The sequence below is a fragment of the Phocoena phocoena genome, chromosome 10 (assembly GCF_963924675.1).
Source record: "Phocoena phocoena chromosome 10, mPhoPho1.1, whole genome shotgun sequence".
Classification (NCBI taxonomy): Eukaryota; Metazoa; Chordata; class Mammalia; order Artiodactyla; family Phocoenidae; genus Phocoena; species Phocoena phocoena.
In genome coordinates this window covers 78,305,374-78,377,462 of record NC_089228.1, presented here as the reverse complement: position 1 = coordinate 78,377,462, position 72,089 = coordinate 78,305,374, and the positions used below count along the sequence as shown (strand labels likewise).

At 40.9% G+C, this 72,089-nt stretch overlaps 1 protein-coding gene and 1 pseudogene across 1 annotated transcript; both read right to left on the bottom strand.

Annotated features, from left to right (window-relative positions):
- Positions 1–1,487: 1,487 nt before the first annotated feature.
- LOC136129731 (large ribosomal subunit protein uL1 pseudogene) lies at positions 1,488–2,140 on the bottom strand (annotated as a pseudogene).
- Positions 2,141–13,662: 11,522 nt separating this feature from the next.
- TFAP2D (transcription factor AP-2 delta) lies at positions 13,663–68,304 on the bottom strand. Its single transcript, XM_065885750.1, has 8 exons — positions 67,756–68,304; positions 66,271–66,768; positions 62,751–62,811; positions 52,240–52,405; positions 51,944–52,062; positions 38,501–38,642; positions 32,527–32,640; positions 13,663–14,050 (listed from the first exon to the last, which is right to left on the bottom strand). The coding sequence occupies exons 1-8, from the start codon at positions 67,792–67,794 to the stop codon at positions 13,831–13,833; spliced, it is 1,359 nt and encodes a 452-aa protein (XP_065741822.1). The 5' UTR covers positions 67,795–68,304; the 3' UTR covers positions 13,663–13,830.
- Positions 68,305–72,089: the final 3,785 nt, after the last annotated feature.

Here is a 72,089-nt window from a genome sequence, read left to right as displayed (position 1 = left end):
AATTAGGTAGGCATAGGATTTTTTTTTTTTGAAAAAACCTCACACTTGGAAGATTCATTTTGTTTAAAACCACTGATCAATCCAAAGCAACATTCAACTTCACATATTGATTTTACCCCGTCTCTGTCCACTTTTTTTAAAATAAACAATTGTATGCTAAATCTAGATGACTCTTACCTATTTAAATAGGAGTGGCTTTTTCCCATTTTATCTCTAAAGAAGGTAAGGTGGGCATTTTTGTACTAATGTCATCAATATTTATATTCCTTGATATCACAGGAACATTCATAGTTTTAAAAATTAACACAGCATGAACTGGAGTTCTTTAGGCTAGTCTCAGTGTTTTTTGCTTACCTTGTGCATCGGTTTTGGGAACAATCTCATTCACGTGACAATGTTAAACTTTGCGGGAGCCCTGTGTTCTTGGGAAACAGCAATGGTTAAGAAATCCTCCCACTCTTCTATGTGCAGGGAAATGCCTTACTGCCAAGAAACATTTTTCCCCATATGACTTAGATAAGAGCCAGATGTCCCATTGCTGACCTTTGGCAATGCCAGACACACACCCTCCACATTCTCATTCCTTGTCTCATAAATGATGGGTTGAACTGTTTGTACCCACTGACTAATCTGAACAAAATACCTGACTTGATCAAATTAGAGTGAAGCTGGTCTCCTTCCCCCAAGCCCTTGAACTCTGAGTTACTCTCATTCTGAGCCAGTGTACAAGCCTTCCCTAACCACCCTTCTGAGAATCAGCTGACCCAAAGGAAAGACATTCCTGGATTAACTGTCCTGCCACTCCACTTATTTCCCCACACCAGATTCCTTCTAGCCTTGTTTACTCCCCATCCTGTATTAAAGAAAAATCTTTTCCTGCTGGACCGTTGAGATCCTGCAGATCTTCCAGTTGGGGTGTTCTCCCTACCGCAATAGGCCCCCTTCCCTTCCTGACCCCTTTGAACGAAGCTTCTCCTTAACTAAGCCCAGATTAGTTTGGGTTTTTTTTTGCGGTACGCGGGCCTCTCACTGTTGTGGCCTCTCCCGTTGCGGAGCACAGGCTCCAGACGCGCAGGCTCAGCGGCCATGGCTCACGGGCCCAGCCGCTCCGCGGCATGTGGGATCTTCCCAGACCGGGGCACGAACCCATGTCCCCTGCATCGGCAGGCAGACGCTCAACCACTGCGCCACCAGGGAAGCCCAAACCAGATTAGTTTTTGTTTAACACATGTTTAGTCTCCAATACTGTTCTTTTCACCTCTCTGAAAGGAAATTGTTAACCTTGTTTACATGGAAAATTAAGTTCAGTTCACAGACATGTTCAAAACACTTGACTGTAGATGGTGATGGATGTTAACTAGGTTTATCATGGTGCTCATTTCACAATACATACGACTATTCAATCATTATATTGTACACCTGAAACCAAGATAATTTTTTTTGGTTTTTGTTTTTAATGGTGGGAGTATGGTTTACTAAGCTGTGCCTTAATACGGGCACTGGGGCTCGCCCATGGTCCTCTTAATGTACAAAGCCCGGACATCCTGCCAGTTTGTCTTGAGCAATGACACCAGGAAGTTGACAACTAAGTGGATGTTGAACACAAGCTCATCACGTGTCATCTTCAGGTGGCCAACAGCCACTGCCAGACACAGCACCTTCTTCACATGGAACTTGACTGTGGACTTCACTTCATCAACTTTGGCCACCATGTTCTCATTGTGGGTCAGCAAGGAAGGGAACTTGCCGGCCTTATTCAGGCCTGGGCCCAGGATTCGTGGGATCTGCTTGATCAGAGACTCTGAAGAGAAGAAGGCATCATCCTTCTTGGCCAGCTTCTTGACCAGTTGCTTATTCTTGTTGACTTTCTTCAGTGCCTCAATGTCTATACGCGGAATATTCACAGCCTTCGTCACATCACTACGTTGCTGGTCCCCCAGAACACATACGGAGAACTTGGGACGGGAGCGGATTTAAGCCGGACGGTGCCTGAGAGGCATTTGTCCTTCTGAGGGTCATAGTTCTTCAGGCAGATCTGAAGCTACACCGTCTCCAAAAACTTCCAGCCCTCGAGCGGGTTCCCCTGCAGCACTTCCCGCACCACCTCACAGAGGGAGTCGCCGGAGACTTTGCTGTTCATGGTGCCTTACGCTGCGATAACCGGAAAAAAGCAATATAATGCTATTTGTCAATTATATCTCAATGAAAAACAAAACAGAAACATGCTTGACTATACTTTACAAAAATTGTTGGAATACATATAAACTGTCAGGTTCACTTCCCAAGGAAGCCATATACTAAAGATAAAACATGACGTGGCAAATACCCAAACATCAGTTGACTGCCAGATCCACTATCAGCAGCTCCTTCCCGGAAATTCGAAACCTCGACTTCGAAGAAAGTGGCTCTGACCTGATCTTTATTTGGGTGTCTTCACTGAGGGCTTCAGCATCCCTGGTTCTTGAAAATGAAGGTTATCATGCTCACACCTGTTTCTGAGGGTCAGGAGGCCGGGCAGATACTAGCGCCGCCCCCTGGGATCTTGCCAACATTCTTTGTCCACCTGATCCTACAGACATGCACCTGCTTTTTTTTTTTATCAATAATAAGATTTTAAAACACTTATTTCCACACTCCCAAAATCACTCACCTGTTTCCAACGGGAAAGGAGCCCTGAAAAGAAAGAAGGAGATAAAGAGTTCTAAAGGGCAGATAGTAAGAGGTTTTGAGGACTGAAAACCCCAATTGGTTTCATCACTTTCTGGATTAAAAACCCTCACTGGCCGGGGCTTCCCTGGTGGCGCAGTGGTTGAGAGTCCGCCTGCCGATGCAGGGGACACGGGTTCGTGCCCAGGTCCGGGAAGATCCCACATGCCGCGGAGTGGCTGGGCCCGTGAGCCATGGCTGCTGGGCCTGCGTGTCCGGAGCCTGTGCTCCGCAACGGGAGAGGCCACAACAGTGAGAGGCCCGCATACCGCAAAAGCAAAAACAAACAAACAAAAAACCCTCACTGGCTCTCTGTTGCACTTAATAATGAAACACAGGATCTTCAGTTGGACCGCAGGTCTGGAACATTCCTGCAGTCTCATCCCCACTCCCACCCCTGACTCACCTGCTCCTAACTCACCCCATGGCAGCCACACTGACATCTGACAGCTCCTACAGACGCCAAGCTCTGTCCCTCCTTGGGGGCTCGGCACACACAGTTCCTCCACCAGGAATGCTGTCCCCTCCCGCTTTGGACTGGGTAAATACCATCATCCTTCAGGTCATATTCTTTTCCATTCCTGGGGTTTGCCTTATCTCTTCTTGTCTAAATTAAATCTTTGCCATTTTGTCTTCATAATCACACTTAACACAATTTGTCTATTTGCTAATTCATTTCAAAGGTGCCGAGGCTGAGAAACTCTAATCTGCTGAAAGAATGTCATTCGCAGTTCTTTTTCCAAGGATTCTTTTGAAAAACGTTTTTCCTCCCTTAATCTAAGTTTCAGAAATAGTTGGATTTCTGCTGACCGACTGTTTTGGCTTAGTCTTAGGCACAAACACAGTGAGTTGAACAAATGCTCAATTTCCATTTTGCTATTAGAGAAAGCTCAGAGTTAAATTTGTGACTTACCTGTAGTACCGTAAATATTCATAACTCTATTTTGTCTTAGCCTTATTTCTGGCTCTATTTTATACCTTTATCATTAATTTGCCTTTGTGTTTCTTGCTGTTCCTAACATGTAGTATGTTATTATTTGTCTAAGTTTCTGAAAGCTGTATTAAATCTTATTTTTGAAGAATCTAGGGGTATACATGAATTAATGCATAAAATAAAATACCGTATTTCTAGTCAAGGACTCACTAAAAAATAAGTACATAAAAAGAATTGCTGCATAGCCAGGAAATGAGCATTAATCTCTCAGGTCTAGGACTAGAAATGAATATGAATCTTAAAGAAACAAGGCCGATGAAAACAAAAAGTTGAATAAGATTTAAAGTTCTAGGGCTGAACTTACTCAGAATCTTCTATTAAATGTTTAGCAGAGTGACCTGCATACACAAAGTTCTCAATAAATATTTGTTGAATGAATAGATAGATGAATAAATTTGATTACTTTCCATTCTGATAATGACGGTGAGAGGATTTTATAAGAAAAATTTCTGGGTTCAAGAAAGTCTTTGTTGTTCAGTATGATCTGTTGCTGATACTTAGAATTTTAGCTTGACCAATTTGTAAAGAAATGTGGAATTCCCAAAGTTACTGTGATTTGTCCTAGGAGTTATATGTCCATGTAACAATTAAATACATGCTTTCATACAGGGTAGCAGGCATTAGAGGGAAAGCTTATATACAGTATGCTCTGAGCATAATACTGTTCTAAGGCAGTCACAGGCAATCTTCTCCGAAACCTTTTCAATAAAACCATTATAATAGGGCTTCCCTGGTGGCGCAGTGGTTGGGAGTCCGCCTGCCGATGCAGGGGACACGGGTTCGGGCCCTGGTCTGGGGGGATCCCACATGCCGCGGAGCAACTAGGCCCGTGAGCTACAGCTGCTGAGCCTGCACTCTGGAGCCCGCACGCCACAACTACTGAGGCCCACATGCTTGGAGCAGCTCGTGCTCCGCAGCAGGGGAGGCCACTGCAGTGGGGGGCCCGTGCACCACAGCGAAGAGTGGCCCCCGCTCGCCGCAACTGGAGAGGGCCCGTGTGCAGCAACGAAGACCCAACACAGCCAAAAATTAAAAAAAAAAAAACATTATAATAGTCTTCTGTCTCAAAGCCTTTATAATGGCTTTATAACCTCTAGGATAAAAGACTACAATTTTCAGTGGAATTCTGTCATTCATTAAGAAAACAGAACTTAACTTCCACTGTAAATGGAAGTTAACTAATTAGAGAAAACGTTTAGAAAGCCAGAAAGGGAATGCAGCTTCTCCATACCCTCTCCATTACCCCAGAAAAAAGAAAACATCTTAACTGCTGGTAAATAGGCTTTAAATAGATAATTAGGATAATGAGGAACAATAAGTATTTACACCCATTTCAGTGCTGTTTGAGGATATGATACTTTGTACCAAGAATGCTTTGCTGTCCATGAGACAATAAGTTGTCAGTTTTATTTTGCATTGCTCTTTTATTCAAAATCTTGGTTTTAGCAACATGCTTACAGGGTTTATACATTGGAGACTGAATATGACAATGACTTTCTGTGTTAATGCAGGAGGTATTTTGCACCTATCACTTTTCTTTCTGGCACTGTGAATCTGAAAACACTTCTGGGGCTCCCAGTAATTTACGACTGTCTCTTTTCTTAGAAAGAACCTTACATGTTTTCTCTATAGACCTTGGACAAGTCCTTGAATTTGCCTCATTTGCCCATCATTCGTGTCTTACCAGTCATATGCCAGGTAGGCGCTGGGCTAGTTGCTGAGAGTACAATAATAGGCAAGATATATGGATTCCCACTTCAAAACCTAATGATGTTTAATACTAACAATTCCAATATTTGCAATAATATTAACAGCTAACATCATTTGGGCCCTTAGTATGTCTCAGGCTCAGTTATTGTTTTACATGGACATTTTCATTTAATCCTTATAACAACCTAATGATGTGAATGCTATAATTATCCTCATTTTACAGTTATGGAAACTGGGGATTATCTGTCTGATAGGAAAGATAATTGAGCAAATTATTATTAAAAAGTCTTTAATAAGTGACATGATAGGGATAAATGATGGTGTGAGGGCGCAAAGGAGAGAAAAGCAACTTGGCTTAGGGAATCAGAAAAGGCCTCTGTGGTAGGATCAATTCTAAAGATGAACTCCCATGATTTCCCACCCTAATCCCCAGGGACTCTGAATATAATGTGATATCACATTCATAAGCATATTAACTTGGGTGATCAAGGAATTCTGCAGAAGTAATTAATGCCACTAATCAGTTGATGCTGAGTTAATCAAAAGGAAGATCACCTGGGTGGGCACAATCTAATCATGTGAGCCCTTTGAAAGCAGTTTTCTCCAGCTGGTAGCTGAAGGAAAAGTCAGAGAGATACTTGTGATTTGATGTGCTGTCACTGGCTTTGAACATGGAGGGAGGCATGTGATAAAGACTTGAGAGCAGACCCTGGGAGCTCTGAGTGACTCCTGGATGACAGCCAGCAAAGAGACGGGGACCTTAGTATACTACAACCACAAGGAAATGAATTTGGCCAACCATCTGAATGAGCTTGGAAGTGGATTCTTCCCATCCTGGCTGCTTTCTTGAATTCAGCCTTCTGAGAGTCTAAGCGGAGAATCCAGTGAAGCCTGGCTGGCTTGTGATCTGTAGAAATGTGCACAAATAAATGGATGCTGCTTTAAGCCACTGTTTGTGGCAAAATGTTATGTAGCAATAGAAAACTCATAAAAGTTGCACCAAATTAGTGAATTCAAAGTTGATATCCCAAAGATAAACAGGAGCTGGCTTGTGAAGGAGGTTAGGTAGAACATAATGTTTCAAGCTAAGAGAACTAATAAGCTAAATCTTAGATCATGGAGAGTTTCAGGAATTTAAAAAAGGCTTATGTGGCTGGACCATGGAGTGTGTATGTGGTTGGGAGGAGGAGGGAATGTGATGGGGGAAACAGAGATACTAGATAAAGCTGGAGGAGGCTGGAGAAGAGTGCAAACGCCAGGTCAGAAGGATGTTGTAAATCTTCTAGAAGAGTTTGACTTTATTGTAAGGGCAACAGTAAGCCATGAAGTGTTTTATTTGCGATGTGAAAATCAGATTTGCTTTTCAGAATGATTTTCTGTGGTGTGGAGAATGGAATAAAAAAGAGCAAGGCCAGAGGCTGGAAAACCAGTGGAGATACGGATTTGGAATTCATCAGTACTGTGTTAGGGTAGGCTAACAAACAGACCCTCCTACCCTCCATGCCCACCGCCAATTTCAGTGGTTTAATGTAGTAGAAGTTTAGCTTGGAGAAATGTGCACTTCTCTTCCATATGGTCATTCAGGGATCCAGGTACTTTCCATCTTGTGTTTCTGGCAACTCTAAGACAGTGGTTCTTAGCTAGGAGTGATTTTCTCCCCCTGGAGACATGTAACAATGTCTGGAGACAATTTTGATTGTCACAGTTAGGAGAGATGTTACTGGCATCTAGTACATAGAAGCCAAGGATCTGCTAAACATCCTACAACACACAGGACAGCCCCTCACAATGAAGGTCCAGTAGAGCCAAGGTTGAGAATTCTTGCCCTAGGGCCTCATTGTCATCTCATGCAGCAGGAAGAAGAGGACATAACATGAAGGAAAGTAAGGACAGGGCTGGTTTTTACTGGTAAAATCTGGACATGGCAAATATCACTTCTATTCCTCCAATGGAGAGAACTTAATCATATAGCTACAAACAGCAGGAAATGCTGAGAAATCTAATCTAGGTTAGAGGTTATCAAACTACAGGAATGCGTGCTCCAATCCATCCCAATGCCTATTTTTGTAAATAAAGATTTATTGGAACAGTCATGGCCATTTGCTTACATATTGTCTATGGCTACTTTCATGCTACAATGGCAGAGTAGTTGCAACAGAGATCATATGGCCTGTGTAGCCTAGAATATTTACTATCTGGCCCTTTACAGAGAAAGTTTGCCAACCCTCGGCATAGGTAAACACCCAGGACAAATGTCCAATGGACTTTCATCAGATGGCTATTGGTCTTTGCCACAAGAAAAGACATGATAGTTGAAATTATACAAGAAGATATTGCCCAGGGAGAATGGGTGTGGTAGGAAGATAAATGATACTAATATTTACGCATACAGTTAGCTTTTTTTTTTCGGTACGCGGGCCTCTCACTGTTGTGGCCTCTCCCGTTGCGGAGCACAGGCTCCGGACGCTCAGGCTCAGCGGCCATGGCTCACGGGCCCAGCCGCTCCACGGCATGTGGGATCTTCCCGGACCGGGGCATGAACCCGTGTCCCCTGCATCGGCAGGCGAACTCTCAACCACTGCGCCACCAGGGAAGCCCAATTATTTTTATTTTTTTCTGCCTTTTATGGGGGGTTATTTCAAATTTTCTTAAGTGTCTTGGTCCTTTTGAATCCTCTGCGATGCACATGGGAAGTAGCTGAAATACAGTTTTTAAAAGTAGTAGGTATGAATGTCTTTGTGTCAATTTGGATATATGAGAAATGTCACTTTATTTTATATATATTTGAGCCTTCATTTTAAACGTGGCAGAAATTTTATCTCAGTCCATTCAGGGTCCTCTTGGTTTGCATCTGTGTCCCAGAACTGGGTGGAGAGGGTTTATGTACCACCAAACTGTGTGGGGGACCATGTGGCCTGGATTGCCATCTGTGGATGCTGGCAGCTGCAGAGATGCCCACCTTTCTGTATTGCCTTTCTGAAACTATCTTTCTCATAACCCTTTGCCAGCGAGCTTCTAATTAGGTTCTGACAATGGGAGATACTGGTCAGAATTCGAAGGAAGAGGAGACAGAAAGATGCTCCAGGTATTTCCGATTCCTGTCCCCAACCCTCCAGCAGAATAGGAAGGTTATGGCTCTAGCCTCCAGCTTCTTTGCAATCCCAGCATTAGCCAAACTCTACCCCCTCAGAGGTACCACCAGCATTAATCTCAGACATTCAAGCAACAACTGTGGGGAGGGGGATGCCCTCTTCCAAGCTCCCAGATTCAGGTAACCTCACCTCTTTCCTTTTGTTCGCTCATCTATAGGGTGGTCACTACTTCTTCAAATTACTAGTATTTGGGTGATTCAGTGTCTCATTTTCTCCTCTTTCAACTTTCTAACACCTGTTTCACCTGTTAACATTATTAAATCCTCTCTCTTTGAAATCCCTAAAAAGGTTTTTGTTCTCCTGACTGGACTCCAAGTGGTACATCTGAATATCCCATCTGGTCTTTGATTGACATGTGTGTCATGTTCCTCCTGTGTGTACGTGGGTCCAACCTGCGTTGCTTGTCCGCTACCTGGGTTGCTTCTGGGTGGGCCTGAAATATCCTTTTTTTTGCTGTATCTCTATGGGTTGCAGGAATAGCTGCTTCTTTGTTTTCTGCTCCCACACACATCATCCTGGTCTCTCCAGTCCATGTTGAGAGAATCTTCTTGGGAGAAACCCTGTGAGGTTGTCTGAGAACCATCTGCCTAGACACACCCCACATAGACAGCACCTCTGCTTCTGCATGATACTGGGTGGTCTTCCTCCCTGGACCTTCCTCTGGGGTGAAGACATGGTTCCCTCTATCACCAGGCGCACCCCCAGGATATGGCCCCTTCTCAGAGAGATGCAACGACAGCTACCCTTTCTTCAATTCTTCTTTAATCCTCTCCTTCTTTCACCAAACTGGGAACTGTTTTATGGGCTCCAATGTGTCTGTGTCTCCGTGTGTGTGTGTGTGTGTGTGTGTGTGTGTGTGTGTGTGTGTGTGTCTGTGCGGAGGAAGGAAAAAGGTCCGGACTGATATACTTTTAAACCTCAAGTCCTCCTTAAGGCCTAGGATTTTGAAACTGAAAACTTGTATAAAAGTTCAATTCCTTTGTAGCCTGCATTCCCTTGGGTCAAGTTCCTTCCCTGAGGCAGTATGGACAAAATGTTAGGTGCCCTCGAAAATGGAGCGGAGGTATAGGAATAACCAGAAATATAAATGGCATTGGTTAGTTTTCAAAATCACATCCTGCCCCAAATATTTTTAATTCGCCCAGAACCGTAAAGTCTCCTCTTCCTGGTTTCCACCTTTCCCTTCCCTTCCACCTTTACAACCCCTCCTTTGATTTCTCCCTCTCCCCTCTCCTCCCCTCAGTTCCCAGGACCTGGGTCTGGTTTGTGTTGGGATAACTCGTGCACATTTACATCAGGGCACTTACCATATTATGATGGCTGGGATCTTCCTAGGAGACTGCGAGAAACTCGTAAGGAAAATGCTTTATTCCTCGCTTTATCTTCAGTCTCTAAGACAGAGCCTGACATAAAGGAAGGATTCAACAAACTGAGGAGAAACTGATATCTAGATAAAAAATATGGTTTGTCCCAACTCTAAATATTAATGACAATAGCTAACACTCACATAGCACTAACCATGCCCCTATTCTGCTCTTAGCAATTTATATATATTAGCTCTGATTCTGACAGTAGTTCTGTGAGTAGGTATCTATTATTATCCTTATTTTACAGTTGGGGAAATGGAGACCCAGAGAGGTTCAGCCATTTTCCCAAGGCCACACAGAAGCAAACGAAAGATCCATGATTTGAACCCAGGTTATTTGGCTTTAGAGTCTACGCTTTTAGTCACTATGTCAGGTCACCTCTCATATATTGACTTGGCCTTTGTAGGGAGATGGCATATTCATTGTGTAAAGGATGCTGACACATTTTAAAAATTGCACTGGTCAGAAATGCCTCCAAAGAAGCCCAAAAGGAAGAAAGTATAGGGTAATGAAATTATACTGTTTTACTCATTTTAACAAGGATAATTCATTGACACATTTACTTTAAGCACCAGGTGACAAGAGTCAAATTCTTATCACTGTCACACTAGGGTCAGGATGCTTATAGGTGCTAGAGGACCATGTTCTGTCTTAGACAGTGAAGAAAACTCACCCTCAAAGAAGGGAAAGGAAAAAGGAACTGCAAAGCCAGAAAGAATTACCCATTTTTAAAGCATCTGAAAAGAAGGGTGCAGGAGAATAGACTAGGCATCTTCCCAGGAATCTGATCTTTCCAGAGAAGAAGATATAGAATAATTCAGAGTTTTCCTTTATTTTTCGAGAACCACCAAACTTAAGTCAAATGGTAACTCTAGTGAAATAACCATAGAAGTGGCATTTAAATTGGTTATTGAAACAGCCTTAAAATGAACATTTCTTTTTATAGGAGTTTGACTCCATTTTTCCTAAGTTTAAGTATATTAATTTTGAGTAAGTATGAGAGGTTTGGACAAATTGTCTTGGCCAGTGGTAGTTAATCTGGAAAGCTTTTTCATTGCTTTATTATTGACTGTAACACTGAAAATCAGATTTTGGTGGCCTACCTTCCTTAACTATAAACTATGATACTGATAACAATTATAACTTCACTTTTGTTGAAATTATGATACTTACCTACTTGTTTTTATTGTTTTATATTAAATGCATCTAGTTGCAACTAATGTGATAGAGTGGAAATATTTCCCTGTTCATTAAAATGTGTTATCCATAAATTACCATGGAAGAAGCCAGCCAGATTGAAGCGATGGGTATCAAAAAAAAAAAAAAAATCAAAAGTAAAAAGTCCTTTGGCCCACTTCGGACAAAGAACACACACACATTCATTTACTCATTTATTTAAAAAGTGTTGAGTACCTTATATACAAGGCAAAAGTAGGTATGTTAACAATGTCTATTAAATATGATAATAAATAATTACTCTAAACATGACCAGTCCATTAATTCACTTATGTCCTAATGGCTGGTTAAGTTAAATGATGGGTGCTGTCCATTTAAGGCTCTGAAGACACCCAAAATCCTGGTAAATAATATGCACTGTAGTTATAGTTATACTTCTGTTTCCAAGGCTAATAAATAGTAACACCCCATTGAGGTGTTAAGAACCCCAACTAGTCACAACTATGGGTTGAGAAGTAAGCTGGTACTATAAGCCAGATCTAATTTTTTATCTGATTGTGGGTAAACATTTGACATGGTATATAACTACATTAAGTACTTAGCAGATATGCATATGAAAATGCCATATTAAATACATATGTATTGTTAATAATAAAAGGAATAAAAGTCAATGTGGAAATTTCATTAAGGAAATATTAGTAGCCCACATTATGTGTATATAGCTTTCCTACTACTTATTAAACTGAAATATTCATCATTTTTGTTTCACATGTATATTTTACAGTATGAGAATTTTCATGTAAATGGAAACAATTTATTTTGTGATGAAATTTGGAACTGCAGCAGAATCTCAGCTTTATTCTATTTTATTTCAAAAAAATTTAAAGCCATGAATAACGGTAAAATTTTAAAAATGGAACTAGATAAACTCATGAAGTCACAATTCATTACTTTTACATTTTCTTTATTTTAAATTCTTCTACTGTGTAACTATAAAACCCCTTTATTATAGAATTCCTTACTAGTGTGTTTTGTTAACTGAATTTAGTCTAGAAAATTTAGATATTCATTGATTATGTTCCTCTTTCCTGTATAAGATTGAAGATAAAAGTCGAATGATTTTAAGAATTATTGTTAGGTAAAAATATTTTCTGTGATCTCTTGATGAAAATTCTTAAGCAATTTTCTCTCAATTAAAAAAATAATAATATTCCTCATGGGTTATAATGTGGCAGAGACATTCTGAAAGTAATTGATATATGTTAACGAGAGGAGAATATTTTCATGCTAAATGATGTCTGGAGTCCACATATTTTTTAAATGATTTTTTTCATAGACGATGACCTACATCTGTATTTGCTTAGAACTTTGAAAACTGTTAACAGTAGAAAGGTTAGTACTATGTGGTACCAGTCAGGTTTCTTGACACATTCAAGTTTTAATGGTCTGAACTTTCATTCAATTAGCCCTTGGCCTTTGCAGCCAGGAACCTCTTGTTTTCAGTATTATAACTACAGGACAATAAAGCTTAAGAACAAGCTATGAAAAAAGGAAGCATCTTAAAAGCAAAAGCCTTCTCTGATCATTCTGTTTTTGTTTTCTTTATTGAACACAGACCTGAATGCTTCTGTGCCTCTAACGGTTTAGAACACAGCTATCGGGCAGGTAGCAGAATCACAAAAGTAGAAAAAGAATAACGGCTGTCATTTTAACCATACAATCATTGGCCGCTAACACTTTGAGGGGCCTCCACTAGTTCCCTGGGCTCCTCTTCTGTCTCTGAGCGGCAGGGCTTCCTGGAAAGATCGCTGTTCCTACTTCCTTGCTTTTCCAGGCAAGACAATACCACAGCTTTCCGTCAGGACCCCAAGTGGCAAAGCTACCCTTTCCTATATCCAGCCTGACCTGACCCAGTATATGCAGTCTGTTTCCTTGAACAGTTAGGTTGGGGAAGTGAGGAGAATGGATAGGAGAGGTCATCTTTTTTCTCTTCAATATTCTGCCGAGTCTCTTCTTTAAAAAATGGACCTAGGGTGGGGTGGAATAGTCACACAAAGAGGGGACAGAGTTTTCTGGAATTTTTAAATACCACCAAGGCACTGGTAGTTAAGTGGGTTAGCGGTGACCGAAATTTTTAAATTGCTGTCAATTCACAGGACAAAGATTCATGACTGCCCTTTTCAGTTCCCAAAGCATGTATTGATGGATTGATTGCCAGATTGGTCTATTTAATGGAAAGAGGCACTGTTTTGTTATAGGGGATTAAGTCAAGAAAGACTGGTGCTGTATGCGCTGGTGGTGGAGTCCAGTTTGGTCATGCTTTCTGATCCCTAACTACAGAGTTGGATAAGAAAGTGCATCAGTTAGATGTGAAAAAGCATGTGCTGCCTCTCCAAAGTCCAGAAGTGCTTAAAAACTGTGATGTATATAATTCGGAACAATAAATTACGTGCACAAAAGGAGTTTATCATAACATAAAATTAAAAGGTGACAATTTCATCACACAGTTACACTGCTCTTTTCCTTTTTTGTGTGTCTTTTTTTTTTTTTTTTTTTTTGGTTTTGTCCTTTTTTGTTTCAGTTTTCATTTCCGTTTTTGTTTTTTATGGAGGGTTGGGGGAGGGCAGAGATTTGGTCCACGGAAGATTAATCACCCTCAATGATATATATATTAGAAAAAATATCAGCAGCAAGACTCTCTGGAAATAGATTCTGTTTGATGTAGCTAGTCTGTCTTTTCTGTTTTGCCCTCTTTCACAGCAGCCTCTGAAGTTTTCCGCAGGGGGGCTTTCTCCGAGGTGCCATGTCCTTGGCCAGAATCCGCCGCTCCGCCATTTTTGTGAGTAGTGTGTTTTTCCAAGTAGTTTAGCATTTCACTGAGGACTGTTTGGAAAGTGCTTAGGGCTGCGCATATTGCTGGGGTCCCAAAGCCATGAGTGATCAAACTGGAAATGAGAAGCGGTAGGAAAAAGAGATGAGCAATTTGCAGTATGATATGGGGCAACAGATCCCCCCATTTAATCCAGAACAGTCCATTAAACAGGCATTTATTGTGATCCGAAACGGCGCCAAGCATTGTGGAAGGTAGACGCAAGTCAATGTATTGCTCTGAACAATAAGAAATTCAGGGACTATCTGGAAGAAAACGTCACTGATAGACTTGATAGGCACTAATTATTAGCAGCTCTGAGTGTTTAAACGCACGACTTGACTCTGAGTCTCGATCTCATTAAGAAAGCCAGAAAATACAACTTTCTATAGTGTGGGAATCATCTCGTTTTCTTAAGAACGGGACATATGCTTATATAAGCATATATCACACGAGAAGAGATCAAAATTGGCCGAGGGTGCCTGGTGTTTAGCTGCTCCTCTAACTTCATTCTTCTCTTCTTCAAGGTTATGGAGTTCTATCTGGGCACAAGGCCATCCCGCTGGAGACAACATTCCCAAGCTTTCCTTGCCGCTAAGTTTAGACACAGAGCTAATCCTTCCACTATAGACCACAGAGGAAGTGATGTTTGCAATTCCCACCTGCTTAAAAGGAGAGGGTGTGCCTTCTATTTCCTCTCAAAAGAGCTACGGAGCAGTGCACCTGAGGACAAAACAAGATGGCAGGAACCTACTCACCTCCGGTCTCCTAAATGAGAGAAAAATAAAATTCTATCTAATGGAAGCCACTCTTTCGGGGGGTTTCCGCAGCTGACTAATTCATTAATAATCATAACTAGTAAGCCAGCATAGGGAGGGCTGGAGCAACTTCAGCATCGGTAGCCCTTCCAACCACAACAAATATCATCTCTAGCCGAACAAACACGTAAGTGTAGATTCATTCTTTCTGTGAACAAAACCCACCCAGATGGTTCATTTGCGTCCATTGTTTCTGAAGTGACACTGCCAGGTTCTCCCCATAACTCATATCTTGTAAAATACAGAAAAACATGACTGACATATATCATGCATATATTGTATCTATCTATAAATAGCATGGCATATATATTGTATATTCAATATATGAAGCCATTAATTGCTTACAAGCCCAAGGTTGTTACAGTTATTGTGATATTAGCAGTTTTTAAAATTAATTAATTAATTTTTATTTATTTATTTTGTCTGCATTGAGTCTTTGTTGCTGTGTGCGGGCTTTCTCTAGCTGTGGCAAGCGGGGGCTACTCTTTGTTGCAGTGCATGGGCTTCTCATTGTGGTGGCTTCTCTTGTTGTGGATCACGGGCTCTAGGCAAGCAGGCTTCAGTAGTTGTGGCACTTGGGTTCTAGGGGGAGTGGGCTCAGTAGTTGTGGCGCACAGGCTTAGTTGCTCCGCGGCATGTGGGATCTTCCCGGACCAGGGATCAAACCCGTGTCCCCTGCATCGGCAGGCAGATTCTTGACCACTGCGCCACCAGGGAAGTCCCATTAGCAGTTTTAAAATCAAATAGTACCATCCTTCACAATCTGTTAACTAGCTAGTTATCCTTCTGAGGGTATGTAATTTTTTTTTTTTTTTTTTGCGGTACGCAGGCCTCTCACTGTTGTGGCCTATCCCGTTGCGGAGCACAGGCTCCGGACGCGCAGGCTCAGCGGCCATGGCTCACGGGCCCAGCCGCTCCGCGGCATGTGGGATCTTCCCAGACCGGGGCACAAACCTGCGTCCCCTGCATCGGCAGGCGGACTCTCAACCACTGTGCCACCAGGGAAGCCCAGGGTATGTAATCTTTAGGGGCAAAAATTACAAGATCTTAAAATATTGCAGATGAGGGATTTAGGATCTCAGGCAGCCTACTGATATGCCTCAGTGGTGATAATAATAAGATTAGCACATGGAGTTGTTGCTCTGTTAATACACACATAAGACTCAAGACGATGCCAGACTTTTAGGAAGTGCTCCAATAAATGGTAGCTATTGTCGGCTGTGGAACGTTCACGCTGAGAGTAAATTTTTCCGCATGTCCTTTATATTTTATAGGTTGCCACCATCTTTCATCCAGACATTTTACAAAGCCTGCCCTATGCCTAAGTCATAATTAGCGTATGTTAAAAAGAAAAAAAGATTTCAGTCTCCAATTATTTAGAAAACAAGACTGGTCAATGTTTTGCCAACTATGTATACCAAAGTTTGTAATATAAGGCATCATCACAATTCAAGCAGATCCATACGTTGCATTGGTGAGCAGGAAAACTGACTTCAGCTCTATATCTCCAATGATATAAGTAGAGGGGAATCCAAATGTTTTAGGACTTAATCGGGGAGGAAGGACTAAATGGAATTAACCGAAGTGCTAGAAGAACTAATCATGGCGGCACCTGCAAGAAAGAACCAAATGAAGCCATCTATTAGTGTCTAGATGCTTGGCCCTGGGCAAAAACTGCCTCTTTTCTTTTGTTTCACTCCTGTTCAGGGCTCCTCGTACCATTAGATAATTTGTTTTTCCTCTCTATTGCCGTGTTCTCTCAGTTGTGACTCCCCTTTTCATCTAGGCTGAATATACAGAATTTAGTTCCACTTGGGTAAACATTAAGGTTAATAGCCAATATCTGAGTCCTGACCACATGCCAGGCCCTGCTCTAACTGCCTTATTCTGTACCTCCTCACATAATCCTGTCAACAACTGTAAGAAGTAAGTATTATTATTTCCATTTTACAGGTGAAGAAACTGATATCCAGAAATGTTGAATAATCTGCCTGAGAAATTCCGTACTGCCTCTGTGCTTATCTATGTTCCTCTCAGGCTGTGGGTGCGTTTTACACCTTCTCTGTGAGAAATCGCATTCTGTTGACAGTTTTAGCTCAGCTTCTCTAACTTAACTTTGTTCTATGGGCAGACTTGTAGACCTGGAAGATCATTCCTCCTCACTTTCCTGTCTAAGACCAGGGTTCTAAAAGGCCAGATACAAAGTAGGTGGGTCTGTATAAATGTTTTACTTTTCCATGTTGAGAAGAGTGGTTGCCATAATGAAAAATTCTCAGGCTGGCATCCCTTCTTGACTGATGGCCTTCCTTACTTCTAAAATATGTACCTGGTCTTTGGTAAAGTGCACTGTCACCTTTGCCCTGGATTGAGACCTCCTTGTGCAGAGTTCTTCACACTGCCTTCAACCTTGGGCACTGTGTGATTTGTGGGAAGTTATGTAGCCTTGTAAGACAACAACAGTCTGATGAAAACATCTGCAAGTTTCTTTCCAGCACTAAGCTTCAATTCACTGGTATAATGCTTATGGCACACTTCTTAAAACCAAGGACATGACAGAAGGATATAGATGTTGAAAAACCACTTATCTCAACAGATAAGTCTCAAACTGTGAAATAGTCAACATAAGAAAAGTAAGGACTTGGGCTTCCCTGGTGGCGCAGTGGTTGAGAGTCCGCCTACCGATGCAGGGGACACGGGTTCGTGCCCCGGTCGGGAAGATCCCACATGCTGCGGAGCGGCTGGGACCGTGAGCCATGGCCGCTGAGCCTGCGCGTCCGGAGCCTGTGCTCCACAACGGGAGAGGCCACAGCAGTGAGAGGCCCGCGTACCGCAAAAAAAAAAAAAAAAAAAAGTAAGGACTCGAAGTGTTATCATTCAGCATAAAAAACATTATGTAAATGTTGTTAATATCCTTGATTTCACATTACCTGCACATCAAAATTATGCATGGAACACTACATAGGATGATGCTAAAAGCAAGGTATAGCCTCTGTTCTAGCAGTTTTCAGTAAGGTTTATGAATCTAAATAATTAATCTAATATTATACGAGAACAACACAGAGCAAAATGTGAAATCACAGAATGATTAAGAGAATTTCTGGGAATGTCATGTTTGTCTTTTAGCCCCAGCCATTCCTGAAAAATAGGTATATATCTCATTCACAGTGACATACGAAAAGGAGAAAAGGGATAATGTAGAGTCTACAGAAAAATAAGAGAAAAACAGAAAGAAGAGGCTGATTTTCAGTCCTAGACAGAAAATAAACTAAGGTCATCTATCTGTAAGGTAACACACTATAGTCAAATCTCTAAAATCTTTGATAAGGTCATTTTTTTGCCCTTAGAAAATATTATTTTTTAGCCACAGATTTAATCTTTATGTTATAGTTGGCATTTGCATCTATTTTCATCAGATTTAATATCAGAGAGCATTTCACAAGTAAATATTACCTGGGCTAAACAGCAGCCATGATGGTTTGAAGTAGGTTGTCAAAATATAGAAGTCCTTCTAAATTTAAATTCATCTAAAAGTTTGTCCTCAAGTAGACAAATTAGAGAGACAATCAGCATTGTTCTAGATGTATCATCTTCGGGTTCGTGCCCCGGTCCGGGAAGATCCCACATGCCGTGGAGCGGCTGGACCCGTGAGCCATGGCCGCTGAGCCTGCGCGTCCGGAGCCTGTGCTCCGCAACGGGAGAGGCCACAACGGTGAGAGGCCCGCGTACCGCAAAAAAAAAAAAAAAAAAAAAAATAGATGTATCATCTTCATGCCACGTTTCAAACAGTTTGCTGAACAGTGGCAGACAATACAAATGTTGTATCAGATTTCTTAGTGTATTTGCATTTTCCAGCTCTCCTTCCTTCACCCTTTATAATCATATGTTCTATTATTTTATTTTTGAAAGGCTTATCTCTTCTCTATCCTCAAACCTACGATGGTCATTCCTGCTTGTGTACCTTTGTTTGTCCTCCCTCTTTTTTTTTTCAGCCAATATAAAAACCACTCAACCTTCAAAGTACCTTGGATGATATTGGAAAAAAAGGAGTTAGTTTCCTGTTCCCTCGATTAAGATATTGAAAAAGATGAGCTCCTGCCAAAGGATAGAAACTTGCCAAAGTGATGAGAAAACTTAAATAGAATTCTGAGGAGAAAGGAATAACATTCCCCACCAAAAACGTAAAACTAGAGCCCAGAGAAGACAATGGGAAGAAGATAAGTGAGGGTAAGATCTCATCATCAAAGTGGGAGCTACATGCAGCCATATCACTTAGAGCATAAGTGATCATCGAAGTATCCTAGATTTTAACATAAGTGGCAGATAAGATGTTATATGTATCCCCGACAATCTGTGGCTTGAGTTCTTACCATAAACTGGTAATCAAAACTTAAGAGTCTCGGACTTCCCTGGTGGCACAGTGGTTAAGAATCCGCCTGCCAATGCAGGGGACACGGGTTTGATCCCTGGTCTGGGAAGATCCCACATGCCACGGAGCAACTAAGCCCGTGCACCACAACTACTGAGCCCGCGCGCCCTAGAACCCAAGTGCCACAACTACTGAGCCCGCGTGCTACAGCTACTGAAGCCCGTGTGTCTGGAGCCCATGATCCACAACAAGAGAAGCCACCGCAGTGAGAAGCTGGCACACCGCATCAAAGAGCAGCCCCCCCTCGCCACAACTAGAGAAAAGCCCACGCACAGCAACGAAGACCCAACACAGGCAAAAATAAAATATAAATAAATGAAATTCAATTTTAAAAGAAAGTTAGAGTCTAATCTTAACAAAAGAAAAATACGAAGGGTTGTTACAAAATAAAACCAAACCACCAGGCAACAGCAACAACTAAAACAAACAGGACTGAGGTAGAGCGCTCCTACTGTCAACATACACTCTACCTGACGTCGTCTGCTGCCAGCATCTGGGCATTTATCACTTCCAGGAGGCAGCAGCCTTGAGGAAGAAGAGGTGGGACTCCCGTGTACGGAATAATTGACTTAGCAAAGACTAACGTTTCCTCGGTTTCATTCAGGAGACTCTGTTGCCCAGGCCTGTAGGATTTAGTATGAAGTTCTGTTCCAAGAATGAGGAAGAGGAACAATGCAGAGAGAGGCCTGGGGGAGAGAGTGCTACCTTAGCAAGTGAAAGATTCAATGGTAATTAAGAAACTTCGCTTTCTTTTCAAAGAGTTTAATCTTTAAAACTGGCAATGGTATTAATGGAACTGCAACTTTTTTTTTCAAGTATAGGAAACTCCTATTTCAGGATAAGGAAAACAGAGGCATGTGTTTCTGAGACACTTGAGTGGTTAGGGAACCTTTGAAAAATCATGGAAAATGGGGAGGAAGTAGTGAAATGGAACAGAGTAACGTGCCTTAATAATTAAAGCAGGAGAAAAGAGGCAGATTTTAGAAATTCTAGGTTATTAAACTCCATTTAATTAGTCCTTAACGAATTTCTTAAAATGGGATATATTAAAACATCAGGTATACCGACTATATTTACATACGATAATATTAGCCCTTTTAGGTATATAGTTCGTTGAATTTTGACAAACCCATACAGTTGTGTAATGACCACCATTACCCAAAACATTTTCTCGTGATCCCTTTCGGTCAATGCACTTTCCCCACCCCCAGATCTTGGGAATCAGTGTTCTAATTTCTATCTCTATAGTTTTTACTTTTTCCCCCAAATGTCGTATAAATTGAATCATGAAGTCTATAGACTTTTATGACCGTCTGTTTTCACTCTGCCTAATAATTTTGAGATTCATCCATGTTTTGGTGTTTATCAATAGATTATCTCTTTTTATTGCTGGTAGGTATTCCATTGAATGGGATTATTGCAATTTGTTCATGTAATGGGTTATTACTAATGTAAGGGCTAATATTTAAGAAATAGAAGTGATCGCTGAAATGCTGCATGGCTTCAGTAATAATTGAGTTAACAAGGGCTAAAGGGTCCTCAGTTTCCAGTGGAGTGCTGCAAGACCTTCCCATTAATCCCACTCTCCTCCACATCTTAATTGACAATGTGATTGACGGCGTCATGGATTTGTAACTTAATGGCTGGTATTAAAACAGAGAGAAAAATTCCTGCACTGGTTAGCAGAACCGGAGTGCTGAAATACCTTCATCTGGTAAAAAGCTTAGTTGGTGGGCTAAATCAATGATGTGAAATTTAGGAAAGATTAAGGAAAACATATCTGTTTGCGGTATATTGAGAGAGGGAGAGAGTTGACTCAAGCAATTCTTAGGGAAAAGGCACACCAAATCAGTAAGTCTAAACCATAAAGGGAGGATCAAGATGTGAGCTTCAGATCATAGCTAGTCAGGCTTAGAACTCCATTTACCTTGAACTATTCTCTCTCTGTCTAAGCAGATTCCAGCTCATTGGTTTAATTTTCCTATTTCACCCTGAGGAGCAGGGTTCTGACAGACACCTGCCGAGAAAATCCAGACTGCTGAAGTTTACGCACCTGACGTTCTAGAAAATGTAACTTATATTTAACAGTCATCTTCTTAATTTTATTCGTGGTTTTAAAAACTCCTATTTTGCTAGACTTCCTAATTAACTTTCTTTAGAGCATCTTTCTTCCACATAAACCATCTCTTCAAATTGGCTGTTTGCTGGATCCAGAGGTGAAGCTCTACTTTTGACTTTCCCCCTAAGTGTTAAAGTGTGTTCACATCTCAGCAGCTGGAGAGATACCACAGGGTAGAACCACCCTTTCTAGGGAGACGGTGTTTGTTTGAGTGTGCGTGCACATGTACATGTTGTTGACTTAACACTGTTTTTATTAACCTGAATACATCCTATAGATATAGATTTTAACTTTTTAAGGGAAAATATACTGCAACAGTTCAAAATGTATTCTCTATCAGTGGGATTAAAACTGAAGAAATGGAGACAGAAATGAAAGAGGACATAGAGGATGGTAGAAAAGAGATTGCTATTTGAAAAAGAATAAATTATAATCCTTTTTCCCTGTGTAATTTTGCGAATAAGGTGTTATTAACAACCCATCTTTAACTCCAACAGTATTTATACTTACAAACTATTTGACATTAATGATGAGGAATTATAATTATAATAGAAATTTCACAAACCCCCTGTGATCTCTGGCTAAATGAATTTCTTTTGCTTGTGGACAAGGCCTTACGTATTTATCTTTAGACTCTCCAAAGCTTCAGTGCTTACTTGGAATACAGGTTAATATAGGATTCTGAATGAACATATACCAGAGGAACAAGAGCTGCTTAACTGTCCTTAATCTAAGTGAATATGGTTTACATTTCACCAGCTTTCTTGTCCGCTAGAGACATGGTACAAAGCTGCTTCCATATTGCTCTAATTGTCCTTCGGAAATGTTTTATCATTACTTTAATTGATTTGTCTAAACGAATTCAAATTAAACCACTCAGGCAATTTTCTAAAACATAGCCTAAAGCAAATTCCTATGGAATCTTCCCCTGAATTCTTCCTATCTTGGCAAGAGTTGGGCCTGGCACATGAAAAGATGCTCAACATTGCTAATTATTAGAGCAATTCAAATCAAAACAACAATGAGACATCACCCCACACCTGTCAGAATGGCTATCATCAAAAAGTCTGCAAATAACAAATGCTGGTGATGATGTGGAGAAAAGGAAACCCTTATACACTATTGATGGGAAGGTAAATTGGTGGAAAACCATACGGAGGTTTCTCAAAAAACTAAAAATAGAGCTATCAGTATGATCCAGCAATTCCACTCCTGGGTATATATCCAGAAAAAATAAAACGAGAGCACTAGTGCAAAAAGATACATGTACCCCAATGTTCAGAGCATCATTATTTATAATTGCCAACATATGCAAGCAACCCAACTGTCCATCAACAGATAAATGGACCAAGAAGATGTGGTATGTATTAGCCACACACACAAAATTAAAACCTCCCATTTGCAGCAATGTGGATGAACCTAGAGAATATCATGCTTAGTGAAATAAGTCAGACAGAGAAAGACAAATACTGTATGAAATCACTTATACGTGGAATCTAAAAAAATAATACAAATGAATGACTATAGCAAAACAGAAACAGACTCACAGATACAGAAAACAAACTAGTGGTTACCAGAGGGTACAGGGAAGGGGGCAGGGGCAAGTTAGGGTTATAGGATTAAGAGATAAAACTAAAAAAAAAAAAAAAAAAAAAAAAAAGAGAGCTAAAACTACTTTGTATAAAATAGATAAGCAACAAGGATATACTGTAGAGCACAGGGAATTACAGTCATTATCTTATAATAACATTTAATAAAGTATAATCTGTAAAAATACTGAATCACTGTGCTGTACACGTGAAACTAATATAATATTGTAAGTCAACTGTACTTGAATTTAAAAAAAAGAGTTGGGCCTAGGCTCAAACACATCCTTTCCACCTACTAAGGGAGCACTGATTTAACAGGATTAAAAGGAAAATAAAAGTCTCATTCCTATTTGCCACTGAGGACTGCCTCACTCAGTTGTGTCTGACAACTAAGGACGGATTCTTCTAGCTTTCTTTGGGGATACAAAAAGCTGGAAGTAGTAGATACTATTATACTACAGGCTAGAAGACTGAAAATCAAGAGAAAATACTCTACCATCGGCATTTAGATAATTAAAGCAAAAGCTGATTTTTTTTTTTTTGTCAAATTTCAACTTTCTATCTGGAAAAGTTTTTGGTGTGTGTAAAGGTTGAAATAGTTTGGGCTACTGTTCCTATTATTTTGTTATGTTGCATCATTCCAGTGGGTGTTTGGTCTCATGTACCTTTGATTTTCCGAATAGCATAGAGATGCCACTGTTATCAACCTCAGTTCTGCTTTCCGGCCTCTGGGAGGCATGCAGGCAGCAAGATTTAAAGGGAAGACAAGCCTCCTTTTCCTTCTCTCCTGGATTATTCAGAGACTGCAGGTTTAGATCCAACTGTAGCCTGAGGCTCAGTCTGTACTCCTCACTACTCTTTTAGGTGGCAGAGTGAAAAACGCCTTCTTCCACTCGTGAGAACAGCCATGAGGGCAGGAGGCTGGGAGACAGACCCTGGAGAACACCAGCAAAGGATTGTGGGGCCTCTCTGTAAAACCTTAGTTCTTTTCAGAACCATGAGGGGAAGATGCTTCATCTCTCTGAAGTGGCACAACTCCTGAATATAGGTCATGGGAAGAGACCTCAGCCCGAGGAAAGCAGCTGGGTCTTAAGCACCCAGAACTTGATGGCATCTATCCTTTCTAGCCAAACTGGTTGAGGAAGCAGAGAAAAAGGAAACTGACTGATTGTGCTTATTTTCTACATAAATTATATTATCCCCTAGCCCCCAGGGCTTTTAAAATGGAGTTTAACTGAGGTGCATAATTAAGGTATATGGTTCTCTGGCAGTGAGTAGCAACCCACTTGTTAGCAAGGCCTTAACAGCACCCACAAATGTTCTATGGTTTCTTTAGGTGGTGGTTCTCAACCTTAGATACATGCAAGAATCACCCAGGGAGTTTATTTTTTTAAATGCCAACGTGCGAGTCCCACCTCAGAGATCCTGATTTAATTGGTTTGGGATGGGTCCAAAACATCAGTATTTTAGAAACAGTACCGAATAGTTTAAATGTAGCTAGGGAGTTAGGCGTGTTCCCTTAGAGCCAAGAAATGACACCTAAATACCGGGTTGGCTAACCTCCCTGGGTAAAAGAGGAAGATGAACTTTTCCAGCATTTCCCCCAAGAACTTCTGCAGAGCCTTAGTTCCATGGAATGTTAATAGGTATTCTGAGAAAAAACAGTTTCTGTGATCAAGTTTTGGAGACAGGAAGCTAAGCATTCCTTCCATTCAAAAACAGTTTGGGGAGCTTATAATTGCATTGGCGTACCTCTAGAGGAGTATGGTAGTCAGGGTTTCTTGAGCCAAAAAAAACACTTGACCATGACACACTTTCAAGGAGCAGCTCATGGGACTATGAAACTCACTTTGGAGAAGTGCATTTATGACTGTCCTGAACCTCTGTCAGGTTGGGAGATGTGATTGCCTATCCACCACTCTAAGGTCACATTTCTCCTGTTTTTCTCAGCCACTTACTCTGAGGTCCCAAAGGGATTGAGTCTTTGTGATTCCATTTTACTTCACTCCATCTCATTAGCAAAGGAAGCTAAGGGTATAATCATTGCACACACATTAGGAGAGACCAAAGTCAATCACATCCAAGTCAATTTTTTGAAGGTAAAGACATTTTTTTTTTGATATCTCCACCCTATTTTTTACATATGGAAATAGAGCTTTGGGGGATAAATTAACCATGTCCTTATATTTCTCCGTATCAGACAATCCATATTTTCTTTGTAGAATAGGGGAAGGAAAATGCTAAGCTGAGGACTCGTGCTCTCTTAGATGAATTTAGTCAACTGTTGACTTCTGGGGAATTTTTTTTTATTGAAGTAACCTTGGTTTATAACATTATGTAAGTTTCATGTGCACATTATATTTCTACTTCTGTATATACAACAGTGTGCTCACCACCAAATATATGGTTTCCATCAGCTGTTGACTTTTTTAAATGAACAAGTTGCTACAACAGAGAGAGGAAGCGAGATCACATGGAAACACAGCATAAATGATTGATTGAGCAGTAAATGGAGAATGGAATAAAGAAGCTTAGAAGGAGCCTTCAAGATCATCCAGGTTAACTGTTGTCAATTTACAGACGAACCTGCAGAGGCCAGACTGGTAAATGTCTGCTCTAAATCCACACTTCCAGCCGGAAACCGAGAGGAGACTGAGCTAGACGCCCTGACATCCATTCTGAGTATTGCCCATGATTTCGTGCTGTCTCTCCCCCAACCCACAGACCAACAAAGATAGAAATTATTTAAATACAAATTTACCAAATTATTCACATGTAATTGTTAGGGGACAATGTTTGCAAATTTTTATTAGAAACAGTTGCTTCTGGTTCCTCTTGTTTGAATTACCAGTCTCCTATGTGCTGAACCTAAAAATCCATTAAAATGTCATCAAATGACCTGCAATAGATGTTTTTATGTTCATAACTCCTGCAGCATTTGGTTTGGGGCCACGCACTTTGTGAAGGACAATAAATACTGGCAACTGATTTACACTTTAATTTCCTGCTTAATGTTAAGTAAAGGTAAGTAATGTAATGTAGATTCGTGCACGAAGGGCATCATGGTTCCACTTATCTGCTAAGGAAGTGAAAACTGTTGCCTGTTTTATTTTATAGTCTACATTTTTTTCTATTGAAAGTTTTCCTTCAAGGGAAAGAGGATTTTTTCTCTTATGCAAATACAGGCTGTCCTTTTTTATTTAAGTAGTGAATAAGACCACTTACAGGTATGTCTTTCTTCGCAGTTGAGAATGTAAGTGCACTTTTGGAGTCTAGGTTAAAGTTTTAAAGTTTAATTTCAGCCTTACATAAAGGAGCTTCAGTGTGGAAAACATAGGATTTTTTTCCCTTCACAATTCGGGCCTATTATTTCCAACATTCTTAAATAAAATGGTCTTCGAAGTCCCCTTGAACTGGCAGAACATCCTGAAGGAGTCAATAATTCTGTTTCTTAAATCTAAGCCTAGGCATGTAATTTATTTTATGATGTTTTCTTTTGGGATTAGAGATTTAATTGAAATTTCTTTATTTCTCTTCTGACACTAAAAATGCTTTCACAAGATTAATAAAATCCTCCACTCCTGGTTACCTTCCCCACCATTTTCCCATCCCAAGAAAATGAAAAAATAAAAACAAAAACTATACACATCTTAGGCTCCTTGGAGAAGACGTGCTCACATTTAAATAGAGATACACATCCTATCTTCAGTGTGTTGTCAAGCACATAGCACTCAGAAGATTCTAGTTGAGTTGACTGGAATGCATGTCATACGTAGAACACAAAGAGAAGGGGGATGAACGGCCTAAGAAGAGAAAATTCAGAGAGACATGAGCGCTGCCTCTAGAAACTGGGAGGGAAACAGGATTAAACTGACTCTACAGGGCCCCCAAGGAGTGGGAATGTTAGGGAGACAGATCTTGCCCCAACGGAGGGAAGGCATTGCTAATAAGAGTTGTCAGAGATAGAAGGGATGCCGAGGCACGAAAAGAGCAGCCTATCACTGGAAGTTATAGAGCCTGGGATGGGTGACAACTTGACAGGGATGTTGGAGGGAAGATTCAAATGCTGGAGGAGAGTGGGGAACTTAAGGGGCCTTCCAACACTGAGAATCAATGAGGAGAATGTAATCACCAGCAAACACAGACATCGGGGACAGCCTATGCATTTCTTACTTCCAAAGCGTTACGGGAGTTGTAGGAGGGTCTATTTCTAAGAAGATGTGATGTCAGTATACTTTGTGACTCAAATAGAAGAATTTAAGCACATTGAACATTTCACTTCCCCAGCCCATGGTCCAATGAAAACACCAAGGCCCTGGGAATGAACCAGAGGAGAATATATCCAAGACAAAACAGAGTTAGTATCGTATTCTACATTTAGTAACATATAGGTATTGGGCACATACTATGTGCTAAGTACTGTGGATAGACAGAGGTAATCCTACAAGGACCTACTGTATAACACAGGGAACTATACTCAATATTTTGCAATAACCTATAAGGGAAAAGAATCTGAAAAAAAAAAGATACATATGTATGTAAAACTGAATCACTGTGCTGTACACCTGAAACTGACACTGTATTGTAAATCAACTATATTCCAATAAAAAAATATTTACAGTAAAAAAAAAGGGGGAAATCCTTTCCCAATTATCCCAGGTAATTACCTGCACTCTACTTAACACTCTTATAGTCTCTCTATGTTATATTTTAAGTCTTTGTATGTAACTGTCTTCCACTTCAGAAGTACTTAAAGATGGGACAATCCTTTGGTCATCTTTGCACCACCTGCCCTTAGCACAGTAAAATACAAGAAACAGTAAAATATCATGCTCCCAAGGTGGGTGTTGAGAAAGAAAACAACCTCATTTTTCCAACAGGTTGTTTTTTCTGAACTGAGCATTAAAAATAGTCTAGCTTCCTCCCCTTATTTACGTTGTTCAACGTGCTTTTGCTTGACGTTAGATTCAAGGATATTATGAGAACATAAGACACAAAGAAGGGCAAAGTTATTAAGATTTCTTGAGTACTCAAAGAAGGGAATTCCTAACATTTCAGAAAATTAGGGCTCTGGTTTCATCTGAGCTGAGTCTGTTCTGTCCATGAAGCCCCACGCCACCTTGGTCTAATTACCATTACCATTCCGGGGAACTGTGTCTGTGGGGACTTCCGCAGATTTCAATCAATCGTCTTCCCCTTTCCAGTAGATGCTGTGGTGTCTGCTCTGTTCTCTAAAGCAATATACACTTTGGATGGTACTCAGTAAATTATAAATAATGGATAAACCTGCCTCCTGTCATTTTGATAGAAACGAGCAGCTTTCCAGGCTGAGTCAATCACGAGAAGGGTCACTACTCTCCCCACAGTTTCCCAGAGCACCCTGATATGTCAGTTACCACAGAAAACTGGAAGTAGTCATCTGGGCTTTACAAGGCCAGATCATTCCCTAGCTCTACCTAGACATATTCAATCTGCTGAAAGTAAGCCATCGTTCTCCAGGTACCAAATCAGCCACCCTGGAAGATGTAATTCAAGTGGTTTGCACTGGGAAGGAGATTCTGACGAAATAAAATAGTAGCACGCGTCGATGCTACTAATCAGAGTCGTCTCTATGCTTATCCAGTCACACTCTCTCCTTACTTCTTTCCCAGACAGCACTCAGCAAAAACAGTGGAAAATCAGACTCTGCTAATGGACTGTTTTCAACGTCAGATGTGATACGTTTCCTTTCTAACACATTTTTCTCTTGAGCTGATGCTTCTATCAAATTAAAGTTACCACCGTCAGTAGGAAATTATGAAAGAGACATCTTCCATGCTAACACATTGTTACCCAGATTATTAGCAGGATAATAGATGAAGAAGTTCTTTAATTCATTAGAGTATAAGACAGAACTTTACATAATTCTCAGTGTCACTTTAAAAATGAATTAGAGGGCTTCCCTGGTGGCGCAGTGGTTGAGAGTCCGCCTGCGGATGGAGGGGACATGGGTTCATGCCCCGGTCCGGGAAGATCCCATCCGCGGCTGGGCCCGTGAGCCACGGCCGCTGAGCCTGCGCGTCCGGAGCCTGTGCTCCGCAACGGGAGAGGCCACAACAGTGAGAGGCCCGCGTGCCGCAAAAAAAAAAAAAAAAAAAAAAAAAAAGAATTAGAAATGTTTTTCTTCACTTGACCTATTGAATCAGATCTTTAAAAGTGTACTTCAGGCCTCAAGACTTTTTTTTTTGGCAATGCCATGCAGCTTGCAGGATCTTAGTTCCCCAACCAGGGATCGAACCCATGCCCTCCGCAGTGAAATCACAGAATCCTAGCCACTGGACAGCCAGGGAATTCCCTTTTGTCTACTTTTTTTTTCTTTTTTTTTTGGCCTCAAGACTTTTAAAAAGCTCTAAGGGAAATTGCACTATGAACCCAGGTTTAAGAGCTACAATTCTAAAGTGTGAGGTATTTTTCCAAGGTCAGGCAACAAGTTGATTTTACAGTCCTATTAAGATATTTTATTGAGGCTACTTTTAATAAATGCATAGTAAAAACCAAAAAAACCACACATTTAAATTTGGTTCACATCAGGAGACTTAAATTTGGATTTTAATTGGAAATGTCAACCATGTTTAAAACTTTTGTTTAAAAGAATATTGTTTAAGACATGCAAAAAAATAAAGTTGGACACATCTTACACCATATACAAAAATTAACTCAAAATGGATCAAAGATCTAAACATAAGACCTAAAACTCTTAGAAGAAAACACAGTTGGGGGAAAGCTTCATGACACTAGATATGGCAAGGATTTCCTGGATATAACACCAAAAACACAGGCAACAAAAATAAAAATAGGCAAATTGAACTACATCAAAAACCTCTGTGCATCAAAGAACACAACAGAATAAAAAGTCAACCTACAGAGTGGGAGAAAATATTTACAAATTGTATATCTAATATGGGGTTAATATCCAGAATATATAAAGAACTCCTACAACAAAAAGCAAATAACCAGATTTACAAATGGGCAAAGGATGTGAATAAAGAGCTCTTCGAAGATGCCATAGAAATGGCCAAGAAGCATATTAAAAGATGCTCAACATCATAATCATTAAGGAAATGCAAATCAAAACTTCAATGAGATATCACCTCACACTCATTAGGATAGCTACTATCTGCCCCGCAAATAAAATCACAACAATAAATAACAAGAGGTAGAGGTATTGGAACCCTGTGCCCTGTTGGTGGGAATGTAAAATGGTGCAGGCACATTGGAAAACAATATGACATTTTCTCAAAAATTAAAAATAGAATGACCATAGACATAGTGATTCTACTTATGGACATATATCCAAAAAAATTGAAAGCAGGATCTTCAAAAGGTATTTGCACACCCATGTTCAGAGCAGCACTATTCACAACAGCCAAGAGGTAGAAGCAACCAAAGTATCCACTAATGGATGACTGGATAAGCGAGATGTGGCATACATGTACAATAGAATATTAAATGGGAGTCATAACTTTCTGATAGCAAACTACTCAACATATCAACAATAATACCAAAGTTTTATAGGTGATACCTTTATAAGTAGATATACCATGTAATGTTAAATGTGTTAAGATATGGCTGTACGTTTCAAATTGTTGTGACTGAGAACTGCAGCCGTATATCTTCTCGAGAGTTTTATACCCAAAATGTAATCTCTCTTTTTTACGGAGAATGAGGAGGAACAATTTACCATATATTTAGCTTTTCTCTGGGAAACATCAGACTAGCTTCTCTGGGTAATTCTAGACTAGCTTGTTACTATATTTTGCATGGGGAGGAACCAAAGAGCATATAAAGCACGTGTAGGAAACATGCAGCTCAAGTTTAGAAATGAAAGTTTTCTCTAAAGAGTTCTGTGGCATTGAGTTGGCAGATGACTCAGGTATCAACAAATTAGCAGACCGTGCGTACGCTAAACAGACAAATAGCGTGCCTATTTATTTTACACTGTAGCTGATATCCAATTTACCCATTGATGCCGTAGTCTGTTTTGAGCCTGAAAAAGGACAGCTCACTGTCCAATAAAGGCTGTGACCTCTGTGATTGGAAATGACCTAGCAGACATGACAGAGAGCCCCAGTTCTCTGTATTCCAACAGTAAGTTCCTTCTTGGAGTAAATCTGTAACTCAACAAACTTCCTTAAATCCAGAATTGAACTTGTATAAAAATTATTAAGCTGTGAATTGAACTTCTGTAAAAACTATTCATCTCTTAAGTATGTATACAAATAAAAATGTGGAAAAAATTTGTACAGATATGATAGTAGAGCAGTTTGTACTTTTTAAACTTGGATCAGTGGTGCAGTAAACAGTATATCATTTATTGAATGCTTACTCTGTATTCATTTTCTCATTTTAGCTCACTACCACCATGTAATGGAGTGGTTCTTATTCCATTAAAAGCTAGGGAAAGAAAAGCTTGAGAAGAGTACATACATTACCCCAAATAACCCAGCTCAGATGTATTAAGGGTCTGGAATTGAAGACCGTTCTCTTGACTCCAAAGCCTTTTGCTCTTAACTTTTGAGCACTACGCTTTCTCCCAGTTTTAGTACACTCACCTTCACTAACCCAATTGAATGGTAGAAGAAAAGTCCTGGGAACTTATCCTACATTTGGTGCATTTTTAGAAGACAAATCCTTTAATCTTCAGAGAGGTGTCTATTACACCTTGAGGAGTATTGTGACATGATGAAAAATTAAGTATTTTATTTAAAAGTCTCTGATGTTGCAGATAAAATTCCAACTGACTTAAATATCCATTATTTTGTATAACAGAATATCTTCCTCAAAAGCATTATAATCATTGAGAGGTATTGAAAGCATTTTGAAACTTAATTATGTTGGTCTTTCCTTAATATTGATTTTTTTAAACTAAATGATAATAAAAAGAGGATAAATAAAAATTTTTATTGATGAGAAATGTCATGTAGGCATTAGAATTCTAGAGTTTAACATTTGGAAGGCACCTGAAAAATTATCATGTTCATTTCCACATTGCAACCAGGGCATAAATTAACCAAGGAAAATAGTCTATTCTCTTCCAAAGAATTTCAGAAGATTAAATTTAAGATATACTTTCAATAATACATCCTGGGTTCTTTAAAATATGCTTGTGTGATCTACCTTAAGAACCATGCGCAGTTTCTAACTGCAGAGAAATCATTAGCATATACTCCTGGAAAATCAGTCTAGGGTGTCCCATTAGTTTCTATCACATCGTCTGCCCATTCAACGATTCACCTAATCAAGGTAAAGAACTGTTTAAAGGATTTCAGGATCCTGATCTAAAAGTGCTATTGTTTGAAATAATAGTGCTCACAGTCACAGGTTCTTTGAAATCACACAAAGATATAAATTTTCTGATCCAAAGTGCTTCATGCTTTAACTATTTTTACAATTTGATCTTAGGTGCTTGGAATTTCAAAAATTTCAGGCAGTCACCATATATATATATATATGTTTTATCTCTAAATGGAACTGTGATAGGACTACAAACATGTCTGGGTTAATAAAGATGGTTTTAACAATTTAAAAGAGAGTCTGAACAAATTGAAAAATGATTCTTACCTGAAATGTGTTAAGTGTCTCTGGATGTCAAGGTCTAGAATTGGAGTGGGTCTGGAGGATCCCAGCGGTGATCTATCTTGGCTCAAGAGGTCTTGAAATTCTTTACAAATTTGTCTAAAATAAAAGATTCAAAATTAGAGTTGAACTCTTGAGACGGGGCTTTAATTTCATCCCATGATATTTTTCCAAAGGCTTGTGTTCTCTTTTAAAAGAGGACTAGGTAAATACCATAAAGCAACCTCTGAGGTTCCATCTACAACATACAGGTGAGGTTACAATGAGTTATAATAGCAACTATGCTCTCAAGATGATCAGGAAACCTTTCAAGTGAGTAACAGTCCAGGAACATTGACAAAACCAATGTTCATTTTTAAGGTGAATATTCATAGATTAACCTCAGTATAAGGGAAAAATCTATACAACAGGATCACAATGAATAATTCCTTTAAAAAAAATTAAAATGTGATTCTGGGGGTGGGGTATCATGTCTGTAAACAAGTTTAAATCAAGCTATAGGCTTATTTCAGAGCCATGATTCAAGTAGACTTTGGGAAATCCCTTTCCCCAATATTTCATTATAATTCAGACTCTTCTGGACTAAATTTGCGTTTTTAATATTTGAAGTAGACAATCACCCAAATTTAGTCTACTAGCCTCATTCTGTCTCAGAAAAATGATTACATTGTGCTCCACGTACGACAGTTTCTTGCAAAAAAGTATCAGCAAGGGCATTTTTCTGCTGCTTTTCTTAATTTAAATAATTATGATTTCTGATCATTGGTTTCATTGGTTTCATATTACCATGATTGTTCGATAACAGTAAAGCCCTTGTGATACATAGTCCAAAAGATATAATTCTGAAGAAGCAAACATATGAAGGAACCGTGCGTGTGTGTGTGTTTTTAAACAACAGAACACTAGAGTAATGCAGAAGCTGAAGAGTGAAGTAAAAGACTGCCGAGGAATTGCTCAAAAGGATCCATCAACTAAGTGAAACCACCCCATATTCAAGGCATAATATGACAGTGATTAGGTTCTTTGTCTGGATTTACAATAGGCAGTCACAAAACGTAATAATGTAGCCCTGACTATAATTACCTATGTAGCCAAAATCAAGTACAGAAGGGTCCAATTATTCCAAGTGAAAGTCACTGCATGGGCCCAGCCACTAAGTCCTCTCCAAAGCATTTGTGTCATTAGCAAAAAACTACCACAAAGTGACAAAATGTCTTGAAGCCCAAATAACGTACCATTGAGTTAAAATCAGAGGAGGCTTGTTTATTATAAGGTACCCCATATTTGCCGAATTCTTCTGGAGATCATTTGAGACCTTTTTTTTTTAACAAGCAATGAGTCTCAGTTTTAATGCCAGTGTTCAAATATCATCATTTCACAGAATTTGCCTTACTCATTTTGAACAGAGGTGAAAGTAAAAGAGGGATATACGGAAAGGAAAAGCCAAACAACAAACAAACAGATAAGTCTTTACCTGTTCTAAATCAAACAGGATCCTCCATACCACCTGTTAATGTTTGGTTGAGTCTCAGATGTAGCATCTAAACGCATGTTTTAACAGTGCATGTGTGTACTTCCACTGAAAATATTTTATCTGAACTTCTCACTTTTTCTGTTCTGAGTTAGACTCAGTTGGCTGACTTTCAGGTGTATTGCCCATTTTTAATTAACGAGTAACAACTTAAATTAAATGTTGATATTATTTGTTGGCATCAAATGATGACATTTGGTGGGGCATCGTTATCTGTTGCGCTTCCTGTTATTTCATAGAGTTAGATATATTGTTATCTTTGTTTTTAGAAAATGTCTTACTAAATTTTAAAATACAGACTCTTGCTATCACTTTTCAGACTAGCAATGTGAATTACCATGCGGTAGGTCATCAGTATGATGCATTATTACAAAGGAATATCGGAGTTGTTTAACGACTGGTCTCTTAATTTTCTATCAGATTCAAATGTATTAAAAATTTAAATGGAGGTTAAAACATTGCTTTAGTTCGTGTGTTACGATATGGGAATTTCTTGGATAATTGAATAAACTAATTTAAAGTTGGCAAATCAACTTCTTTACTGTTTAAACAACAGGGCAAGTTACAATAAACTTAAAGTTGAGGAAGAAATGAGGAAAAGGCAAGTATGGAAAAATTTAACTTATGCTAAGCAATATTCAACTACTCCACACATGAAGCTGTATCAGGAGAAGTTTCAGAATTTTCAACCTTGATATTTGATTCTTCTGCTTAACTCACTGACTTTGGACAGCCTCCAGACTTAAAAACAGATGACAATTTTGTAGATTTCCTTTAGGCAATTATCATCATCACATTATGACAGTTACAGAGTTATTATTTTTATGCTTAGTTTTACTCTTATGTAAATTTTTATTTATGAAGCTATAGTAAGAAATACTCTTATTTCTCCAAACAAAATGTCACATTATGAATTACATAACACTAGATGATCTTCGATGAATCATAAATTCTAACTGTATCACTTACGTCATTGTCCTTAAGGATATAATTTTTTAGCTGATGTCTGAATTTAAGGTTCTGTTTCTCCTTTTGACTATTAATGTTACGGTAAAAATTAAAACTCGCTAACTATTCCGCTTTAACCTAATGCAGATCAAGTGTTAATCATATTTAGTTCTAAATTCAATGAAGAGGTTTGAATGTGTTTTTCATAAATCAAATAAATGTTTTGTCCAGTACATTTTTAGATTTCAAAAACTGTCTAACTCAGTTTCTATTACTCCCCTTAAATAATTATCTAATTACACGAAAATGTTTGGTTGATCAACAAAGCACTGGGAATAAAGAGGAATTAGGAGGGTAACGGCACTTAATCAATGAGTCTTTCTTACAATTGTATACTTGGCAATATAACTAAATATAACAGAATCTGTTATTCATAGAGGTAAAAAAGAAATATGTAAGCCATTGTGCCCATGCGGATCAGCAATTGGATCTCTCATCTAAAGAATTTTGAATTTTGTATATATATATATTTTTTTTTTTGAATTTTGTATATATTTTTGATACAATTGTCACAGTCTTGTGAACAAAGAAAGGTGAACTGATTAGAATGTAATGAATATCCATGTAGATTACTTAATTTCAACACTGAGCATTTTAATCGAAAACAGCCAATGCTTTACCATTGGAAAATTTAGAAACTACTCAGAACACATGTTGGATCCATTAATATGTTGCTGAAAGGCATTTATTCCCACACCCCCCTTAATTTATCTACTTATATTGATGACTACTTGTATTGAGTATGTTTGCTATGACTGCATAGTCTCTGATTCTTCAATTCTTGTTTCACATGATCTAATAAGAAGATGGAATGGATATAAATAACCACAAAAACAAAACATTTAGTCTGTCTCCTAATTTCTAGATGTTTATAGCCTATTTACTCTTACTTAAAGTAAGGTAATTGGAATTAGTGAATTCAATTCTTGCTTGACATTTAATGGTCTGCAAATGTCCAGCTACGGGAAGAGGGATCAAAGAGAATTACATGTTCTTGAAATATTTCATGAAATTGAAGTTCAAAATATCACCTAAAATCATATACATTACTTAGATCCCATGTAAAAGGGAAATAGTACTCCCTAGTTGAATCCACTACTATAAAATAGATGTCTCCATACAACTTTGACAAATATGAAAGTACTTCTCCCAAGTTCTTCTAACATTTACTTCTGTGAAAACAAAATCTCAACATCAGTTTGAATGCACTGACTCCCAAACACTTAGACAGAGTGATGGGAATTCCCAAGAAAATGGGAGCTTGTGTTTGGAAATTTAATGGTGGCCTTGCTGTGGATGGTGGGAATGAACAGTTCTAGAACCTGGAGGAAGGAAGACAAGAAGGATTTCTCTAGATCAGGGGGTGAAAGTCTTAGAAAATGCATGATAAAACCACAACCGAGTAATTCTGAGGTAGGAAACATGAAGGTGTTTTCTCTTGGATAATTAGTATTTGGGGATAATAGTATCATTCAGAGGTATCACATGGGTATGCATGTTGGGAAATCTGTAAAATCCTACCAGCTAGAATGATATGCTTTGGGAACACCTAGGAGATACTACCTAACTTCTAGCACTGTCTATTTCTCCTGATCTGTAATAATTTGTTAGAGTCTCCTGAGATTACATTAAGGATACAAACAAACAAACTACATGTACTTTCAGTTCCTTCTGGTAAAACTGAAATATGGAGGATGAAGACCCCTCTGGGTCAAAAACTGTTTGGAAGAGGGAAAAAGTAGAAGCAAAGTAGAAGTGAAGACCACCCCCCGCCCCCCCCAGGGAGATAAACTGGACAAAAAATCTAGGTTTAGGTCTTTCTACTAGCAAGTGGTCAGCAGCTCCCCTAGCACAAAGCTCCTCTCAAAATTTTAAATCCAAGTGTTACATCCCTCATAATGTTCTTTCTCTAACTCTTAGTCTTACTTCTGTCTTTCTGCTATTCCTTTCCCCTTTATCTGCTTGTTTTGTCTTTTCTCTTCTTTTGCCACCACCTTTCATTTCCCTTTTCTTTGGGGCAAGGTGAGAGAATTATCTAGTACTCTCATAAGAGCAATGAATAAATATATCTGAAACCCAAACAGTGACAGCCACAAGCAGCACACACCCCAAATAATGGACTTAACGTTTCCTGGGCAAAAGCCTGGTGGGCGGTAGGTATGCCACACAAAACCTTAAATTTGTAAGAAGATCCATGTTACTTTAGATGTAGTAGAAGGAGGAATATTTATTTTTGGTTTTGTGCATTTTGAGACATTTACATTTTAGCCAACATATCGTAAAGTCATTTTTAAAAATCAGTTTCTAAGAAGCAATGTTTCTAACACGATCTACCACATACTTTCTCTTTACAAGTTTTCCCCAAATAAGAAACTAATTTATAAATGATAATTTAACCACCTGGGAGTCTTAGTTCTAAAATCTGAATATAGAGTTAGGCAATTAAATAAGATTATTAATGGTTTATCTGTAGCAATAACTTGTTTTAGTAAAGAGAAGAGAGCAAGAATTCGCTACCACTTGAAAGATTTTCATCTAAATTTTTTTTTGTCCATGCAGTGCAGCATGTGGGATCTTAGTTCCCCGACCAGGGATCGAACCCACAACCCCTGCAGTGGAAGCATGGAGTCCCAACATGCACTGTTTTTAGAAGTCCTCTTCTAAAAATTTGAACGTGATTTGAGTAGTACTTAAGGTTCTGCTGGGTTTTCACACAATAAATGGTAGTTCTTTCATTAATTATCAAAGAACTTTCAAGTTTGAGGGAGTTTGAAGTTATCTTATGAAAGCTTCCCCTTTTCCACATCATTTCCCTCATTATTTTAATTCACATTTTAATTGAACTTTTTACAATTTTCAGGAGCTTTCTCACACATTCTATCTTTTCTTTTTGACGATATCACTACAGGGGCTGGGGCAGTTCAGGGATTATTTGCTTAATTATATACAAGAAAAAATGGGGGCACTGATGCCAATCCTTGATACCAGAGGTCTCTCTGTTATCTCTCATGCATCTGGGTCCTCAATTTTTCACATTCTCTGAGAACTTATAGTGTTTTAAGATCTTTCTCCTCATTTATTAAGGCACAGTGAGTGGCTTAGAGCGAATTGCATAGCAACCAATCAGCATATTTGCCTGGAATCTACATCTCCTAAACATGTTAGGCATTCCTACTATTCCGAAGAGGTTTTCTAAGAACTTTTGTCAGTGTCGGTGGTAGCTCCATCACTATACAGTTTGCAAATCTTGCTATGGGTGCAATGTTGGGGAAGTCCTTGTTTAATACATCTAGCTGCTGGTGTGTGAGACCCCCCTTAGAGACCAGGTGCTTTCTAAACTGTTTTCCTCATTCAAAGAAAATGAAAAAAAAAAAAAAAAAACAGGATGAACGCACACAGAGTCTTCCCCATTCTGCTTACTTGGTCGCTAGGATCATCTTTTTTCTTGCTGTCTGTTCTTTCTGTTCCATATGTTGTCTGGCAAGATGTTCTCCTACTGCTTTGGCTGGAAACTCTGTTTCACAAGTATAGCCAAAATCTCTAGCCAAGTGTAACGCCTCCCCTGTTGGCAGACAATAAAAGTCAGTTTCTCACTAATTTCGTTGGCAGACAATAAAAGTCAGTTTCTCACTAATGTCCAAATTCAACAAGAGGAACACCTTCTCTTTCCTCAAGCCTCATTCCTGGTTGTGGTCATGTGGATCATTTTTCCTATTCATTCTAAATAATCCAAGGGAAAGGAGCTTTGGGGGTGGGGTGGGGTTAAGAAACATGGAGAAACAGAAGCTACTTACCCGGCAGGGGTATGTGGGAAATTGAGGGGGAAAATCGGAAGCACAGTCTACGAGTTTTGATTCCCCTGGAGGCTCTGACCATTAGACCAGATGGACATCTGAGATCTTACACAAGAATGCCCTGGGGGAAAAGCTCTATGGGCATGTCATTTTGTTGCTGCCCAACCTACAACCTATTCTCAATGTATCCTAAATATTCAGGTATCTTTTCCAGGAGACCTATCAAAACACTGGCAAAAGGTCCACATACATTTTCAAAGAAGTGGGAACACTTTGGAAAGGGAAATAATTGAATTACATCAATTTCACAACGTTATGTTGCTAAAGAGATTATACTGCCGATTTACAGTACTAGCGTTATCAGGCTTTATGGTGAGCCTCAGTACCTTTTAGTACTATGTATAGTACTTCTTCAGTACCTTATAAAAAATACAGTGCTTAAGTACAGTATAATGATAAATAATTTTTGTTCTTTCACAAAATCTGAAAGAAATGGGGTAAAAATGACTTATTGGCAAGGCAAGATTTGGCCATGGACTCCAGTTTGGAAAACAACAGTATTTTTAAAGCTCAATCAAGCCAATACTTACTTGACCATTAAAACTTTAAAAAAGCAAGCTCTCACTACATATATATTGAGCCCCTACTTCATTCAAGGCAAAGTGCTAGGGAGGAGTAAAGGATAAAAGGGCACCAAAGATTGTCCCTGTTTCTAGGAAGATGACAGTCATATCAATGATAGTAGTCACAACAACAAATCCAGAAACACCTTAGTAGCACTTTATAAGTTAGATTGCATCTACATAAGCATTATCTATAGTCTGTACGTGTTCATTGACATTATATTGATATTATATATCAATATATGTGTTGATATATAATATCAACACATATATGTGTGTATATATATATATATTTTTTTCCCTCTACTGTTTGTGCAATAGTAGGAGAAGTGAAACAGTGCAAACAGGAGGATGGCAGCGTGCCTCTTAAATTTTGTGTTAAAACCTGATTCTTGAGGATCTGGCCCATTTTAGGCAAACCTCACCGTGTGGTAGTTTTAAAAACAGTTTGAATGGAACAGCTGCTATTTACATTTACACTGACAGCCAGATCCTTCCTTCCCTTAGCTCTGTTTACTGCTTTCTCCTGCTTGCGACGTAACATTGTTACTGGATGTATAGCGATGCTACATCAAAAGAAGTGGCAAGTGAAGACACTCTGATGTGTGGTTAAAATGTGTAGACCATGCCACAAAAGCTTTGTGTGTGAGGACCCAAGAATGAATTAATTAATGGATCCATGGATTAAAAGACACATGACATTCAGGAACAATGACAAATCTACAGTTCAATCCTGTACCACAGATATCTTAGAGTCAACGGGTTTAAGAAAAATAGAAAATTTTGGAGCAGAAAAGCATGTGAATAAGACTCTAGGGGATTTGACTGATTTGTGAAAATAAAGAACTACGAGCTTCTCTGTCTCTGTGGGGAGACGAAGTACCCACGTGAACAAGTAGGTGCAGTAATCTGGGGTGACAGAGTGATCCCTGGAGGGCTAGATCCCATATAGCAAACATGGCAGCTGCTGTCTCATTTCTGTGCACGATGAGGTGGGATGCCCCGTGGTGGTTGTTTTCCAGAGAGGATTTAAGCTCTTCCTTTATTTCAATGCACTGTGTCACCTGACAAACCAGGACCACCCCACCTCTGCTTCTTTACACCACTGAAGCAACACAGTAACTTTGGCAAATACGTCCATTGTACTTCATGTCATTCCAAAAATTACTGTTTTAGAAGTGGGATACATGGGGGATAGTTTGAGAGCTTGGACAGAATATTCTAAGTGCAAGGCTTTAGGCTCTCTATGCCAAGTAGTGACACCCCCCTTCCAAAAAAGGGGAAAACACTAAGCATTTTTCAATAGTAACAGCAGCAGTTAATGACTCATGTTGAGGACCTCTCTCTCAAAGAACCAACACAAGCAAAGTTACAGAATACGGGAAGAGCATAAAAAGAGAATTTGCTCTTTTGCAGGGCATTCATTTTTCACACTCAAAAGCAAAAGGTAAAAAACTAAAGGTAAATATTAGGAAACACTTACATGGCAATTATTGTTGAAGCCCAGAAATGGAAAGTTAGTGGAAAAAATGTTTTCTGAGGAAAGTGGATTGATCATTTTACTGAGATTCCGGGTTCCCACATTATTTTACCTGAAACAGGTCTAAAGGCATTTTTAAAATAGAAATGAACACAGCTAATTTCAACATTTTATCCGGTCATTAAGGATTTTTTCTCCTTTTAGAATTATTGTATTTTAGAAGAAAATGTACTTTAGACAACTGTAAATCAATATCTAAAACTAATTTGTACTAAAGGATACTTTTACGTTGTCATTCGCTAGACAATTCTCACCAACTGTCACTAAATTCATTGCCTTAGAAAGAATTTAGGTTTAACTTCTTATTGTAATACCCAATATTATTAAATGAAAGCAACAATTCATATGTGTTAAATTCCAGTCACATATCTGTGATTTCAATTTTAATTACATGTATGGAAAAGAGCACGTTCAAATCTATCTCTGGGATTATTCTGAGAAGCACCTATTAGATAGCAAATTTGAGAATATTTTCAAATCTGGATGAGATATTCAAAAAGTTATTAAAAAAAAAATCAAGCTTCAGTAAACCGTAGAGCTGAAGGACGGGTTTAATATACCTGTTACAGGCTTCCAGAAAGGTTCTAAAAGGAGTGCACTCTGTAACACTATATATCATATAATCTACACTATAGGTAAGTGCCTTATAATGTGGTAGTTTCCCTATTTAACGAGGATTTTGTTTAAACACCAACACTTTGTTCCTCAGTGATGGTTTGGTTCCCCATTCCATACTCTGTACTTAGTACAGTACCCAATTCATAATAGGTACTTAGTAAACATTTGTTAAATGGAAAAGCTTTCAAATATTTTATTGGTTAATTATAACAAAAATCTTGCGAGGCACCCCTTCCAAAGAATATAAGTGAAAAACTAGAGCAAAAGAGAATTGCTAGAAAGAATGAAATATATAAAAAACCCGTTGAGTATATCATTGGATCAGTGGAGCCATTTAATAAAATAGGTTATGCTTGAAGACAGTGTTTTTCAATCCTTGCTATTCCCATAACCTGGGAGTTTGTTTAATATGTGTGTATACAAGCATGTGTGCATACACACACACACACTCCACACACACACACACACACACACACACACACACCAGGGTTTCACTCCCTGTCATTCAATCTCTGAAGCCAGGGCATCTGCAGTTTTTGGAAGCTCCTGACCTCATCTCAAGCCAGGGTTGTCCTAAGGTGAAGGGAAAGCATTATGTGGGGATGAAATATACACCTTCCCCCAAAACAAGGATTCTGTGGCTTATATCAATAAAAAAGAAAACAGGGCTTCCCTGGTGGCGCAGTGGTTGAGAGTCCGCCTGCCGATGCTGGGGACACGGGGTCGTGCCCCGGTCCGGGAAGATCCCACATGCCGCGGAGCGGCTGGTCCCGTGAGCCGTGGCCACTGAGCCTGCGCGTCCGGAGCCTGTGCTCCGCAACGGGAGAGGCCACAACAGTGAGAGGCCCGCGTACCGCAAAAAAAAAACCCAGTTACCATGGAGTTAATATTAAACTGTAAAGACCTCTGTCTATCTGGGTTCTTGCATACTGAGTTCTGCCTTATTTGGCTGATATAATACACACTCTAGAAACAAAAGTGGCTATGTGGTGGGGTAAAGGAGAGACACTGTTAGGGGAACAAAGTCATCAGTCGATTAAAAAAGTATATTTGTTTAAGCAGATTTAGTGTAAGATGAAACTTGCTTTTCATAACAGTAGGGGAAAATGGATTATCAATAAAAGATGTTGGGACAACTGGCTGGACATCCGGGGAAAAAAAACAAGTAAAATTAGATCTATATCATACATCCAACAACAAAAAAAAGTCCAGATGGATCAAAGATTTAAACATAAAATATAGATCCACAAAGTAATTAGAAGGTAACATGGGAGAAATATTTTATAATCTTGGGATAAAAAAAGACTTTCAAAATATTACAATAAAAAATGAAAGGCCATGGAATAAAATATATGAGAAATATGATTATATCAATATAAAAAAGTTCTGCATGACATAGATCTGAACAAATAAGCAACCAAACAAAAAACTCATAATAGTAAACAGACAAACCAGAGCCAGGGGTGGAGAGGCTTTGCAACTCATATCAGAGGCACACAGCCCGTTTTCCTTATATACAATGAGCACTTACAAATGAATGAGAAAAATGTAAAACATTACCCTATTGGTACAAAGTAAGTGAACACACAAAAAAGCTCATAAAATTCTCCTAAGAATATACTCAACCTCCTTCATAATAGAGGTAGTTTATTTTTTTTTCCACTCAAATTAGCAAAGATCAAAAAATTGATAGCACCCTGCTTGGGCTAGAGTATAGGGAAGTACTAACATACCAATGCTTCTTACCCCCATCACTGATAGAATTATAAATTTACAACCACAGTAAAGAGCAAACTTCCAATAATCTTTTAAAATTACAAATGCAAATATCTTTTGACCCTGCAACACATTCTTAGGAATTTATTGAATAGATATACTTGCCTATCTGAAGAATTATTTATTAAGTGTGAGGTTGCTTATTGTAGCATTATTAGTAATAGCCAAAGATTAAAAGCACCTATATGATATTTAGTAGGTCACTGGTTAAATAAATTATGATGCACTCAAACAACGGAATACTGTTCATGTTTAAAAGAATGAACAACTTGTAAAAACTGAAAATAAAACTAAGATAATGTGTGAAAAAATGTGTAGAACAGTGTGTATAGAGTGCTATAATTTTTAAAATAAAAACCAAAACTATGCATACACATATATATCCTTGGAAGGAAATAGAGAAACCAGTAACATTTGTTTCTTCCAGGAGGGGATCTAAATGGGGAATAGAGTGAAAAGGAGACATTTCACTATATACCCTTTGTAACTTTTGAATTTTTACCATCTAACGAATTACCTACTTAAAATTATATTAATTAAAAAGCAAAACTACTCTCTGACTCAGTTCTTAGAAAGATTTCATCTAAACTCAAATACTTGTTGTGAATTAAAACCTAAGCAATTCCAAAGCTTTCATTACTATTCAGTAGGAGTTAGACATCATTAGGAATAATTACAATCTACCATTTTATTAGAACACCTACGAATTTTGACAAATGTAAACAATGGAGAAAAGCAGAAACTGAGTTTTGAGAAGCACATTAGTTGGCATGAACTTTGAAAGAGAGAATAGTAGAAAAAAGAAAAAACCTAGGCAAGTAATGCAGAGACGTGCTTCTGAGGAAGCTTCGTGATTTGCAGGAGTGAGTAGCATGCTGGACCAAAGGGGCAAAGGCAGGACTGAGTCGACCAGGCTTGGATACATTTGTTTTTTTGTGCCAGAATAGGAGTAGGAATCCAAGCACACCACAAGCACACAGTCAGACACAAGGGCATATGTGCAATAGCCTATTTCCTCTTCCCTCTACATGTAAACACATTTCTCCCTGAAAATGAATGAAACCATAAGATACAGGTCAGGGGAGCACTATTAGGAAGTAAGCGAATGTTTTAAGAAGATTCCTCTGAGATGATGTCTATTTATCCATAATATTGTAAGATACTGAGATCAATTATTGAAAATTCTGATAGACATGAGTTCTCAGATATTAGACAACAATATCGAATTGTTACCTAATGATCAATTATCAAAGCAGGGTCTCTCGATAGAAACCATTCCATGACTTAGAATAAGAAATTTACAGATAATACCTATAAGTCTGAAAAAAAAAAGGCATTTTCCAAGAAAGACCTTAAAATGACTAACATAGACTGCACTAGCATTTACTTATTGAGTCCAGTTCCACTGGTAGCTCTGAAATGCAAAGCTGTGCCCGAGAAGACATTGTCAATGCTAGAGTGTTTGTGTGCAAAAGGGGACACCAGGGTTCCCTAGTGATTAGGCTCTTCCAGGTCATCGTGTGACTAAAGTGAGCACCAGTTAGAGCTATTATAACAATATAACAAGGGGTCAATGTATTACCCTTTTAATATCACATACAGTTTTAGAAGAAAGCTGGAAACCTTTATCCCAGAGGAGGGACTTAGGTGGAAATGTGATGTCTGGAATGGCTGGTGAAGGAGTTATGCTGGGATGATGGTCCTTTCAGACCTACAGCCATGCTGTGCGTCCTCAGAGATTAGCCCTAAGCTCCACACACCCAAAGAAACCCACTCTGGTACCTGTGTGAAGACAAGGGGAATAGCACCTCTGTCCTAAATTCCGTGAGAAGAGCAAATAATGCTGAGTGTGCCCTGTGCGTGTATTATCACTGATACTTGGCAAAAGGATTTTGGCGTTTGAATCCTACAAGCCTCAAGTAGTGAACAATACCTCTTCCTAAATTAAAAAGCCATGGACTAATCGTACGAAGAAAACTTGCTCCCTAATATCTCCCTTATAGGAAAGCGTTCATTGTCAAGTTGATCCTTCTTTTCCCTGGTTTCTTGGAAATGCAATCATATAGGCTCAGGATTAAAGACAAAGGGGAAATAGCACAAAGTGATTGCATTCCTGTCTCCTACCTTAGGTTGATTTGGCTGAAGTGGAAGGAAAAGGTTTTGTAGGATAGTCTCCTAACTAACTAACTAGATTGGCACCCTTTTGAAAGTACAAGAGACACTATTGATAATTATTCCAGAGAAACAGAAAGAACCAAGATTTAATGTCATCCTAACTTTGGGGGATTAAGTGGCAGCAGATGGTGCAACAGGATGTTAAAAACAGCTTGTACTATTGGATGCAAAAAAGCCCCACAAGCGTGCCCAGGATTCCTAGCAGCACGGATATCCAATACATGGTGAAAAACAGGCTCAGGAATTGATAACTTCTTTCTATTCCTTCGTTATACTGTTATAACTGTTGTAACTCTAACTATAAATATATAGTTAAATTCAGAAGTAGTTCAGCAATGCAACTGTTCAGAATCCATGCCACTAACCTAAATCCGAGTGGAAAACACATGGTGATGTTGCAAACCAGAAGACCTGGGTTCTCCTCCTTGCTGCTCCCGTGATCCTGTGCAAAATGGTTAATCTCACTGAACCTTAGTTTTCTCATGTGAGAATAAAGATAACTAAAATTTATCGACACCAACTTTTTGCTGGGCACCCTGTGAACTGCTTTATAAACATTCTGATTTCACTCCGGCAACAACCTTATGAGGAGGGTACTATTATTAACACCCCTTTATAGGTAAGGACACTGATGCTCAGAGAGGTTGTGAGTCTTTCCCTAGAGCACACAGCTAGTAAGTGGTAGAAGTGGGTTCAAACAAGGTTATTTGGCTCCGGAAGCATACTCTTTAACCGTGTGTGCTATGTCCCACTGCCTTAGACTACTCAATCTTCCATTTCCCTCCAGGGTTAAAGTTTTATGATCCTGAGTAAATTCTGCTATTAAGTAACACTATTGTTTAGGGAGAAAGAGACAAGAGAACAGGTACTAATTTTTATTAAGTGTCTCTTTGCCCCACTGTGTCAAGTGTTTAACGTAGCGAATGTATTTAATTCTACAAAAGACACACAAGGCAGATGTGGCAGAAATGGGAGCTGGACCGTCCAAGATTTGTCCTTTCTTTTATACTATAGAGTTGTTGCTGAGAAGATTCTGCCCAGCTAGACACTACATTTTCTGGTATATCTCATGCCTCTGGAATTAGGCATAGCCATGGGACTAGTTGTCATGGAATGTATACGGTAGCAACGTGGGCCAATTCCCGGCCAAGCGGGTTGGAAGCTGTGTCCTTTCACCATCGTGTCTTTCCTTATTGTGAGCTGAATGCATAGGGCTCCCAGGACCTAGAGGAGGGCATAGCTAGAGGTGGAAGTACTCTGGTCCCTGAATGAGACTAAGAGGAAGGAAGGGCCCGGGGGGAGAAACACCCACATCATCTGTAAAGAGTGAGAAATAAGCTTCTATTGTGTTAAGCCACTGAAAATTTGGAAATTAACTGTTATAAGAGCTAGCATTACCCTAAACATCACAGATAGTGTGATCCTTATCTGTAAATTAGGAAAATGAAGCTCAGTCAGGTTAAGCAACCTGCCCAAAGTCAGCCAAATGGCAAAAGTGTTATTACTGGGGGCAGAGTTGGAGGTACTAGGCCAAGGGATGAGGTGAGATGTGCAGGACAGGGGCTGGGAGCTTACTTTAAAAAGAAAGGAAAGAAAGAAGGAAGGAAGGAAGGAAGGAAAGAAAGAAAGAAAGAAAGAAAGAGAGAGAGAGGGAGGGAGGGAGGGAGGGAGGGAGAGAGGGAGAGAGGGAGGGAAGGAGGAGGGAGGGAGGGAGGGAGGGAGGAAGGAAGGAAGGAAGGAAGGAAGGAAGGAAGGAAGGAAGGAAGGAAGGAAGGAAGGAAGGAAGGAGGGAAAACTAAAGAAGGAGGCAAAAGGGACAAAAGGTTTAGATTTGAAAAGAGTGAATAGATACCACACACAATATGTGTAAATGGTCCCCTTTCTTTTGCTGATGCATATTTATACCCTTCACTGCCCCATACTGTTTTTTAAATACATATATAAACAGAACTTGATATCTGGTCATGACAAACTGAAAGCCAAGGCATTTATGTTTAAGGACTTAACTATGCTTTTGGAACTCCTGGTGCCGCCTGAGAATGCTCTATGAGCCTTTGCAAGTCCCAGGAAAGCACCCCACTCAAGTGAACAAAACTTCCCTCCAGCAACACTCCATAACTTTGGCCATCTTGGAAAACCTCAAGTGAGGTGGGAGAGATAGACAGGAATGACTCCTCATTCCTGCCATAATTGACCCCTTATACTTGTTTTAACAACCACCAACGTTGCAAAGATTGTTCTGGAATAAAATATAGAGGAAGCAGCTAATTGGTGATTCATAAATAATAAATATATAGCAAGCGTATTAGAACTAAAACAATAATATTGGCCAAACTCTTTGAGTGTTTTCCAGATATAGAATTTCTTCCACTCTGGAAGAGTCCGGGATTACCCCAAGATCTCAGGAAGATCAGCGAATCGGGTTAAGCAATTCTAATCCCCTGAATTTTCCAGAAAATGACAACTCTCTAATGTTATAGACACCAGAGTGGACAAAGGAGAAGTCATAGCAATGTGATTAACAAGGGAAAATAAAAAGAACTCCAGGCTTATGATACAGTGGGTACAAGAAGTTGTACCAACCATTAGTTATATATCTAAACCCCATTAAATGAAGACATATGGGTAAAAAAGGAATATGATCTAGTATTACATTCAGTGGACTCTGAATTCAAATACTCATATCTCATTGTAGGTCAAATATATCTGTGCTACCTGGACCAAAAAAAAATCCCCACTCTAAATATGTGCCTTACTAAAATGTTCACTTTTCAAACAACTTTATCTGGTGAAAAAAGTTAGTCAGTCTTGAGTTCTTCATCCCATTGATTATTAGGCGCAATGCTATTTGTAACAGAAATGTTGTGAATAATTTAAATATTATAAATTTGCATGAAACAGCCCTCTCATAAATTCCTAAAATAGTCCCTAAAATAATGACTCTAATATGTTGATTTGACAACGATGCTAGAATGGCACTATTAGTAGAGTGACTCCACTTAAAAGAAATACAGGGGGAAACGATTATAAAATAATTAAAAACAAAATGATTGAAAACCCAAGGCAAATGTAGAAGCCTAGGAATATCACGATGAAACCACTGTGAGGTTAGTGACAAGGGTAGCTTTTGAAAACCATACCTTCATTTGCTAATTTCATTCCCTGTTATAAGGTACCTTACTGTTCACTGATTGAATCTTGACAAAGGGTAAATCATGTCTGCATGGAGAGTCTAGCAGGGTCCCCATACACTACTCTTTCTTTGGGATTTTTATCAAAAGAGCATCAATGGCAAGGCTGTATTCAAAGCATCCCCACAAAGGGGCCGAGACAAGTACTAAAAAGTCGCAGAAGGCCGACCTTAAGGAGATTTATTTCCAAGTGTGGTCGAGGAGGAATAGAGCCAGTCAGAATTATCTTGTTCTCAAGTGCTGTACCAAAATGGGGAAGGATTGAACCATTGCTGGACTGAACCCCAGCAATGTCTTGGGTCACCAGGAAGATAAAAAGTTTCTAAATGATGAAAAAAATTAGTATTCTTTCCTACAGAACCTTAGGTTTATAAGAAAGCTGATGGACCATTTTTGACAATTGGAAATCTCATTTTAGAATTTCTGGAAAAAAATTAATCTAAAATGTTACTGGCTCCCACAAAAATGTTTGATTGAGGGGCAAAAATATTACCAAAGACATGGTCGATTCAAGGTCTATGAATACCAACCAGTAACCACGGTAAAGTTTTAATTTACCAGCTAAAACGGTATAAGCAAAACAAGCTTAAAATAACTGAATCAAATCCATGTTAGCACAAAGAGGACAAAGGTCACACATATTAGGTTCTCCTCTTGTCCTAAGACCACTTGTAGTTTTTTAAACCATGGGTCATGACCCATGACTCAACAATGAGTCTTGAAATAAATTTAGTGGGCTTACGTTCAGCATTTAAAAGTAGTGGGTTTACAATCAGCATTTTAAAAGAATACAAAAATATGGAATAGAATAACAATACCATAGAACATAGTACATAGTAGTGAAACTTAAGATGCATGTGTGTGTGTGTATGTGTGTGTGTGAGAGAGAGAGAATGCACACATTTGAGGGTCATAATGTAACATGTGGGGAGTTGAGGAATGCAAAAGGTCCCTTTGCCCCTAAATCTCATTTCCTCAGTTCCATCAGAATGCCTGGAATTCAACAATAAAATATTTATTTCTCTACACCATGAATATTTGGCGGATTTCAAAAGCATCCAGTTAAAGTGAGATGTATCTGAGAAGGATACAATCTTAAGCTCCATCAGCCTAGGCTGATGTGACACCTCTGTGAGCAGAGGTAAACACAAGCCAAGCACTTTTGTGATAGGAGAGTTTTGCTGGAAGAGTAGATGGCAAGACCACGAGATTGTCTTAGGATTTCACGTTTTAACCTGTATCCTTTCTGTGAGCATCCATCAATGATTCCCACACAGGGTGCTCTGGTGTTTTGGGCTAACATAAAAATCAATAAGAAGAATTCTGAATATACCCTTTTAGGGTTCTTCAGGTTTTACTGGATAGACATTCACAGACACCTTGGATAAAGGTCTCTCTTAGGGCCTTTACTTTTCACACCAGTTACATGAAAAGTATCTCAAGGAACATTTAAGTCAATGATCCTTAAACCTCATTATACATCAGCGGGTGTTTTTGAAAATGTAGATACCTATGCCATACCCTCGGAGATTGCATTTCAAGCGGTTTGGGAATGGGGCCCAGGCCCATGATTTTACTGTGGAATTGGGTTTGAGAACCAATCATGTTCTACGATTCATATGATTCTTGAATCCACTCTTATATTTTGAACATATTTTGTTCTTTTGTTAGATAGCTATAATTTTCATGATGTTTTCACTTAAATTAAGCAGGAATCTCTCTCTCTTTAGAATCAATCCATGAGTCATTTTTTTCTACTTTGCTCTTCCTTTAGTACGCCCAGCCCCCATGGATGGATTATGGGTCAACTTCCTTTACCATATGCCAGCTCTTAGTATTAGTACACACAGCAAACAGCACAAGATATATAACATAGTAACAGTTAACACTTATTAAATGTTCATGACCAATAATACTATTGTGGTGGTTATCATTATTACAATTAGGGAGTAAAGCAAAGATACCTGTTAATAGCAAAATCAGGGACTTCCCTGGTGGCCCAGTGGGTAAGACTCTGCACTCCCAATGCAGAGGGCCCGGGTTTGATCCCTGGTCAGGGAACTAGGTCCCACATACATGCCGCAACTAAAGATCCCATGTGTCACAACTAAGACCTGGTGCAGCCTAAATAAATAAATAAATATTTTTTAAAAAAATACCAAAATCACCAAAGCAATTTTGCCAAGACCAAGGTCATGAACGCACTACTTCACAGACTTGTTCAGTAAGTAGTGTGTGTTGATAATCTGGAAAAAGGCAAGATGTTTGTTTGTATGTTTCACTTACCTTTTACTTCCTACAGTGTCTTATGGTCAAGTGAGAAACCAATGCAAGAAAAGTGTCATAGGTGTGTTCAGATAAGTCTTGGCAAAAAGGCTTCTTCATTCATATTTGAAACAATAGCATTCTAGGTTATGGAAGAACTCTCCTTAGAATTCAAAAGCTCCTCCACAAAGTTTAAAAGGTCTCCAATAATACCTCTTCTTAGAAGACTGAATGAGAATATGTAAAGTTTAGTTCTTACAGAAGAAACACAAGGGAAAAGGTAAATTGGAAAACAAAAACAAAAACTTCTGGGAGTATGTTTCCACGTCTGCGTCTACCCCACTGGCTAACCTTAACCTTTCTGTGAGTCAGCTTACCCACACATAAAGCTGTGGAACTTCGCTGTACTTTAAGAGATGTCTATCGGATTAATACAATGTGCTCTCAGGCTTGGTGCCATGCCTTGAGTCCTGTGAACTCTCTATAAAGGATTATTATTTATCCTGTAGATCACGTTGCACTGAATAACAATGAGTTAAACCAGATTTATCTGAACGCTAAAATAAACAATAATAAAAATGACAATTGCAGAGTTTTTTTGTTGCTGTTATGTGGGGAATACTTGTCTAAGCACCTAAATCTTCTATTATTATCTTCTTTCCTATTACTGCCAAGATTAGTAAATCAGATGATAGTTTATGAATCAATATCTAAGCCTTATATTAAGTCTAATTTAATCTTCATTTTCATGATTAGTTGGGAAATTCACCAGTAACTATCGTAACAGTATAGACAAAAATGAAACAGCATAATCAAACAAATGTGAATTTCAAAGCATTGCTAACCTTCCAACATTACCTTGTGGAGCTAAAAAGTCATACCTTCAACTAAGGAAGTGAGGAGGGTAACGTTGGCTGCTTTCCGTCTTCCGGCTGGCAAGTTCAGGCCAAGCCTATCCAGTTTCTCCCTCAGGCAGCGACCCCCATTCTTGGATTTTGCTCTGTCCGAAAACAAACAAAAGCTAGGTTTTGAAGGTTGACATTCGGAGTAAAATGATGAGAAGACTTGACCACATGGGGTATTCAACATGGGACAGAAAATGTAAGGGCTGAGGGTTGGAGAGCGTGGTACCAGTACAGTTAGAAGACTGCAGTGCCAGAAAACACCTTTTTCTTACCTTCTCAAAATGCCTCCCAAGAGTGAAGCATTGAGGCATTCAGGTGGTGAGAGGCGTCTCTTCACCTCAGCAATGGTCACCTTGTATTTGGAAGTAGAACTGAGAAGGGACAAACGACCAGGGACAGAGCAGAACAAGTCTGTGGGGTTGACCACGCAGGTGCCACCTTTGGAGGGAAATGTATATTATATATTAGTGACTGTGTGAGCAGATAACAACATAAAACACATGTGATAAACTTACTATCACAACACTACATAGGATTTGGAAACACCTGGCACAATTTTCCTTATACATATATCACCTGGATCATCTCAGAAAGCTGCTCTGAAGACGTCCTTTCAAATAACACTCAAGGTTTGTCTTTCAAATATCACACAGAAAATATTTGTGAGGGTATAAAAATTAAAATATTTTAGCCAAAATTAGCATCCTATGGAGTGTTGGCTGGCCCACCAAATTTAATTTTGACATCATCCACAACAAGAAACACTTCAATTAGGTAAATACCCACAAAGTGTAGATATTATATATCCATGGCTCTGTGTGTGTGTTTTTGTATATGCACGCATATACACAATGGATAGATTTTTTTTTTAAATCCATGACTTACTATATAGACAAAAGTTTTGAAGCTCTTTTCTAAAATGTTTGAGAAGTGCCATCTCTCTCCCCTCGATCGTCTAACAACTATAGGCACCAGAGTCATTCAATCCCCAGGTACCACTAAAACTCATGTGCCCATTGCCAGAAACTCCCAACCCATGTGAGTGGATAATTGGTCAAATTTCTCTACATATGTCAGCCGTCAGGATCAGCACACACAATCAAACACAGCACCAGACTTAGAACATAGTAACAGTAACACATTAAATGTTAATGGCCAATAATGTTACTGTATTTGTCATTATCGTTATTACTAGTAGAGAACAAAGCAAAGTTAACTGCTGTTAGCAAAATCACTAAAGCAATTTCGCCCTGCTGGGGCTCCTGGAGCAGAAGCCTTCTGTCTCCAAGGTCCAGAAAGCCCCCTGGAGCTTTTCTGTCCTCCAGGAATAACAGAGAACATCCCCTAACCTCAGGCAGCTGAAGTAGACTTGAGGACCCAAAGTGATCATCAGTGGGGAGGGTTTCCTACTGCCGGATCCTCCCTTAAAGCAAAAATCCTGAGCCAGTGTCCACGCTGCTAATGCAGTGACTGTACAGCCTCAGGATCCAAGGCTCCTCCCCGTGCCCTGAATAATCTGAGGGCAGAGCTTTGGAGGTTCAGTGGCAAGTTCAAATTCAAAGGTTGCTTTTCTGAGCATACATTGTATTTCTTCAATTATGGGTAATCTTAAGACCCATCTCCAGAAAACGGTCAAGTTCTATGAGGGAAATGTGAAAAAAGTAGGCGGAGGAAGAAAAATGGGCAAGAGAGTGTTGTCCAATATTTTTACTCAAAGGGTAGTTCTCAACTGGCAGCATTGGCATCTCCTTGGCAGCTTGTTAGAAATGCAGAATCTCGGGCCCAACCACAGACCTTCTGAGTCAGAGTCTGCATTTGAACGAGTCCCTCAGGTGATTCATGTGCTCATTACTTTTTTTTATAACATCTTTATTGGAGTATAATTGCTTTACAATGGTGTGTTAGTTTCTGCTTTACAACAAAATGAATCAGTTATACATATACATATGTTCCCATATCTCTTCCCTCTTGCATCTCCCTCCCTCCCACCCTCCCTATCCCACCCCTCCAGGTGGTCACAAAGCACAGAGCTGATCTCCCTGTGCTATGCGGCTGCTTCCCACTAGCTATCTATTTTACGTTTGGTAGTGTATATATGTCCATGCCTCTCTCTCGCTTTGTCACAGCCTACCCTCCCCCCTCCCCATATCCTCAAGTTCATTCTCTAGCAGGTCTGTGTCTTTATTCCTGTCTTACCCCTAGGTTCTTCATGACATTTTTTTTCTTAAATTTCATATATATGTGTTAGCATACGATATTTGCCTCTCTCTTTCTGACTTACTTCACTCTGTATGACAGACTCTAGGTCTATCCACCTCATTACAAATAGCTCAATTTCGTTTCTTTTTATGGCTGAGTAATATTCCATTGTATATATGTGCCACATCTTCTTTATCCATTCATCCGATGATGGACACTTAGGTTGTTTCCATCTCCGGGCTATTGTAAATAGAGCTGCAATGAACATTTTGGTACATGACTCTTTTTGAATTATGGTTTTCTCAGGGTATATGCCCAGTAGTGGGATTGCTGGGTCGTATGGTAGTTCTATTTGTAGTTTTGCTCATTACGCTTTGAGAAGCACTGGTGTAGGAGTCACCACCTGCCTTCCCTTCCTTGAGTGAGCAGCTCAGATGGAATGTTATGTCCATCAGGTCTGTGGCATTCAGATTCAGGTGTGTTTTCTAGGCACCAGGGCTAAGGAATCTGGGAGGATGTTTAAAAGGACAAAGGGGCCCTGGACCTGGGTGCAGAGAACAGGCTAACTTTGCTCCACTCTTAAAGTGTTTCTACCCCTGTGCTTTCTGGAATTCCTTCTGCTGTCCTACAGTTATCCAAGATTCCCCTGAAAGTGCTAGGACCCAGGTCTTTCTCCCTAAGCATTCTGAGGCTGGAGATCACCCTGAATGCCCCCTACTCCAAAACACAGGACCGGATATTGAGAACATCCAAGTAGCCAGCGCTCTACAGGCTGGAAGACGAGTCCTGTACAGTTGGTTAAATTCCCAATGCTGGTGTCTGGAAACCTGCCCTCAGTTTGAAGCCTGAAAGCTCATAGTCTCAATGATCGAATTGAAATCCTTCTTGGCAGTTAAACTTGTGGCCAACATAGTGAAAAAATATACAAATGTCTGCCTCAGGAGCTGGAAAAACAAATTCAACTGTGCTTCCCTACCTCACATTCTCAGAGAGAATTTTTAAACAAATAATAATAATAATAATTTCTGCAGATTTCTGGTCTAGAAACTACCACTATACTTTCACTGATACTCTCACTTTTTACCTCTAGATGCAAAATGTATTTTAAAAGTAAACTCAGGTGACCTGTCAAAAGTTGAGATGAACAGGAAAGTAAGCTAGATATCAGTGAATCTGGGTTTTATTGTTGTGTTGTAAGAATCATGACCCTGTTAGCTTTAGGACTTAGGCAATAGTGAGGTCATCTGAAGCAAAAATATTAAGAAAATAAGGGAGTTCCCTGGTGGCCCAGTGGTTAGGACTCTTGAGTTTCCACTGCTGGGGGCCCGGCTTCAACTCCTGGTCACGGAACTAAGTTCCTACAAGCCGCACACACAGCCAAAAAACAAAAAACAAAAAAAAAAAGAAGAAGAAAGAAAGAAAAGAAAGGAAACAAGTAATAATGTTTTTACTCAAAATTCACACATTTTCTCCTGAAAATGGGCTTTCAACTATGGTCACTATGAATCATCAGAAAATTTATATTCTTACATAAATCTTCCTCTCTTGCATGCCAGCCAGCACACACACAGTGGAGAACACAAGAATCTCACCCAACCGGTCTCAAGTTCATTATCAGTGTACGTGTTGTTGTCCAGGAAAGGAAAGGGCACAATTTTAGAACTTTCCTATCTTTGTTAATCTGCGGTAGGTTAAAAATCAAATTTAGGGAGTTGCAGAAGATTATAATTTTTGTAAAAGAAGGAGTTATATTGGGCTTTCTCCAATTGGAAAACTGCCCCCTTTGGGCAAAGTGAACCCCCTGTGCTGAAAGCCAGCTGCTCTCAGGGAAGTCACTGAGTCTGCCAGCTAGCCAAGAGAGAACTCTCTGGGCCCTGGGTCTTCTCTCCTGCATCCAGGTTAGCCTTCTGGCTTATGCTCAAATAAGCATTTATTAGGTAAGTCACACAGGCTGCATATTAAGAATATGCTTTATGTACACACAAATCGCCTGGAGGATTTATTTTGTATTCAGCATTAGCCATCAACTCTAGAGTCTTTTATTTTTTATGTCACAGCATCTTTAAAGGGAATTTCTGTTACTTTGATACTTGGCATTGCTGCAGCCTTGGGGAACTCTCTTGTCCTGGTTAAAGATTTGGCAACTTGTAGAGTTTACAGCAGCATGTGGGGAACCTGATGTCTTTCTTCCCAGTGGTTTAATTTTTAAGGAGAAAGAAAAGAGTAATAGGTCAACATAACCAGAGTTTTGCATTTGGAATGAAGGTGGGACATCTCTAAGGGGCTCCAGACTACAGATGGCAATGATGAGATTTCAGAAAAGGAAAGTCATGAAAGGGTCAACTATGTCAAGCCATTTAGAGTGTTCCTCCCCAGTGTCACTAGCTGAAGTTCCTCTTGGTGCCTATGTTGCATGTCAGCTCTTATTGAAATTATGCAATATTCATTCTAGACCCAGCACTCCAGTTAGGGGTGTCTCTGGTGCCATAGCTAGGGTCCTCATGCCGAACTTCTCTAGAGTACACCCCTTTTCCATTCATAGTACACAGACGCAATACTTCCATGGGATTTACTATTTTAAAAATCGACATTTGGAGATAGAGCTTCCTACTTCCAGTGATGCTGCAAACTCAGATGGGTAGCTATAGTAACAGCATAAGAAATCATCTCCTCAAGGTCACTTGTTAGGACGTGGCTATCATAAAAGGGATAACTTTGCCACAACTACAGTGAACCAAAGCCTGTGTGGGGAACAAAACCAGCACAAAATACAGAGATGCAGATCCTCCAGCGGCCAGACTTTGTCAGATCCCGTGAGGCCAAAAAAGCACGGGGATGGGGCTGCACCCGCCTTGGCGTGCTGGGGACGATGTGGGGGAGGGAAAGAGGTAAAAGGTTGGCCAACTAGTGACCCATGCGACCTTAGGCGGGTTATTCTGGGCCTCAGTCTGCCCATCTCAAAAATGGGGATGCTCACACCTGCTCCATTTATTTCCCTTATTTATTGTGAGGAGGTACAACGGAAAACGGACGCACGCGTGCTCGTTAACCCGAGTTAAGGCCACTCAACCTTACCATTGTGTTGAACAACCGCCGCGGCGCTGGGCGCAAGCTGCAGAGCGCGACAAGACCCGCCCACTTTTTACGCAGCTACGGAATCGGAAAGCCAGGCCCCTATGCCTGTGTCCGCTTTTCCTCTTCTCCTTCCAGGCAATTAAGGCAGAGGTAAGAATCCGGGCCCTCTCTCAGGAACTGCGGCTCCCCTGGAACCCCTAAAGCTGCCTCTAAGCTACTCTTCCCCTCCGGGTGCCTTCCCGCCCCAGAGCAGAGCTGAGGACGGCTAGAGGCCCCGCACGCTACGCAGGTGCGATCAATACTTCCCGCGGGCTTCCGGGCGCGGGCCCGTGCGCGCAGCCTCTCCAAAGCCGCAGCGCCGCCCCACTCGCCGCCGCCTCGGTGTTGACATCATTAGACCAAATCTGGAGAGCAAAATAAATGCTCTGTTCGCCTTACAGCCAAACAGATGTTTACAATTCAAATGAAAGAAATACAAATGGCAGGGATTTTTTTTTTCTCCCCTTCTTCATCTCCAGTGATCGCTCGTTTTTTTCTGACACATTAAAAAATGTGTAAGTGATTACAGGAGTTTCCTGTCCGTTTGTTCCGCGGCTGCATTTCTATGAGGTGCGCGTGTAAACGGGGTAGGGTAGGAGCATTCTCAGCTGCTTTCTCTCTAGCCTCTCGCCCTTCTCAGTCCCAATTACCCACCCCTCGCCCCACGTAATCCCCTCCCTCCACGCAAAGCAGATGTTAATTGTAATCAAACAGTAAAGGGATAAGGGGCCTAACTGCAATCAAATAGGCCTCGGATGCCGCATCCGCAGCTAGTTGCACTGTTTGGGGGAAGGATATGTCGTTACAGGTATTCCCGGGTTACCAAGTCTGAATGCGCTTATCCGGGTCGAGATTCCACGCAGAACAAAAGAAAGGGAGGTCTGCACGGAGAGACCTACTGGTTTAAGGTAGTGGTCGGTGTGTAACGTGTGTGCAGAGAGTGCTTTGGCTTTTGGTGATGTCCAAAGCAATAAAGAAATTAGAGAGACATCAGTAGGCTATGGAAAAGTAGCTCCCCTCCCCCTAAAATAGATTTCCAACAAACCATGCCTCTAGATCCTTTGGTACATGAATTTTATACTTCATCTAAAAGAGACTGAATTCAGCACCTGCAGCATCTGTGTTTGGACACTAAGACGGCAGGCGAAGCCCCAGGTGTATTTCTGACAATATTTTCACAGTGGATGAGCCACAGGGATGAGTTTTGGTGATTTGAGTAAACAGATTCCAGGGGCTCTGACAAAAGAAGAGGAATAGGGCTTCTCACACACATACACACCCCCTTTAATCTTACTCCTTCCAGGAGCTGCTGAAAGAGTCAAAGTCTCTCTCTAACTCCAGTTCCAAAGCCCAGGGCCCTCGCGAAACCCGAAAAAACAAAGGAAATCTCATCCTTCTGCTCAAGCCGCCTGTGGGCAGCCGTGAAGGCTGCAGACGGGAAGAGTGGTCGGGTCCATCCACCCGGTTAATGGCAGACTGGGCGACTGATGGTAAGCCCCCTTTCACGGAAGCTTTTTTTTTTTTTTTTTTAATTAAATCAGATCTGACAGTGTTTGCACCGCAGCGTAAATGCCTCCGCTGGCGTGCCAGTCACCTCTAAGCGATCTGACGCACTCCAGCTCTCTTAAAACGTGCAGAGTTCAGATCAAATTAATTCCCCCAAAATGTTTTGATTCAAAGTAGTTTGTATTTTGTGTAGCCACGGGCAATCCAGTAAGCGCTCCTTCCTTCCCGTGGCCGGGTCCGCTCCCTCTCCGCTTGGCCCAGAGGCTATGGCGGTATTTAAGCTTCTGAAATTAGCCTGGGGCTGCAAGGCAGGGTGATCACAAAGCGAAACAAGGGCGCTTCCCCTCTTCACTTTTTTCTTTCTTTCTTTTTTTTTTTTTGAGTTTGCCATCCCGATTTCACAAAAAAAAGACCAGGGCCAAAATGTCCCTTTCCACCCAAATATGAAAAAGCTGGGTCTTCTCATCTCATCTCCATCCTCTTCTGAAAGCCATGGGCCAACTGAACCCCTACTCCTGCATTTCCAATCTGGATCCTCTCATTATTAGTTTCATCATCATCATCGTCGTCATGATCAACATTGTTGTCCTACTATTAAATTCTCAGAGCGAGAAATGAAAGGGATGAGCATCTGACAAAGGGGAAGGGGCCATAAGGGAGCCTCGGAAGATTCAAGGGGAAAAGAAGAGTGGGTTTTCCTTTCTTTTTCTTCTTCTTCTCCTTCTTTTTTTTTTTAATGATTAAAAACACAGATGACTCCTGTAAATAGAAGCCTCATTTCTTCAAGAGATGCCTTTTGAAACCCAGTATCTGAATATTCAACGAAGGCAAAGCTCCACTCTGTACGTACAACATTAATATGATCTCTGCAGAATTTGCTACTCAGAAATATTAACATATCAAAGCCAGTGCCGGAGGCGAGAGAAGCTATCGATACGCGAGCACAGGGTAAAGTAAAGATTATTGGTTCTGATGGTTGGAGTGGCGGAGCTGCGGGCAAAATCGCGCACACCATTAACCGAGAGTGAGCGCTCAGGGAGCTGCACCTCCAATGCGGTGGCAAATATTTTATCTAGGTGGTAATTACCTCGCCGCTGACCCTCTTCCACGTTCTCTGGCTATAGGGCTTCATTATAGGCCAAAACAGTGTAACTGCCACTTACCAGAGTGAGTCAGGGAAATGGTATTTTGTTCTTTGCAAACAGAAGTGGCCAAATTTAAAGAACTGAGACACACACCTCCCCCTGACAAGCACACATACCACACTGCAAACAGGACAGCCTCTCCCTGGTGAATTCGTGTAGGGCATTTAGGGCACTGTCTTTTTTTCTAAAAGAGCATCCAGGGGTCTTGAGAAGTGAAATCTATTTTTTTCCTCCCACAGTAAATTCTGGAAATCATTAGAAATGTAAGTTCATCCGAGAGCTCAGCAGGAGAGGAAAAATGGCAAAAAGTTTCGCTTTTCAAGAAATCATGTTTCATACAGTGAGTCACCTGTAAAGCGTGGATCAGAAGAGAAATAGACTTTTCCACCTGACCTATTGCACAATATGGCGACATAGCAGAGCGCTTGAGTTAAAGCCCTCCCGATTTGTGATGAACAAAGGTGACTCGAGCTATGGATGTTAGAATCCTGTGTGCTACCAGTGACAATAGAGAGAAGGGACTTCCTTAGCGTTTCTTAAAAAACAGGGAGTCCTGAGATGAAAGAGCTGTGCAGGCGGCAGGACAAACGTCACCTTTTAATGCAAGACTTCCTTGCTATCCATTTGCAAATTGTCATGAACATTGATCCTTTCACAGTAAACAGACACACAGAGACACACACCCTGGTCTCCGAGGCTCAACGAAATTAATTGGCCTTTCTCTAAGACACGTGGAAATGGAATAAACTCAGCAGCTAAATTCTGAATGCCTTTGCACGGAGGGGGGAAGGATTAGGCTTTAGTCAAACAATACAGACGTAAACCCCAAGTTACCTCCCCTCTCTCCTTGGAGCCACGCCGTTCTTCTAAAAGATCAATGTTTGGTTTAAAATAAATTCGGCTCCTATTTTTAGGTGAATGACGCCGAATTCTACAAGAGCAATCAAACGTTACCTAAGGAAGACCATTTCCATGGCCCTGAGAGGACAGGAACGCATTTTCCATCTTGTAGTGACTGGAGAGCTTTGGCCTTTCTTGGGTGGGTGGTGAGGGCTATCCCCTAAATCTCTTAACAAAAATTCAACTGATTGCACAGCCGCCTCCCTTCCAGCTGTCCGCCTCGGCCTCATAATTCTCACCCCCTACCAGCTATTGTACGATCGGATGTAATTGCCAAGCATTTGAGAAGGTGATGTTGGAGCAACTGCGGAACTGAACGCAAAAACGCAGTAGCGCGAGCCGGGCTCTGGGAGGAGACAGCTCCGGGCTCTAATTAGTGGCGCTGTCCTTCAGCACCACCGACATCTCCGTGCGCCCTGAGTACTTGGCCTCACCTTTAGTGTGAACACCCCAACGGACCCGGATCAGCACGTCACCTGGTCCCTCTTTCACTGTGTATTTTAATCCCTCTCTCCAATAATATGTATATTTTATTTCAATTTTCACTAGTCTGGGCCTATTTCATGTCATTTCAAAATGGCTGAGTATTGGCCTGACTGAAGCTTAATAGGGCTAATTTTTAAAAATCTCTGTGGAGCAACAGTAGTAGTTTAAAACATAATAATTTTCAAATCGCCATGAGGTGGAACAACAGATTTAAATAGCCATTTTCCATTTAATGGAAGTTCCAAATATCCACTCTGACAATAGTCAGTTTCCCAAAGGAAAACTCTGTTTTCTTCCCACCTCAATTTAAACGGAGTTTCACATTGGACATTGGGTTGTAAAACCTGCAGTTTAAACATGAAATAATCCGTTGCTTCCTATAGATGCATTTTTTTCTTTGGAAAAACACTGGAGTCTTTTAACAAGCTTTGAAAGGGGTGGAGAGGGACTGAAGGACATTTATTTGGTGCCATCAGAAATGACTCAGTTTTTAGTGGTTCGGTTACTAGAGACAACTGCGGCCCTGGAGCTGGAATTAGTCCTAGTGAATAGGCCACATCTTATTAATTCGTATGAAGTTGGGATAACAGCTGGTCCGCCTTGCCTTGTGTGTTCCTCGGGTTACTCAGCTTGCTAGGAAAATAAGCTTGAGAGGCCCTGGGTACAGTGAAGTGGGGAAGCCAGCAAAATTGGCACTGCCTTGAGGCCCTTAAAATGTCATAGTTCAAAACCTTTTGTCAAAATGGAATATTTGAGATGCAGCTCCCATCAGTGTCTGAGCCAAAATCAACAGCTCTCCACTCTTGCCTACCCCCCACCTTCCAATTCCATGGGTAACTCTGGATTCAGATGTTTCCCTCAACAGATGGGAACAAGAAAGCTTTATCCGGTACAGTTAACACCACCTCCTCCTCTCACCCTCCCTTAAAGAAAGAAATGTTCTGGACACTTAGAAAAATGAGGGCAGCTACAATATTGGTGTTTCATTAGCCTTCCCTGAAGCCCAATGAATTTAACCTTTCAAAGCCTCAAGCTAACACCATTACCTCAAACACCCAGGCTGTGGCTGGCACATTTATGGCTAAAAGAGACCAGAAATTCTGCTCGAGGATGTGGTGATGGGAAAAGGGAGTGTGAGAAGGATTTTTTCCCTTTTTTTTTTTTTGCCTCTAACTTTGGTTCTGTCACTGCTCCATTGAGGAAGAGCAAATCTCTTCTATCACAGCCTTTTGGACACAGGCTGGTTCAAGCCTCAGTAGAGGAAGGGAAAGTTTTTAATGTGGGTATGCCTGTGTGGGACAAGAGTAATTGACCAAGAGTCATTGTTTCCTCTATCATCAGATGGGGATCTGATGTTTAAAAGCATCACTGGACTTTCAAGACAAAGTAACAGATGAGAGAAGAATGTTTAGTTTTAATATGGTGTTACTTACCTCTTCTTATCACTCCACCTTGACCATTGAGAACGAGCCCACACTGGGCTTCCACAGAGCCCTTAATTAAAGAAAAAGAAAGAAAATCACTCATATAGATACTAATAGATACATTAGTTAAGTCTTTCAACCTGTCCCACCCCGAACCCCATCTCCCCATAACCCCATGGTAGACATTTAAATGCAACCACTGAGCTGAAGCAAGTTTGGAAGCACACACAATTTTAAGGGGAAAAAGTGCCAGAAAAACCACAATCTAAAAGTTGTATAAATTTTAAGGTATGCATTTTAGAGCACCATACAATATTACACTTCAAAGCACAGGAGTGCCTTTTATCTTGGCATAAGAGAATGAGAAACGCTTTGAGTCTCCATCAAGGCACACAGCATATATATAGACAGTTTCCACGGCACTTTCTGCGTGGAGCAAATTACACCAGAAGTTTCAAGTCTGGCACTGTGGGTTTCTTGGGAGCTCATAGGAGCTATTTCAAGTGCAGGATTCAAGATATCTTATGAGGGTTCTGTTTTACCCCAGATGTAAGAGCATCCTATCATGCTACCCAAAGTGTGTCTTATGGAAGAAACACCTTCAGTGTCACTCACTGTAGATCTTCAGCCTCCTAATGGATTGAGGGATCATTTGAGCTGGGAAGGAGGAAAAGGTCTGCTGATTTTTGATTAAGAAAAATAAAAATTTCTCTCTCTCTGTCTTCTTTGTTTTTTCTGAGTCCAAATGTGTTAAAGGCTCATTTTCCTTTACAAACAAACGAGGTATTGGACTTGAAAGAGGCCTTGAAGGGTGTTAACCTACCCAACAGCCCGTGAAGAGTTAAGTAAATGCGGAGAGAGTCGGTGCATAATAAAAACCCACTTTACAAAACAACCTTTACAGCCCTGGCTCCCTTTCGCTTCCCCATTTTCACCATATTGAGGCAGGCCTGTAAGACCCCCCTTTTCAACCTACTCACGAGTTCTTTCTTATTTTAACTGTTCTGCCTTAAAGTGATTATCAAATCAATATGAAAAAAAAAAAGTTGGAGACTGAGCATAAATTAAAGCGGTGATGGGAAAAGGTGTGACAGTTTCCTTTGTTGGCCATAGCAAATCTTTTTAGGGGACTCAAAGATGGAACTGAAGCCACAAGACTGTTTGCATCTGTTAGGCAGACTTAGACCGCCCTCCAAACCATTGGACTTTCACTTAAAATTCTGTGCAGGGAAAAGTATATTTACATTTGTTGCATTTGAAATGAGGCATATGCTGATGAATGTTTTAAAAAGGAAGAAATAAAAGGAGAGAGACGGGTTTCTCCCACACATCCCCTCCCCATTTCTCTTTTTAAAAGTAGCTCTGACTTTTTTTGTTTTTCTTTTTCATTCGGACAACTAAGTCCAGGAGGAGTGGAAGAAAATAACTTGCCAGGCTTACAACTTGCTTCTATATCTATATCAAAAATGTATATACACCCTTCTGTAGACATAGATGCATAAATATATACCATTCTCCTCTATTTCTTCTAGTGTCTTGGAGTGTTTCTCTCATGATGAATTTTCCCTCACTATGGGCAAAAAGGAGGTTCAGAGTGTTAAAAGACATAGGGTGAAAGTAAAGTTTTCAAAATATCTGAAATGGAAAAGGTAGAGGCCGGAAGTTCTCCAAGGAAGTGAATCACTTTCCCTCCCTGTCTCTGGCGCACCGTTAAGATGTTTATTTTCTTAGAGGAAATGAATCTTTGTCTCTTCGCTTAACAAACTTTTCCCCCTCATAAGTAAAACATGTTGTTTGGTCGGATGACATTGCATAAATGACCAGTTGAATGGCACTAAGTCGAAAATTGGATAAACTACGGTGTTCTTTTGCACGGGATTCGCTCTTTGTCTCGTGCTTGCAAATGTTCTAATCCCCTCTTTTGAAAAATGCCCGGCTTTGTGCCTAGCACAGGAAAAAAATTTGTACAGATACAAAAAAATCAGCGGCAGACGTGGCTATTAAAAGGAGTAAATAGGTTTTAGTTGAGCTAAGCATTGAATGGCAGATTTTTTTCCCTCTTGAGACATAAGGAGATCCTTGTGAAAAATGTAAAAATGCCCTGAGCGTATAAAATTATTTTGTGAATGTAAATGTAGAAAGCAAGGTTTATGGAGCCAAACCTTTTTTCTCGTGCACGGATTTTGTGGCTTGGGCTCTTTGTTGGGACTGTAAGGGCTTTCACTTTAATTTTTAAATAATCCCTTGCTCAAAGGTAAGTGAGGGGGAAAGATTTTCTGTGCGCAACGAGGGATCTCTTATGTCTCCGACTCGTGCTCTTCCAGTATCTCTCCTTTCATTCTGGGGACCTTGGAGAAAGTGGCCACCTTCGTGTGGACTCGCAGGCAGAGCTGTACTTTCAGCCAAAAGAATGCACAAATTCGTGTCTTCTGGGTTCTGTTTGGGACATGTGTGGACTTATTTGTTAGAAATGTGGCTGTGACAGTATGTCTGCATAATCATATATTCTATTGTTGGCAAACAATGTGCAAAAATACATTAAGAAAGTAGGAGAGATCATTTGATTGAGTCATGGCCTTCACCATATCTGAATTCCTTCCTTCCTTCCTTCCTTCCTTCTTTCCTTCCTTCCTCTCTTTCTCCCTTTATTACTTTCTCCCTCGCTCCCTCCCTATCTTTTCTCCTTTCTTCCTCCCTTCCTATTCATTTTCTCTCCCCCTCTCCCTTCCCTTGTTTCCCTTCCTTCTTTCTAAGGAGTTGCATCTTTTGTAAAAATTAATGGCTTGGAGAGTGAAAACAAAGTTGTGAATCGTTCAGCCAGGTGACGGGATTGGGTGCTCCTCGGGCAGCGAGAACCAGGCTCAAGCCCACACCCCGGCCAAGTGCATTGTGCAGAGCCTTTCATTAGGGTAAATTTTTGAGGCTTACATTTGCGATCCTTTACTGTCCAGAACGATCTAGGATATTTGGTGAAATTTTCGCTGGCGCTCAGGGTCCCCCAAATGTTCTGAGAACAAACCAGCCCCCCCAATTCATAGTATGCGCCCCACAAGCTCAGTCTGGGACAAATGCCTGGAACACGCGGGTAGACGCAGCAAAGCTCCGAGACTGAGGGTACGATTGGTCATCAACTTATCGGGTCTTACTCTGAGTCCAGTTGGCTCAACCCCAGCCTACGTGATCTCCCCCACCCCATGCCTCAGGGACAGAAATGTGGATTCACAAAAGACCTCAGTGCAGAACGCCGGAAAGTGGGGGGGCCCGCAGCTAGCTGGACTCCCGAGCGTCCAGGTGAAATGCCTGCTCCAATGAGAGGGACAGAGTGGCACACGCCTCCTTTAATTGTTTTGATAACTTTCCCTAAGTGGTGTGTGTGTGTGCGTGTGTGTGAGTGTGTGTGTGTGTGTGAGAGAGAGAGAGAGAGAGAGAGAGAGGTGGCGCGGGGAGACGGCTTACAGTCGGATTATTAACGGCGCGGGAGGGGGAGGGAGAGGAGGGGAGGGCGCAAATTCGCCGCATGCTTATTTACCTGCAAGTCGTCGGCTCCCGCGGCGGCCAGCCCCAGGCTGGGCCCTGGCAGGAGTCTTTGATCTGGGTGCATTCCATACTGAGAGCCATGGCTCATGAGGGACAGGTCGTGGCGGCGGTAGGCATCGAGGCAGCCCAGCTCCCGCCTCTGCTCGTCCAGGCAGGACGACTTGAGCGCTCGCGCATTGTGCAGGTTAATAAAGTCGGTGGGCTCCCCGTGGTGGATCTGCTGGTAGTACTGTTGCGAGTGGTGGAGCGAGTTCAGAGAGTAGGCGTCGGGAGTGACGGCCGGGTGGCTGTGCTGAAACTCGTAATGGAAGGACTGGTGGTGGAGCGGGGTGTATTGGTGGTTAGTGGAGAAGTAGGGGGACGCAAACTCGGTGCCGGTGGTGGAGTAAGTTAGAGGGGAAGAGGAGGAATAGGCGACAGTGGAATTGGCTACGGACTCCAGACAGCCAAGCTGCATCAAACGGTAGCTGTTTGATCCGTCGTGACGTATCTGGAAGGAAGAGGGGGAAAAGGGAGAGCAGAAAAACTTGAGGTTTGTCATTTTGCAACCGAGGCGCGGCTGTCCCGGAGCCGGGAGCTTTTCTCCGGCTCTCCGAGGGGCGCGAGCGCGCAGGGCTCGTGCCGAGCCGCAGCCGGGCTGCGCGCCTTCGCCGGGGAGCCTGTGCGAGCAGGCGGACTGGGGGTGGGCGGCCTCGTCCTCACAGTCGAGAGCTCGGAAAAATATCCCCCACCCTATATAGGTGCGGGTGACACACACACACGCGCGCGCGCGCACACACACACACACACACACAGCCCCTGCCCAACTTGCACAGGGAGCCGGACCCGGGAGCCAGATTTGCCACTGACTCCGGGGCTGCGGGCAGCAGAGCGAGAGCGTCCACAGGCGCAGCGCCTCGCCACTCCAACCCGCTGCCAACGACGAGATGCCGCGGCTGTGCACGCTGGGATGTTCTGCCAGAGCTGCTCAAAATCTTTTATCTATATATTAAAAAAAAAATCCAGTCTGTGCAAATCGCCCAACTTGCTCATTTTCTTAACCATTTGGGGCAGGGAATCCGACTCCCCCCTTTCTGCTTTAGTCTCCTAGAATAAGCCCATTCCAAAAGGGGTGCGTGTTCCCCACCCCCTTGTCCACCTACCGCCCCCCACCCCATCAGTCTCTTTGCCTTTCTGAGTATCTTTTTCCCATCTCTATCTCTTTTCTCACCCCCTCCTCCCTTTCTTTATTATTAGGATTATGTTTTCCCCTCATTATGCCAAATGTTTCTTAACGTGGTAGAGAGTTGCCCTTCCTGGCGACAGATGTCATAACGAACTTTTTCCCTTTTCCTTCCTTAACTTCCCCCGAAAGCCAGATTATAATTAAACGTAACGGTCCGATATAAATTAGAGACAGGGGAAGCTGCCACCGCCGCCGCCACGCCGCCGCCGCCACACACACGCGCGCTCAAAAAAAAAAAAAAAGTAATAATACCTCGGCATCGTGGACTAGTCCCGGAAAGGTAGTTGACATGTTGGGTTTCTCCGAAAGCTTACGATGCAATTTCCCCCTCCAAAAAAAGAATCGGGAAAAAAATCCAAACTTCTTGTATTTTCCAATTTTTTTTAAGGAAAAAAAATGTTCTATAGATAGAGATCTAAATTGTAATGGCTTTGCCCAGATCAGATAGCTCCTTGCCTCGTACCCACTTAAAAACCTGTAGGAACAAAATTTTCCCTCTGCACAAAAGCAGCTCCCTGGAACAGATTTTGTACTTGCTGAGTATTTCTTTGGCTGATGTCGTAGGTCCCTTGGTAATATAGAAGTTTTGAAAATTAAGCATCAGCACTGAGAACTGGGCGGACAATAGGCAGAAGAGATTTATCCCAGGAGACAAGGAATAAATATTGTATCTTCGCCTAATAAGGAACTGGAGGTTCTTTCAACATTTTTATCCATTTTTTCCAACCTTTATCATGCTTTTCTATACCGACTGAGGTGGGGACTCATCTCTGCAGAGAGCATTTGCACACATTTTATTGTGAAGATAAAGATCTAGCCCCGATGTGTGTATATTAGAGATAGAAATATATATTAATTAAAGCTTCCTTTTACACAAGTAAGTGTTCATGCCTATTGGTTCCACTCCCTGGATGCTGAAAGCTGCTTTTTCCAACGAGTACCCAAATCAATTTCACCCAGACTTGGGGGTATCTGCCTTTGCCCAAGTGGGAACAATACTCCTCTTTCCATATTTACATGAATTTGGGTTCTTTTCCCTTTTTTGAAAGGCAACACCTGGCAGTAGCTTACACTTTCCGCAGCTTTAAAACAAATAACCATGATGGACAGTCCCAAGTTTCCATCATAAAGAAATAGTGCAACTGGCAATATATTTAAGAAAAATATAAGAGAATAAAGACTTGTGACAAGATTCTACATTTAGGTGAAACGTTGTCTTCCACTCCTCAGCCCAACCTATTTTCCCCCTCTTTTTGTGTTTTACTACTTCTTTTTCGAAAAGACTGCTGAATGCGGGGCGGGGGGCTGTGTTGTATGGACCATTTAGCAGGGGCACCAGGTATTTGAATACCATTACCCCCCCCAAACACTTAAATGTTTGAAAGTAATATTTTACAAAGAGAGGGCATGAAGGAGGCACTGCACACTCATCTCTGTCTCCTCGGTGGATTTCTCGACTTCCAAACAGTATTTGAGTTTTACTTCATTCAAAATTCATCTTCCCGCATCAAGTGGTCTAGCGCCTAGAGCGGGTAGCAGTGGCTACAGGCCCGCAATACTGAGGCTCTGCTGAGTCCGCTCACCAGCCCTGCCTACCTCCTAAGAACCAGCTGGCCCCAGACTCATCTCAGAGATAGAAGGGGTAATTTCGTCTTAATTGCCATTTCATTTGGTTAGCTTTTGAGTGTTTAAGCTGAGAAGGTGTCTTAATAATAAGCCGCAGGCAAACAGGCAGGCATGTGGCTTTTTTTTTTTTCTTTTTCTTTTTTTTTAGGTCGGGGTTTGGGAGGGTTTATTAGGATCTGCTCATGCAGGCTAACTGGGGCTGTCACTCAGCACTCTTTGCTTTATATAAATGGACAAAGCCACACGACAAGAATTGAAGTGCATTGTCTGAAATGGAGATCCGTGATGCTTCAGTCCTGCGCAAGGATCAGCTGCCAACACTCGCTCCCCTTTTCAGGGTGCGCAAGTGCCCCCCTCCCAACTTCTTGAAATTCCATATTTTGGTCTAATGAAGTCAGCTCAACGAAGATGAAAAGGAAGAATGACCAACTTGATCTTTAAGTAGGAGGGGTAAGATAAAGGCCATTGCCACTGAGAGGCTGACTCCCAAAATGCTTGCAGTGGAATCTTTTGTTTGCCAGGACGGAGAGAGGCCTCTATATTCCACCCACAGACAAAATACGCGTCCGTGGCAGCCGGGGCCTGCCCCCAACACCTTACCCCAGGAACGCCCGCCCCTGCGGAGGTACAAACCTCCCCCCAGAAGAATGTGCAGGGCCCGCAGGTTATCTAGAGAATGGCCAGACGCGCTTTTCCTGGTGGCTCTTGTTGGTTTCCCAGTAAATCCCAGCTCAAATGGGAAAGGACGGCCCCTTCGCAGACAAGCCGCAAACCCCTCCCTCAACTCCCCTACTGTCAGATACATCTTCATTGAAGGCGAAGGGACCTTCTTTGCCCGGCTTAGGTCCAGGCAGCAGACGCAAAACCCTCTCCCTCGGGAACGACCAGGAGGCTCAGGACGTCTTGGCCGCCTGCTCTGACTGCTGTCCCAGCGCATTTGGCCTCTGCGTTTGGCCCTGTTGGGGCGAAGGTCCACACGCGGCCCCGCACTTCTGGTACTCCCGGTAATGAGCTCTGGCCTGGAGCTGAGTACATCCACAGAATGACCTCCATTTGTCCCGGCCATCTGAACCCTTCTGGACATCACCGAAGAACTGACAAACGTACCTCTCCCTTCCATTCCCTAACCCCACCCGGTTTTCCTGAGTGACTTCTAGGTACCAAGACAAAAGGCGTCCAGGCTTCATTTACTGTGCTTCTTGACCGCCCACCCCCCACGCCGTGGTATTAGAGGAAAGTAAAGATCACGAGGGATGAGAAAAAAAACTTGTATTTAAAGGAGATGAAGCGGGGAGGGTAAACAGCATCACCTTTAGCTTAGGAGTCTACTTTGCCAGGGCCTATGGCTTCTTTGGAAAGCTCTCCTCCCATCCCAGTGCCCCAGCTTCCCACACCAGCGTCTAAACTGTAGGGAAACCCCATTTGGCCAACTGCTCCCTCTCGCCTCATCCCAACTTAAAAAAAAAAAGAAAGAAAGAAAACGAAAGAAAGCTGTTTGTCCGTGAAAGAGAAGTTGGGGAAATCATCAGCGCCATATGTACATACTGGTCAGCAGCTCCCTTCCATCTGCTCTGGGGTTGCTTGGCGCGCCCCTTTTCTAAAGAAACTCATTGAGGCAGGTGTGTGCTGTGCTTGGTGTCTGTGTGTGTGTGATGAGCGCGCGCGGGATTTGTTTCTGTCAGACAGTCCCCCCCCCATCTTCCCTTCCCATCCAATTAATAGTCTTGAGCAATTAATAAGTGCCATCCTGCTTGACCCAAAGGCTGGGCTTTTCAGCAAAGCTAATTCCCCTTTCTCTGCTTTGGCCCTTTCCGGGAGAGCGACTGGCCACACATTCTCCAGCGGGAGGTGTAATTGAATTAACTGGCCACGGTGAGTTGGAGACACAGTGACAATCGCCTGGGGCTCCCTCCCTGGGGAAACCGGTAGTGAGCATCCCAGCCTGAGCCCGAAGCCGGACCCGCTCCCGTGGACTCAAGATAGCTCATAAAAGCACAGAGCAACCGTGCCAGCCCGGCACCCTAGAAGCTGGAGAGGGTCTCTCTTAGCACCCAGCGCTTCTGCTCTGCCTTCTGAGTCCACGCTCCACTCCAGGAGGGATTGTTCCACCACAGCCACTTTAGGAATCAGCAGAGAAATCTTTATATCTAACGTGTTTGTTTTGGTTAGGATCCAGAGCTAGAGAAGAGAGTTTCTGAATGGTTTCCTACAGTTCAGACTCTGGCGTAGAAAGCTCAGGTCCCTTCCTGGGCTTCTAGGCTGGTACCATACTGGTCACCCCAGTTTTCATCCAGTCCCAAGCATCTCCATGGAAAGGATCTGCCACTCAGGGCGTGTTTGAGTTTTGTGGACAAGTAACAACAAGCAAGTGCCTATCCCTAGTTTTATTAAACATGTGTTTCTCCTCCTCCTGTTTCTTCTTATTCCTACTTGGGATTTCTTTAGCTCCTCCAAATGGATTTTCTATGGACATTGTTCTCCTGTTGCTTGAACAGACTTTTCCTACAGAATTGCTTGCATAATTCTAAGTGAAGTAGAGTGGTTAAGGACTGTAATTATTTGGGCATTTTCAACCAAAAATACTTCCTTGGATATACACATACATCAACCACAGTATCTTCTTTCCTCCCTCTGTTTTTCCTCATTTCTTTTCTTTCTTCCTTCCTCTTTAGAGGAAGGTAGAGATGAGATTGAATCCGTTAAACTTATGCCTTAAGAAAGCATGTGTGTACATTGTCTAAGAATGACATTTGGTGTGTTCTGCTCCAGTGGGGCACACAGTTCCAGAGCCCAGACATGAGCTGGCACATAGGAGACAATTTTTGTGATCGCGAAGACCCTGGCTTCGGAAGGGTACTTGTACAGGAGGACAGTGGAACACTGAAAAATCCACTATGTTCTTTCCACAAAGTGACCAAGAGGTGTAGATCTGTTCATCAGTACTTCTCCTAACCCTTCCA

Excerpts from the sequence above, each read along its gene's own strand:
- TFAP2D (XM_065885750.1), bottom strand. The coding sequence starts at position 67,794 with ATGTCAACTACCTTTCCGGGACTAGTCCACGATGCCGAG. Across the intron at positions 62,812-66,270 it reads CGGGAGCCGACGACTTGCAG|GGCTCTGTGGAAGCCCAGTG; the intron begins GTAAATAAGCAT and ends TCTTTAATTAAG. Across the intron at positions 32,641-38,500 it reads AAGATGATCCTAGCGACCAA|ACAAATTTGTAAAGAATTTC; the intron begins GTAAGCAGAATG and ends CTTTTATTTTAG.